This window comes from Thermobia domestica, chromosome 16 (assembly GCF_964235325.1).
Source record: "Thermobia domestica chromosome 16, izTheDome1.hap1.1, whole genome shotgun sequence".
Lineage (NCBI taxonomy): Eukaryota > Metazoa > Arthropoda > Insecta > Zygentoma > Lepismatidae > Thermobia > Thermobia domestica.
Window position 1 is genome coordinate 135,885,819 of NC_137469.1, and position 72,089 is coordinate 135,957,907.

At 36.4% G+C, this 72,089-nt stretch overlaps 1 protein-coding gene across 1 annotated transcript; it reads right to left on the minus strand.

The window, feature by feature from the left end:
* Positions 1-7,969: 7,969 nt before the first annotated feature.
* Positions 7,970-50,229, minus strand: LOC145673441 (protein XRP2-like). The gene is made up of 7 exons (XM_081743146.1): positions 50,006-50,229; positions 40,729-40,938; positions 39,153-39,325; positions 28,192-28,348; positions 26,780-26,936; positions 26,478-26,633; positions 7,970-10,891 (listed from the first exon to the last, which is right to left on the minus strand). Exons 1-7 carry the CDS (start codon positions 50,089-50,091, stop codon positions 10,766-10,768), a joined length of 1,065 nt encoding a protein of 354 aa, XP_081599272.1. The 5' UTR covers positions 50,092-50,229; the 3' UTR covers positions 7,970-10,765.
* Positions 50,230-72,089: the final 21,860 nt, after the last annotated feature.

The window sequence follows — 72,089 nt, forward strand, 5'->3', positions numbered from 1 at the left end:
CAGAGACTTAATTTCATATTTGGCTTGAAATATTTATAAAGCATAAAGATTAACTATATTTACTTCTTAGGCATAAAAATTGTTACTTGTTATTTTTACCATTGGTTCAAAACGCAATAGTAGCTGCCATGCAATAAAACAATAAAATTGTAACACGCTATAAACGGAAGGTACTTGAAGGATGACCTGATTTCCTTAGAACAATAGTTCTCAGCATTTTGAACACTATAAACCCCTTTTGCTGCACTCCTACAACCTTCCGGTTCCTCTTAAGTACTAACAACAACAATAAAATACATTACAAATCACCCTGGCAGTTGAGAACAAATGCCTTAGAAGAAATTGCTCCTGATTGCCAGTAAACACCTATGTCCATCAGCCAAATTACGTGATGACAACCGTGACATAATATAAAAAGATAACACTGCAACACTTATGCTAGCATTGCATTTGCACTTCTTGAATACTTACATTCTGCAACCAATGTTCTTATACCTGTATTCCATATAAAACACATTTTACAATTACAATTACAAATAAAAACCTAATAGTTCTTTTTCGAAATACATACAGAACAAGACAGCCAAAAAGTATATCAAGTACTTATTATTAAGCTACGTACTATGATAAATTATACAAATAACAAGATTTCCAAAATAAACGAGTAACAATTAAGATCTTTATATGAGACCAATTAAAGAGAAGTGGTTTCTGAATTACAACTCATACATCAATATGTTACATATACACGCAAAATGTTAAATACGTCCTTTTGGCAGTGGACAACGTAGATTTGGAACAATGTATTTTGTTGCTTTTAACAACGAAAATATCATTCAGTAGATAACAGTTCTTAATCGGAAAGGCACATTTCTTTTTTCTGTTAAATAAAAACAACTTACGCGTAGTAAGACAAAGGAAATTCAGTACATTTTACGAATCCCTAGTCTTCCTTTCATAACCAACATACACATACGTTAACCAATAGTTCAAAAGATAATAAAGACTACCAGCAATGTAAACATGGGCAAACAAGTTATCGTTATTCCAAATATAGCCAGTACGAGGCCATAATACAGGGTGCTACAAAAAATTATTACACTATTTTGGGAATAGATTCGTCACATCAAAATAAGAAAAAAGTTCGTATGAACCTGTGGTCGGAAGTGCATAGTTTCGTAGTTATAGGTTGCCGAAAACGTGAAAAAATGAATTTTAAAGGTCCATAATTCCACTACTATAGGACCAATCGTAGTCGGGTCAAGACATCACCGAAGAACCAGTATGCGAACTATTTATATATCCATCTTTCAGAAGCTCCGGTACTTGCACAATCATTCTTAGAGAGGCTGTTTGGGAGTACTTTATCACTCCCCACCCACCTCTCTAAGAATTGGTGTGCAAGTACTAGAACTCTCTTAAATATAGATATATGGATAGTTCACATGCAAGTTCCTCAATGATGTCCTGACCCGACTACGATAGGTCCCATAGTAGTGAAGGTATGAACTTTTAAAGTTCACTTATTTCACTTTTCGGCACCCTATAACTCCGAAACTATCCACTTTTGAGCACAGGTCCATATGAACCTTTTTCTTCTTATTCTTGTTTTAATGTGAGGAATCTGTTCCCAAAATATTGGGATACATTTTTATAGCATCCTGCACATAAACTAAAGATTGATACATGGGAAGGAATGAAGCAATTCAAAGTACAAGTATCATCTTGGCACTGGGCTGAACTACACAAAATCTTGGAGAAACAATGCTAAGATTGATCAGTTGTGGACTTCGAGATTATAGAATTATACACAAAGACGTTAAGTGCTTATCCACACTTACTATGTTCATTCTCAGAAATAAAAACGATTCAAATGTTTTGTGTAACTGAACAAGCGACTAACGTTCATTAACACACTGAACTATTTGGTCTAGGAATTAATTCGTGCGGGTGGACAAGAGATGGCGCAACGAACGGTGCGTCCTACAGTTCCGTGTATCCACACATGTGTTGCAAACCCCTGTCATCGCGTATCGTTCGTAGTATAGGGCAGTGGATTAAAGTGTCAACAACACCAGTTTGTAGTTAAGTGAACATGGCGCAATTTGTGCCTGATAAAGTGTTTTTGCGGGGTGTCCTGCTGCATTACTTTAACATGCAGAAAAGTGCGACTGAAAGTCATCGTATTTTGGTGGAAGTGTATGGTGACCATGCTTTAGCTGGGCGAACGTGTCAGAAGTGGTTTGCACGGTTTAGAAGTGGTGATTTCGGCTTGGCAGACTAAGAGCGAGCTGGACAGCCAAAAAAACTTCAAGACGAAGAATTGACAGCATTGCTCGAGCAGGATTCGTGTCAAACGCAGGAACAACTTGCAGCAGCATTAGGCGTTGATCAAACAACAGTCTCCAAACGCTTGAAAGCCATGGGAATGATTCAAAAGATGTCACATTGGGTTCCACATGAATTGAAAGACAGAGACGTTGAAAGACGAAAAACCATTTGCGAATTGCTGCTTCAACGACAGAGCAGAAAGGGGTTTCTGCATCGAATTATTACGGGTGATGAGAAGTGGATCCATTACGAGAACCCTAAACGAAAAAAGCCTGGGTGAAACCAGGTGAACCAGGTCCATCACAACCAAAACGAGATATTCACTGTGCAAAGGTTATGCTGTGCATATGGTGGGATATGAAGGTGTGGTGTACTATGAGCTGCTGCAACCGGGTGAAACTATGAATGGAGAACGTTATCGACGACAATTAATGCGTTTGAAGCAAGCTTTGGCCAGAACACGACCAGAATGGGAGAACAGACATGATAACGCTCGCCCACATGTCGCAAAACCGGTCAAAACCTATTTAGAAAATGTCGGATGGGAAGTTTTACCCCACCCGCCGTATTCACCAGACGTTGCTCCTTCGGACTACTACTTGTTCGATTGCATGAACAACGATTTGATTGGACAGCGGTTTACTTCTTCAGAAGATATCGAAACATGGGTCTCTGACTGGATCGCTTCCAAGGATGAGGACTTCTTTCGCCACGGAATCCGTACATTGCCTGACAGATGGGCGAAAGTGGTGGCTAGCGATGGACAATATTTTTCTTAAGGTATTTATGTATTTTGTGTTTGTACTACAGCTTCAATGTGTGCGTACCAACCGCACGAATTAATTCCTAGACCAAATACTAAGAAAGTCATTTAGATGATAGTGAGTGTTCGGAAACTAAATGTGCTCCTTCGACAACAGAATTATATTTTGAAGTCTAGCTGTTCGAAAAACTGTTAGGCTACGAAGCAAGGATTGGTACTCTAAATCTGTGTAAAATAGTACCAGATGTAGCAGACAGCGGTTTCAAAAACTGCTGTATGTTGACTTTAAATCTCATTGTACTATTGCATAACACAGGTTCTAATGGACAGTTACCCTCCGAACACATTATATTAACAAGATAAATCCTGTGGAGTACTCTCAGCAGCTGAACATTAAGGAAAAAAACATGTAGTAAACCCCGGTATTAATTTTTATAGACAAATGAACAAGAAGATCAAACAATAAGTTAAACTTTACTGGCAAAGATATAAACAGCATATAGCTAAGTATGCTTACACAGTGATCACTTTCCAGTTTCGAGACATTTTCAAACAATACAAATTTATAAGTGAACACGACAAAGAATCGTTGTCTAATTTAACATGTTATATATCTCCCGCGATTTATGCAAACAATGTATTATTATAATAAAATCACGACGATTGTGAAAATTCTATTTTTTGTTAAATTAATAGTTATGCAGGAACATTCGGATTCTATAATATTGACAACTCTACCGACTATATGAAAATATTTTGTGCAGATTGCCAAACAAAAGTACATTTATTGATGTCATGGTAACTCACCCTTCGCGGATAGACCCATATATGACTTTCTCAATTCCCTCTAAAAAAAACACGTGCAAAATATAAACTAAATCAAAATTCCAATAATTCAGCCCCAAAATAAAGGTACAAACTCATATTATACGCAAATAAATACGATATATTATATCTGTCGAGATTTAAGTTACGGTAACAATGGAGGATTAAGAAATTATCGCTGTAATTCACATTGTTTAAGTATCTTGCATTAAGAGCTTTTACTACGCTTCCACCACTCTTTCTTATTTTCTGTAAATAACGCAATAACAAACATTAAGAGAACCTAGGCAAGTACGTTGCCCTATGTTTACAAAATGCTATTAAATGAAATATTGTTTGTTTTCAAGAATTTTTTAACAGAGCAAAAATTTGAGTACCCAACAATTAGAAGCTCATCAAATGCATACCCAAATTTCTGGTCTATATTATCAGTTCATTTAATAGTATTTGGTTGAAGATAGTATTTGGCTCAATTCCTAATTTTTGGTATTCTTTATGGTAACAAGTCTTCCCTACAACTCAAAAAAAGTGGAGGAAGCGTACGAAAGGATCTTTAATAAAAACTGAATTTAATCATCTGTTTGTACTTTGGTACAATTACCTGAAGTACAGTATGCGACAAAACAAACAGTACTGATATCACATCATTGACATTTATTTATTTATTTACTTGTTGTACAACATAATGAAATATAGTGAAACTTCTATATAGCGGACAGTACCAGGCAACGTAAAACTGCCCGTTATCCGGAAAAAGCTTAAGTTGCAACACAAGAAAAAATACTGCAATGTACACACAAATTTAGGTAACATTATCTTGTTGTTTATTTTCATACCTCATGTACACTAATGTAGCTTTTTAAGCACAGTAAAAGGAAATTTCAGTACAGGTCCTTCCTTAATACTGTACTGTACTTGATGCCTGTGTCTTGCAAATGGATCACTTGTAGCCAAACGAAGATAAAACGCACGAGACGTCATTCCATTGTTTAAACTGGCTGAAAATTGCTACTAAACAATATGCCCTTTTTAAACAATAACTAAACGGCATACAAAAGAAATAGTACACCTTACTCAACAATGAGCGATCGTGTTAAGACATCCTGCCCGTTATTGTTCGAAATTCCAGAAAATATGAGTTTTATTCTTGGCTGTCCGTTGTTTGGAAGTTCTACATAACACTGGGGAATAGTTTTCAATGTCCGTGTCCGTTATTGAGAATGTCCGTTATTTAGAAGTAACTTTTCCATTGTACTGAATGATATTCTGTTGAGGAATTGAAAAGTGGCCGTTTTTGAGAGGTGTCCGTTAGGAGAAGTTTCACAGTATAAGAAATGTTGTCAAATGGATGTCAACTAAATGTTACTCAACACATACTGGAAATTTCAAAGGAACTGCGCCTGTAAATCATATCTTCAAAATGTTGTCCCTTTCGTCGTACCATTCTTCATAACAGTCCTGTAGATCGATGAACATGTTAGTGAACATGGGTTTCTGGAACGACAAAACAAATGACCGAATCCTCTCTCGTAACTCCGGTATAGTGGTAGGTGATCTGTTCGGAAAATTGCTTCCTTCAGCATATCCGAATTATATGTAGGTATCTGTAACCGTGACGTCAGAAGAGTGGGAAGAATATGAAAAATCCGTTCGACAGGAAATCAAGTGATGTCGAAACTCTCGTGGGCAGGCCAAGTGACTCGCAGTGTGGGCAGTAGCTCTGTCATTGTTGTTGTAATGACAGATTTTTTGTGTGGCAAAAACCGCGCAAATCATGCAAACATGTATCAATAATTAACTGTCGATTGCTGTAGTGATCAAGGTACACATGACTTCCATCACTGAGCCATATGATGCTGATGAAATCTTCAACTTCATATGCCATAGCTCCAGAGCAATACAGTAGACGTGTGCGCTCATCTCATGTGAGACGCTGCCCCACACCGTATGAGTGGAAATAGTGCTTGACAATAAACACGTTTTCCTCCGTTGTAATATTACCTTCGCGCCAACTGCACACTACACTAGTCTACACAAAACTAAGCACGTATGTGGCGCTCATACCACATTGCACATGCGCGCAATCTGTACGTGAATTTTAGTACTATTTGTTTTGCCGCATACTATACGTGTGAACATCAGCAGGTATGCTGTTCTCAATTTGCTTGTCCGTTTAGTACGCAAGCAACGACTCTGCGATGTGTTTACACGTAGATCTTCAAAACTTTCTTCCTTGTTGAAATGAATGAAACTGTAACTTGACTGTATCTTATTATTTCCTCAATTAGTTTTTACGACCGGCACTAAATTCAAATACGAAAAGTTTATTATTATTATTATTATTATTATTATTATTATTATTATTATTATTATTATTATTATTATTATTATTAAAATCTAAGTAGAATAGGTCACTGACCTGGTAACAATGGCATGCTAAAATCATACGCCTCAATATTGATTCAAGAAGTACAATCAATAATTTAATTTGCAGGTGTAGGGAATAGCTTCATCTAAATTATACACATTCAAATAATGTTATGAATAGCCTCGCCCTATTCTAAAATACGTTTTGTATAAATGTGTTGGGTAAATTTCATTCACATAAAGAATTTAAGGAGGATATAATACGAATATTCATTGTCCTTTGTGTACCTTACATGTCTTCTTAATGTAAGATGTAATAATGAACATTACAATTTGGTGTACGGTGTCTCAAATTCCGTTCGCAGTGGAAGAGGACTTAAACGCATAATGGTGGTTTGGATTTCACCTTAAACTGTAAGTTCACGTCTCATATAGCCTCGGTGCTGAAAAGGAACGCTAACCTTCAACAAAACACTATAAGTAAATAATAAATATTTCTGCAAAAATAAAGGGCAATTATCGTCGCAAATTATTTCAGCACTTTAACCTCATATTACCTTCTGTACCCAAACTATCTATCACGAAAAACTAAGAAAAGCTTGATTATTTTCTTCAATACTCCTGAAATATTGATTATTGCTATGTTCGTATTCATGTTTTAACTATTTTTATTTTTTTATTTTCAAAACAGCTATGGATATATCAAACTTTATACTGTTCAAGACAAAAAGATCCTTTTATGAAATTGTAATGGACGCTTTATATATATATAGTGAACTTCTTCTTCCCTTTAAGAAGGAAAAATGTCAATATCAAACTACCGTTGCTTAAAGTATTATTTTCGTGCCTCACCTTATACGTGAAAACAATTAACTACATGAAAAATTACTCTAAATCACAATTTAAAATACATACGTTTTGCACTTACGTCTCAGAATTCTAAAAAATACAGCAAAGTAAGACTAAATTTTAACCTTAAAATCTGAAGGATGTTTCTTTTGATATCATAAACCCTACTTCTTAAGCATTTTGTAAGATGAATTTTCAAGAACAATTAGACTTAAGCACAAGGCTCGAATATGACGAAAACAATGACAACCGACTAACATCTCATTTCTCACACGAGAAATACGAAACTTCCTTTCAACCCACGTGAGATATAAAACAGGAGTAATATACAAACACAGCACATCAATTGAAATTTGATTGGAGTTGAAGTGCACAATGGTTGCAATAGTTTGATTCTCATTTTTTAATCTTATTTTCATATACGTTCACACTAACAGTTACATTATATATATATACACACACAGGGTGATTCATAATATAAACGACAAACTTCCAAGACGTCATTTTGCACACAAGCGAAAAAACGTAAATAAATAAACATGAAAGAGGTTTGCTCTAAAGCAGTATCTCCAATGGCTGATGTATGACGCCACAGCATTACTTTTGTATGACGCCACAGCATTACTTTTGTATGACGCCACAGAACATTTTAATTTGTTAAATTACCAATAATGACGGCATGATCTTTCAGAATTGAACGACACAACACAAACCTTCGGGAACTGCTTATTTACTTCCTTGGTTCTCATTGACTTATGTTCTTCATATATATCGAATTACCATTTCTAGGATACTCCACATAGAGGAAAATAAAATGATTTTTTTCAAATATCATTTTTTTTTATCCATTTGATGATTTTATTTCTTTATGATGGTCATCAAGTGGAAAGAATCTTGGAACAATTAATCCTATGTTTAATAGGCGCCATACAAATACACACACACATGCACGACGAAACTGTCCAACTTGCATGAAAAAATGCTAAAACCACAGGCAAGTTGATCGTGTGTGGCATCGTTTATGCATGTTGAAAGTTTTCAAAATCTTCTGTAAACTTGCATGATGGTTTTGCCGTTCTTCATGCAAGTTTATTGTGTATGTGCTCATTCATGCAACTTGGTTGTTTTATATTTAGGTCCGCCAATCACGACAGCAGAAGAAATCATATTACTCTTTTTTCCGTAATCCCAAAGTCGTTAACGATGGATGATCTGCGTCACATGACAAGGAATTCTGCACGTGAATTTATTCGGGTATATAAAGAACTACCATGTGGGGTTATAGCTTTTCTCATCACTGTGTCACTTCTGATTATAAACGGAGTGACCGTTTCCAGTAGCTCGTTGTACGATTCATTATCCATTTGTAAATATTTCACTATGTTGCCTGTTTCTTAATTCTTGAAGAAGAACGGTGTGACAGAACGTCTCTCCTCTGTAGTCAATCTTTGGTCCATTTAGATCCCTTCCTTTTCAATTTCTTCTTATTGCACAACGCTAGTGCAGTTGCAGAAAGTAAAAGCACGCGTTTCCCCGTCCTCCACATTTCTCAAACGAAAATTTGATTCATTCTTCTAGCAAGTTGGACAGCAAGTTGGTACGTGTGTGGGCAAAAATTCTTCCAGCATGCATGACGAAACAAATCCTTTATGCAAGTGTATGTGTCTATGGCCCCCTTAAAGTTTCTATAATAAACAAACATGTGTGAGTTAGAAATCGAATTTTTTTTCAGACTATACTACCTGCATAATTGTCTAATTTTTTAATTTCACAGTAAATTTTAGCAATAAACACAACCATTCTATAGAATACTATTTCTTTGTGTGTGTATTTCTATGTATTTTTAATTTTTTTAAATATTAGTAATGAAAACTAGTATAGCAATGTAAATGAATACCGATTTTAGAAAAGAGTATACAAACCGTTAGAAACTTACGTAGTAAATATTACAAAACGCAAAATCAGAAAACTGGAAAGCAGGATCTTCATATATGTAGAGTGAAAAATCCCATATCCCTATCGCTAACAAAATTTAACATTTTTCGATTCGTATCGGCCACAATTAATCTTCTATTTATTTCAACTACTTGCGGGAATTTCTTTCAGAAGTTTGTCATATTATGAATAAACCTGCATATATTATCAGCATAAATAAATAAACAAAACTTTTCTATGTTAACGTACAAACATTATTTTTTTTCTATAACATTCACAAATGGGATTCTTAACTATTTTATATCTACATATATAAAAGCATGCAGTGAGATGAGAAAAGGTTAAATATAGGCAAGGGTGCAATTAACATGTTCTGTATACACTGGGTACTTATTTAGCCACAAACATTACTTTGTAACACATATATCAATATATTGTGCTTTTATATATAATTCCACAAAGCTGCTCATAAAAAATCTGTACAAAATATATATATATGTATTATATATATATAATAAATATTAGTCTTGCAAATGTTGTGAATGTTGTTATATATAAAAACAATACTCAAAAACTTGTAATCAGTAGTCTTCATAACTGGTCAACAGTGTGCAACAAAAACAGCTAGCCTCATGGACGATCACACAGTTCGTACCAATCGACACGTCATAAATATTAATTCTAATTTACACACACAAAAAAATGCACTCACGTCCTTTCTATATTTCAATATATGAAATTTTATAACATAACTTTTTACTTTTTTCTTTCTTTGTTGAAATTACCCGCTTTATGATATAAGTTCGCAGATTGGAAAAGGGTCAAATGCACAATATTTAATATATATAAAGAAGTAACTCTATATTTTTGTCTCATTTTTAACACACGTCCGAAAAATAACGTTAACTCTTTCTATATACAAGTAATATATGTATATATATATATATATATTACCACCAATAAAGCTGCATTAATTCTACCTCTAAAACATTGTTAAATACTAGTGTCACATAAATACAATTAAAACTCACATCTAAAAGCTTCTTCGCATTTTGTTAAGGAAAAAAAAATAATAATCTTAACACTTATAATACACAAGTGAAATTACACTGAAACATTAACAGTAATTAAACAACTAAGTTGTCATTGTATCTGATCACAATCTAACTTCTTAACTCTGTTTTCTTTTACATATACAATATGACTATCATGTGTTATGCTATTTCATTTATCATTAATTGAAAATTTCACATAAAATCGACATATTTTTCTGATTACGTTCTAATACATAAACACAAAGACACAGCTAGACATATACACATTCATACGCACACTCATACATATACATGTATACATACACTCTATGACTAGTATATAATAGTATTAATATTACACGTTTTCTTAATGTACTTGGTTTTAGTAGCAAATGAGCAGAGAGCACAAGGACAACAAGCGCCTTATATGCTGTTATGAGCAAATTCCAATTCTTTCAACGTTTTTATGTTGTTTGATTTTCTTTAAATAAAATAAATAGTAATGGAAACTGTATTACCTCCGCGTAATCTAAAAAACGCCGTCAAGTTCTGTGGTCACTTTCAGCAGTGTTGAGCTGTATAATCTTCCTTTTGTTTTGACACTTGTAAACGCACATTACGTCATGAGAAAGAAGTTTTCTCTGGAATATTTTGTAATAACTTATCCAGCCATTTGCATGTCTGCATAATTAAAGAAGTTTTCTATCTGCTGCCCAGATACCTTGGCACTGGAACTCACATACACTAGTCCTGTTGAGCCTGTAGCTGTAGCTATACTAACAGCTACCTGCAGAAAAAAAAAAAAATGTGGTAAGAACAAAATAATCTATATATATATATATATATATATATATATATATATATATATATATATATATATATATATATATATATATATATATATATATATATATATATATATATATATATATAATACAATACAATAAATGTAATTCAGCACATGATGACAGCACCTCTTATACTGCAGTACATAAAAGTTCTTTCCATTTTCCATCCACTTATATTATTTCAACTACGAGGATTATATTTAAATAGTATAAGAAGAAGTTTTCTGCTGTAATGGAACTAGTAAATGTGCAACTATAAATTACACTATAGTCCCTTAGGTACTTCTTTGTATTCTAGTACGTTATTTTCGGGCAGTGTTACAATGAGTAAGTACTTCTACAATGTATGTCACTAGTCAGGAAAACATATACCACTGAAAGGTTTAGTATAATACCTGATAGTTATTTACGCTGCAAAGAGAACCTAGTACGTAAACTCAGCAATCAATGAGGCGCCATCTGCCTACCAAGAGTGCTAAAGACTGAACAGGCTATTCACGGGTTGAAGGATATAAAATGGTATCTAAATTCCGAAGATTTTTATATGTCGACTGCTGTTATTTTGTAAGTAACAGTTTGCATGTTGCTGGGAAGGAACTGTTGCATGATAAATTACGGCCTGAAGCTGCTTTGTGACCACTAGGAGAAGTATTTGATTTTGAATCTCTCAGATTTGTCAGAGGAGTGATGAACACTGTTAATACTATTATTAACTCTGTCGATAATAACTATTGCTGGTGTGAAGCAATAATATTTTAACAGTATGGCTACAATAAGGTTAGCAGCAAGAGTTAATTCCATTTTTGATAATAGATGTGTATCTGAGACATGGGATATTGTAATGTGGGAGACCTTCAGGTTAATTTCGACAATAAAACTACATGATTTCAGCTGTAGTTCTTAATAGATTTTTCTTGCTTGCAGTATAACTCACACTACACTTAAGTCTTACAGTAAATTACTAACAACTTATAATAAGAAATACTAATATTTTTTTACAATGAGCTATTGCTCATGAATGAGATTGAATTACGAACATGCAACATAATAGAAACCCGTTGCGCTTATATAGGTAATCTCATTAACTACATGTTATATTAAAAGCATGTGGTCTAATGCATTAAACTACAGATTATACTGCAAATAATAATAGAAGAGGCCAAAGCAAGAGGGAATAAACTGTTAAGAAACAAAGAAGTATGTAATAAGCACAAAATGATGACCTGGCGAAGAATGCGGAATGATTGGGTCGAAGAGTTTTTTTTTTTTTATCCTTTTAGCAAAATAGAAATAATAAAATGTTTTAATTTCACTTCCACGGTTATGCCACATAAGCCAAATGAGACTGATGAATAACGAAAGTGAATGGAACTGATGGAATAAGAATGTAGACGTAAATGGGAGAACCTGGACAAAATCCACGAATACAATGTTGTCCTCCAAAAACATGTGCCTTGAGATCACGATTGTCGGAATTTTCCCCAGCTCAAAATTCCCGTTTTGTTTAATTTTTTTTTAATAAAACCCAAAAAAGTCCACTTCAAAAAATATACTCCAAAACTTGGATTGAAATAATAATCTTAATACGATTATAATTACTTTTAGTTGAGGTGCTACATCGCAGAAATCAACGAAAAACTGCAAATTGTGATAAGAACATCCCCGTTGGTATAAATAATGTTTAAGGTTATACAATGAAATTAAGTCGGGGAGGCATCGTCTAAAATCAACGAAATCCAAGATGGTGACCATATTTCAAAATGGCTATGCGGTTACAGTTTTTCTGTTATACGTCGTAGGAATTGAGTGTTTAGTATCGATTTATAGGTTTTTGAGGTCAAGGATTGCAATTTTTATGTTAAAAACAAGTTAGAATTACTATAGGTGTTTTTCTGTTCCATATACTTTTTAAATTGAAACATAGGCGAAATCATTATACACTATTTTTATCTAAAAATATATGATATAATACTTCGTTTAAACTGAATATTTCTGAAGTTGAACAATGTTTCTAGATCATAACCAAACACATCGACAACCATCACAGCCATTAATTCTTACATTCATTCATTGTTCACATTCATTGTTGCATAATAGTGTACAAGACAGTCCAACATGTCTGCATCCACACTTGTTTCTACAGTTTTTGTACGTACATTTTATTAGTTCTCTACATGAGTCCGAAATTTCTGACAAGTCCGACCATTTCACGTGCCATGACGCATCATCCAACCACCATCCTCATTCGGCTGGAGAAGGTACACATATTGTGCGTTTGTTTGCTTGTCCCCAAACTTTTACAGCTTGGAAAGCACTACCTAGGGATGATTCCATACCGGGACCAAATACCTGGGGAAAACCTATATATCGTCTGAAAGCTCTTGCCATGAGAAGTACGAAACCGTTTTCAAATCACGGGCAAAAACGCAAACTGACCCTGTATGGGGCCAGTTTATTGGTGTTTGTGATCCTATGTATATGCGACAGAAATCAAAATGAATATTACGATGCATCACACGTAAGCCCTAAGCCCATCATGTTCCTGTTTGGCTCACTGCTAGAACGTGACTCGGGTAAGGGTTTGATAATATCTCTTTGCACCCAAACGTACCCATTTCGTCAGTGTTGCCAACGAATTGTAAATACAACGTGGCAGATGGTTTCTGTACCACTTCATGTATATTCATGAAAACGCGGCATAAATATCATTCGTCACTAGAGAAAATATACTTCGGAGATATTCCTCTCCCAAGGACCCCAGTTTATCAGTGTTGCCAACCAAGTATAAAATAGGAATTTCTAAAACACTTTCCGTACGAGGAGACGTTTATACCCCAAGTTTGGCAGAAACATCACACGAACTATAGAAAAAAAGATGTTGAGTGTGGCAGTCTCCCAACCATTCAACGTTGTCAGTGTTGCCAACAAGTGTAAACATCACAAATTTGAAAATGGCATGACTGCCATTGAAAGAATATATGACAAAAAAGACAGAAGCAGCATTGGACAATGAAAAACATAGTGTATGTCCCCGTCTCCCAAGCACCCCAGTGTGGCAATGTTGGCAACCAATGCGAACATTCAAGATTTTCGCACGAAGTCTACCGCATTGGCAAACATGACTAACAACATGGGTGCTTGTGGTTTCACTAACATACTATAAACCTATTATGGGCCACAGCCTAATTATATCCGCCAGACTAAGGTAATGGGGACACTCACACTATGTTTTCCATTGTCATACTCTGCTTTTATCACTTTTGTCATATATTCTTTCAATGGCACTCATGCCATTTTCAACTTTGTGGTTTTACACTTGTTGGCAACACTGACAACCTTGAACGGTTGGGAGACTGCCACACTCAACATCTTTTTTTCTACAGTTTGTGTAATGTTTCTGCCAAGTTTGGTGTATAAACGTCTCATCGTATGGAAAGTGTTTTACAATTTCTTATTTTTATACTTGGTTGGCAACCCGATAAACTGGGGTCCTTGAGAGAGGAATATGTCCGAAGTATATTTTCTCTACTGACGAATGATATTCATGCCGCGTTTTCGTGCATATACATGGAGTGGTACAGAAACCATCTGCCACGTTGTATTTACAATTCGTTGGCAGCACTGACGAAATGGGTACGTTTGGATTAAAGTGATATTATCAAACCCTTACCCGAGTCACGTTCTAGCAGTGAGCCTTCATGGTGGGATTAGGGCTTACGTGTGATGCATCGTAATATTCATTTTTACTTCTGTCGAATATAGCTACCATACATAGGGTCACAAACACCAACAAACTGACCCCATACAGGGTCAGTTTGCGGGTTTGCCCGTGATTTGAAAACTGTTTCGTACTTCTCATGGCAAGAGCTTTCAGACGATATATAGGTTTTATCCAGGTACTTGGTCCCAGTATGGAATCATCCCTAGTACGTAACACTTGTTGTAATGCGTTCTTTGTCGGTGGCAGTCTTTCAAGGGGACGTTTTTTGGTCATGAACAACTCCTGTCGTGCATTATTGACACTTCTACTGTTACTGGTTGAGCAGTATAGAAATACCACGTATCTTTCAAGAATGTCAAAAATTGCCGTTGGAATGGAAGTTTGAGGTTGTGAGATGAAAGAACATGCAGTAGTGGCTTCTTTAAATAGATTCCTTGTCTTCCAAGTTGATTTTTTGTTTTCCCTGTAAAATTTGGAATACTGTCACAACCCGTAAAACCATGGAATTCTGGTAAAGCTATATAGCCTTTTCCCTTATATTGCTTCAGCTATAGCATAAACTGGAATAAATCCATAATTCTTTCCTATTCCAAATGCAATACAAAGTTTACCCAGGCCCTTTGTTAACAATGGAAAGAAGTAAGCAATTGCTAAGACTACGACATCGGTATCTACAGTGCATATAACAATATTTTTGAAGCCGTTTTCTACTTTGTCTTGGAGGTGGAGTATTATCATTGTGCTAGCTTCTTCATGGTCAGGGCAATGGGCACCAATTAGAGAAATTCGTGCAGTAATATTGCCTTTAATTTCTTCTGCAGTAGTTAGAACCTGAATATTTGTAATATTATTTACGGCTAATGCTCCAAGTAGAGTAAAAAGCCCTTCTTTGTTGCTAGAATTCCGCAAGAAATCTTGCCAATGTTTAGGTAAAGTCACGTGTGAAAGCACTTATCTCCTGGTTCCAACTCCTCTCTTCTGTCTAGTTGCATCTTTAATACCTGGTTTAATGTATCTATCCCAAATCAAATCAATTCTTTGACAAGCAAAATTTTTAATGTCGTTACCAATGTGAGGATGAAATGTGTTCATATAGTAGTCACCAAATGTACTTGAGGAATGTGGTTTTAAAATGTTAATAAGAACTGCACCATCATAAATTATAGCATCACAGATTCCAGGAAAGGCATTATCGTTCTTGTCTACAGTATCTTCTAGAATGTGTACTAAGTCAGATTTATTGCCTAATCTAAATTCACCATTATTTGAAAATGCAGGTGAAATGGTTGGTTTTCGTGCTTTAAAAAACTCTGCATATTCAACTGACGATTCTGTGTAACTATAAAGAGTTTAGAAAACAGCTTAACATCTGTTCTTAAAGTCTTAAGTATACTATTGTGTTTGCTAGCGTCCTTCGCAGGAGTGTTAAACAGGGATATTTTGTTCTTCTTCAAAGGTTGAAACGTTGTTGTAGACTGTTTCGTTAATATTTCCTGGATGAAACTACGAAATAGCTTAATACCAGTCGAATGTGCCGAATAAATTGATGCATTAACTTGCTTGTCTAAGATAATCCTGTAGTCGATGACAATAAGATCTTCACCTCCTAAAAATGGATTTCCAAACTCTGTCAATTTGTTGTAAAATGCTTGAAACTTCGCGACATATTTTACTTGATATGACTGGTACTCCTCATGATGGTGTCGATTGTTTACTTCAGGTTTTAGCTGAATGCCACTCTCAAATTCCTGTATTAACTCATAGATTTCTGGCCTGGCAACCATTTAACGTCTTAATGCCGATAGATACCGCTTCAGCCCTACGGTACCACCATCACCTTTCACTACTGCGTTATTTTGTTCATGTGCTTGGTCTATGCTAATTGCTGAGAAGATTCTGTTTGATTTTCTTATTACAAACTGTCCAGAAGAAAATGAGCGATGTATGCCTGGTAGTTGAGACTCTGCATCAAAAAGATCTTTCAGATGGACCGGTAGCCAACGGCCAACGTAGTTATGATGATCCAGGACAAAAAATCAAGGAATCATGTATTTTAAGCAGTCACAATACAAAAAGAAGTTGCCTTCTCTAATTGAGCAAACAAAGAGAAGCAATAAGATTTCCATATCAAGACAAGCCAGCCAATATTTGAACATGACACTGTTTTGCAGCTCGCTCTTCACTTCATATGTCAAATTCAAGCTCGGAATCAGACTGGTGGTAAGCATCTTCCTACAAATGGTATAGTGCTGCTGCAGTCACTTGGTCAATTCCTCTGGCTTTCTTTACGTGGGGTTGTTTTGAGATAGCTATCTGCAGCGCTATAAGATGCAATATCAGCGCTGGAAATTGCAGCGCTCCATCCACTTCCTGACATGACTCAAAACTCTGAGAAAGCTTGTTCGATGTGGAAGGCACCAAACATCACCATGAACTTTTCTCACCACACATGTCTGGATAGTTCCACTGAATCACTTTTGATAGTTCCACTAAATCGCTTTGCCATTTTCGATTGCCACCTTCACGTACTCAAATCTGAAAAAATAAAAAAATAAAAACAGGGATTAGTTTTGTGTTGCTTTTGTTACAACGAGTTTATTATTATATAAATGAACCACAAATGTGAAACACTGCACTTGTGATCAGGACGTTTCCTTAGCGCAAAGCATCTATCTATCTATCTATCTATATCTATATCTATCTATCTATATCTATATCTATCTATCTATATATATATATATATATATATATATAATTCCTAACACTTTTTAACACAAAAATTGTATTCCTTGACCTCATAAACCTATAAATCGATACCAAACACTCAATTCCTCCGACGTATAAAAGAAAAACTGTAGCCGCGTAGCCATTTTGAAACATGGCCGCCATCTTGAATTTCTTTGCGTTTAGACGATGCCTCCCCGACTAAATTTCATTGTAGACCCTTAAGCATTATTTATACAAACGGGGATATTCTTATCACAATTTGCAGTTTTTATACACGTAGCACCTCAACTATTTCTTTAATCGTACTTCTTAGTGTATGCCTAGTTACAAAATTGGCTTAAAATATGTATTTACCACCAGAACAGAATACCATTGAAAGCGAAAAAGGTTTGGGAATCATTTGTAATAAATTTTGTTTGTATTCGACCAAATTCGCTCTAACTGTTCAACTGTAATATATTATATAAAAATCAAAAGAATCTTGTTTGTGCGCGCAACACAGGAAAACGATTAAACAGTTTGGAATGAATTTTTGGATGCAGTTATCAAGTACCTCGGACTACATTTTTAATCAGATTATTTTGATTAAAATGTGTGTTCTATGGGGGCGAGTGGATGGTCAAAATCTATGCCAAAATCTTAGTACCTCACGATTATGTCAAGTTAGGAAGGTGACATTTTTAAATGTAAACTTCCCATTAAAAGCAAGTGGGGTAGTGTCCCAGTGGTTTTGAGAGTTTCCATTTTAAGTGGGGAAGGGGAGCATTTTGTATGATTTGAAAGTGATTCTACTTGTTGTATTTGATCGTATCACACGGGGAAACGGTTAAACAGTTTGAAATGAACTTTTAAACATACAATAGTTAATACCTACCCTGAGCTGGAATTTTACGTATATTACTTTGATTCAAGGGCACATCAATCAACAATACAGCATGTATATACAGCAATATATATAACAATACAGCATGTAACAGACACGTCAAGTTAGGAAGATGAAATTCGGTATATAAATACTTCACTAAAAATAAGGGGACACGTTACTTCCTGTTTCTGAAAATTTCAATTTTAAGAGAAGAAAGACGGTGTTTCCTATAATTTCTTTCTTCACATTTAAATCGACAATGTCTATTGTTTGTGATCGCGTCAAGGGAAATGGATGAACAGTTTGCAGTGAGTTTTAGAACATAGTACCTACCTCAAGCTGAGATGTTATCATGTAACTTTCCTTAAAGAGCTTAGGGGAAGGGGAGATAACTTTCCTACGGGAGAAGGGGGTTTAAAATTCATGCCATAAATAGAACATTTTACTACACTTTCATTGATATGTGTATTCTAAGGAGAAGAGGAGGCTCAAACATTTTCCTTGCACCTAATTTTTCCATGCAAAGAACGGGCACTTCAGCTAGTGTGGAATCAAAAGTAATGCGGTTATATTTCCTTTGTTTTTATTACATACTTGGATATTAATATAAACAGATAAAATGTCTTTATCTATGTGTCGGTTAATTACAAACCGAGAACGCTTCACTTGAAAAAGGAAATTACTAAAGATTCACCACTATCTTCTCAACACTAACGGCAATCAGATCGTGGAATTAACCATGTGGCAAGAAGATTGTGGTTAATGCCATCTGATGCGATTCTTCTTGCGTATCTTGTGGAGTATGTGAAGCATAGTACAATTATAGCATGTTACAAAACTCCTTTAATCGTAAAATCTATTGTAGGAAACCAAACTGGCAACTGAAAATGAGAAAAAAGTTCCATTTTCAACATTTCAGTTCTTTAGAAAAAGGAGAGAGAGACTTTATTTCTTTTAGAAAATCGTCTATTCAATAAAGCCATTTTTTATCGTTGGCTTCTGAACTTGAGGCACTATCCCAGTATTTGCCTGGCGTGTTTTGAGTGAAACTCAGGGCAGCTGGCTCAGGGATTTCAATCATAAGTGTAGAGGGGATTTTCTTCCTATTTTGTCTATTGTGAAAATTTTTAGGAAACATGCAATATTTGTACATGGAACTGCTTGTAAAAGACTGTCAGATTTTGACAGGCATTATACAGGCGCCTGTTTCGGCGAAAACACATGTAAAGAAAATATTACAAGCACATTGTCTTCAGGTGATATGCATGTCGAAAAAGTATTAAACTTCTGTTGGAAACTTTGCACGGAAACAAGCGTTGTACAGAGCCTGTACATTAAAATGAGAACATGCAATGTACACGTAGTCACTCACATGCAAGTAAATGGAGGGAATATGTGCATGTAAAGTACCTTGAATGGATTGTTGATAACATTCGCAATACAGTAACAATGAAAAGTACAAGGAAGGTGCCTGTTTATCAACATGTGCATGTCTGACATTCGCATTACATGTAAATACCATGTATTAATGTATAGCATGGAAAATGCATGATGTAGAATATGTTATTTTACATTTATCATTTTCGTGTACATGCGAAGTGTGTAACTCCCCTACGTGCACTGTATAGGCAATGTACAGGCGAACGGGAACATGCAATGATCATGATTGCCAATATATGGATTAAACAGATACGTGTCGTGAACAAGGTGGATTGGAGCTAAACATTCACGTTATAGAAATGAAATGAAATGAAATCTTTGAGTTTTACGTCCCACGGTTATGCCGGTTAGGCTAAAGGAGACGGTGATGATGAGTAATGAATGAAATGGTGGAATGAAGAAAGTGGGAGGAAACGGGAGAACCCCGAGAAAACCCACGCACACGGTGTTTGTCCACCACAAAGTTCACTTGGCGGGGGCTGGGATCAAACCCGGGACCCCTAGCACCAGAGGTGAACGCTCTTCCACTGAGCCACCGCGGCCCCCATTCACGTTATAGGCATAGGAGACATGTAATATTCAGGTACCAAGTTTCCAGTTTGTCATACACATATGCAAGGTCCTGACCGTGTATAGTACTTAATGCGATGTACGTTACATGTATATTCCCCTAACATGCCCACTAATTCGCTATCACCTGTATTTCACATGTATTTAACATGTCAATTACATTTTTATCAAATGAAAAGCAGTTGTCGTCAGATCCTCATGAGGTAACGTATATGTCAACTACATGGAATATGCCAGTTACGTACACGTTTTTCCACTCTCTACATGTTTACACGCATTTTTCACGTTGCAAGGTTGCAAACCTATCAACATGAAAACCACCTATTTCCGTGAAATGAACATGCAATGATCGTGAAAAACATCAATACCTGTCTCATGCGTTTAAGTGTTCCATTTTCAGGCGCATGCACAGGCGCCTGTAAAAATACGCCTGTTTATGCATGTTTCACAGGCGCCTGTAAACCATCTGCATTTTCTGTCTGGGGTGGTACATAAAATTATCCACCTCCTTGTTACTGTAGAAAATTCTGTACTTCCTCCTTCTAGAAATCGAAATAAAAGCGAGTATCAATGCTGCAAAGTGTGTCCCACGAAACGCGTATGGGATTTCACGGATTTCTTGGGCATTACTTGTTTTTCTTTCTTTTTTTGTTATTTATAATTTTAGTTCAATGTTTCATGATTATGTACCAGGGCTAAGGGAGACTGTGATGATATGGATAATAATGGTGGCATGACAAAAGTGGTAGGGAACGGGAGAACCCCGAGAAAACCCATGCACACATGTTTGTCCATCATAAAACGCACTTAGTAGAAGCTGGGATCGAACTAGTAACCCGTGCCATACGCGGTCCCACAAGGAAATTCCATAGTTTCATATGTACAGTAGAACATATATGCTTAAATGGTATGTTAAGTAGGAATATAGCTTTAAATATACATCTAAAATTTAATAAAACCCAATTTTACCCAATAAAACTCACTGGGCTGGGCTTTAAAAAAAAAAAAAAAAAACTGGGCTTTTCACAACCCTGCTTCAGATCGATCCACGGACCCGTCACATCAGAAATGAGCTTTCTACCAGAGCACAGTGCCCCGATTCTTGAATTGCAGTTAATATCGTAATTAGAGATGCAAGGGCTCGGAAAAAAACCGGCTTTTTTGGAAAAAAACTCGGTTTTTTCTGCTTTGCTTTTTTGCTTGGGAAATTTTGGGCTTTTTTCAAAATTCTGCTTTAAATCGATAAAGCAGACTTTGTTTCGCTTCTCTATAACACAGAAAGTCATTTAATTAGTGGTTGATGCCGATAATAATATAAAACCTCGAAAGTAAACCATGAATTTCGAAAAGATATTTTAAACAATTTTACTTCAACATTTTTACATTATGAATTCCAAAGGATTAATCAATGTATATAATAAACACATTTTAACCTCCTATATACAAAAGTAAGCAGAGTTGGCAAGAACCATGGTTGTTTCTGAAAATGCCAAAAACCCGTTTTGGGGGGGGCAGTTTAAACCAGGCTTTTTTGGGGTTTAAACCAGGTTTTTTGATTTAGATATTTTGCTTTATGTATTTGTATTACATATTCACAGAAATAAGTTTGTTTCGCCTTGGTGTTATTATTCAACAACGTGGTTATGCTGGAAGAGGTCCCATAAGCTTAAAGAAGTCCGGTCAGTAAATTTCTTAAATTGAGAAACTCCCGCCCTAGCCATCGGGAAAATCCCGTCATTCTTTTAAATGTAAAACAATAACGGGAAAATCCTGTAAAATTTAATTTGCATGTAAAATTTAAAGGTCAACGTATTATAATCAGTACGCTAAAACTGAGTGACACACAATCATAGTCAACGTCTTGCGAATAAAATCAGAAAAATAAACACACTGCTGATGAGGATCTTGGATAGAAGACCGAAACGTCACGTGTAAATGTGTTTTTATATTAAATAAGTGCAGTTTTGTTCAGCAGTGTGTTTATTTTTCTAAAACTGAGGTATTAAATTACAAATTTAGTATGTAGGTATCATTGAAAGTCCAATCCAAGCTAATGTTGGAAGCTAAGTAGGCAATCGATAAATTTTCCCAATTTTAATCAATATATTTAAGCAACCTTCGCTTCTTTATAAAACAACAGGCATGCAGAAATATATAATTTGGTTTCGTTTTGTATGTTTAGGCTTAACATCCTTACGTAATACCGAGGTTATCAAGGAGAAGACTTTCGCTTAAAGTGACATCCGAAAGAGTACTTGGTTTACACATGAAAGAAGGGTTGTGGTTCGACCGACAATTGAACATGGGACACCTTGATTAAAAGGTGAAAAGGAAATAAGACTAATGCAGATGGTTTGACATGTGGAACGTCACTATGAAGTTCACACGATTCGCATTTTTGTTCTTTTAATTTTTTTAGTTTAAACCAGTTATTTTTTAAAAAAAAAACAGCTGGTGTAAACGAGCCAACCCTAAGAGTAAAAACTTCTTTCAAAAAATACACAAATAACTAGCAAAATTGTATGTAGTATTTTTACTTCAAAATATTCCATACCCTCTTTTTGAAACAAAATAAAATTAAAATAAAACATAAGAGAAATACTTAGATTTGTATGATACAATTAAAGGCTGCACATGGTTCTGTATATTCTTGAAATTCTACAGTCAAGTTTTTTATAACCACCATCAAGGGCGCCCATCAGGGGGTTAAGGGGTTGTTTCCTCCTCCCCTAGAGGAAAATGTACTTCAGAATATTGAAAATCCAATAGGATTTTTACATTAGTTACAGCAAAATTTGAAACTATTTTTGAAACGTCGCTTATACTTCCCCTCCTTGGAAACCACAACATGGGCGCCCTTGACCACCATCACGGTTTACCCAGTCCTCAGGTTTTCTGAATTTTTAACAAGAGGGATTCAACATATCATTACGGAACAAAAAAAAAAAAAAAGACTACGGAATATATTTAAGTTAAGCTAATTACAACTGCACAACAAACGTGACTGAGTGGTTGGCTTTTGCGCTTCTATCGGGAAGTCCGGGATTCAACCCAGCATTCGACCATTCTGACAAAGCCTTCCTTCATTCCATCTGAGAATGTAGAAATAGTGAGTGTACTGGCCGACTAGGAGTGTAAGAGTTGGCCGACTTCCTTTCTTATTGTTTTTAAATCGTTATTATTACTAATTACCAGCAGTGACGGTTTTGCGAAGGTTAGAGTATCGGTCTTTCGGACTGAAGCCTGTTCTCCAAAGTTGTGGAATGTCTAAAACGAACGAAATATCTATTAGTTATGCCTTTACTCATAAACTTTAAGCTCCCGTCAAATAAAAATTACGAATGTTTAGAAAAACTAAACATCAGTAGTAAGAAAACCCCTCCCAAAACACTTTTTTAAATTCGCCACTGATTCTCAGTATAAAATGATCTTCAAGGTTGTATCCGGAAGATTATTGCTAAACATATAAACGAAACGAAATATTAGTTATGCCTGTACTCATAAACTTCAAGCACCTCCCAAATAAAATTAGGACTTTTTAGAAAACGAAACAATCAGAGAAACCCCTCCCAAAGTACTTTTCTAAATCCGCTTTATTTGTATAAATTGGTATTCAAGGTTGTATCTGGAAAATTATAGCTAAATCATTGCACAACTACAGTATAACAGAAATGTGCAAATACGGTTTGACGGACATATTGAAAAACGTATGCTTTGACGGATATATAGAAAAACGTAAGTTTAACTTTCGTGCTAGAAGCTGGAGTACTAAGCTCTTAGAAATGAAACACGGATGACAAACTAAAATGATCTAGAGAAGGAAAAAAATGTCGATAATTCAAAAGTTAAAATAAAGTTAAATAACCTGTAAAATTGCCCTCAAATACTACATTCTTCATGTTAGCTTTAATTCGTAAAATATGTGCTCCATCCATCTTGATGGTGAATTACAGAGCTAAATATGGCATTCAGGTCGTGGAAATCTTATCTAACTATAGAATATACTATAAGAAAGCTATTTGGATAGAAAAATCATGAAAATGAAAAAAGCCAAAATTTCCAAAATTCTCGGTTTTTTTCCAAAAAAGCCGGCTTTTTTGCATCTCTAATCGTAATATCACAAATCAATACTCCACTCAACTTCTACAGTATTTTCATCTATACCTGCATACGATTTCGAAATATATCGTCGAAGAATTACTTTTTTGACACAATAAGAATATTAGATAAGCTTCAAGGTCTGTAATACTTTTTAATTTATTTATTTTTTAAAAGAATGATGTGTCAAATGACATGTGTCGTAATAAGGTTGTAGCGCTCGGCAACGAGACGAAAGTTATTTTAACGACCTGGAACAGAGCAGCAGGGTTTAACTGAACTGATAATTTGTACGTGGGAAACACAAAAAAGAAATGTAGTGCTACGGTTGAAAAATATACGTTTAAAAGGACTGCTCGGTTATAGGCTTGTACCAATACTTGAAAGAATTAAAAGATACAGAAGATTGCAAATGATTTAAAAAGCCAAACAAAGGGAGCACCGCTCATACAAGAACTATCAACTATTTATAGCACTGTTTTGCAGTATCGAGCAAATTGTTAGTTTCTCGATGTTAAGAAGAAAGACGCAAATAGTTTGACTGGGAATAGTGCTAAAGGCTCATTGATTAATGCCGACGCTTACCAGTTGTTACATTTGGAACTGGAAGGCTAAAATTGAAGAGCAAATCATTAACAAGATAAGGTACGCGGATGACATAGCAGAAAGACCGAAGACGGACTACAGAACATAATAGATAAAATATTTAACACTGAGGAACAATAAGGACTAAAAATTAACATCGTGAGTCGGAAGTCACGAGAATATCGTGGAAACACACCTTTACGAATGCGAGTAGAACAAAGTGAACTTGAAGAGGTCGTTTGTTTCAAATATGTGGGAAGTCTTTTGATATGAAAGACATTTACTGCACCAAAGAGATCAGATTAAGAATTACCGTAGCCAAAGAGGCATTCAACGAGAAAAGATCACTCCTAACTAGCAGGCTTAATACTGAACTAACGAATAAACTAGCCAAGTGCTATACGGTATATGGAGTATTGGACCGCATGGTTTGGGCACTTGACATTACAGAAGTTAGAGAAGAAATATTTAGAAAGCTTCGAAATATGGTGTTAGGGGAAGATGAATAACATAAAATGGATGGAAAGAGTAAAAAACAGATAGGAGAGAAGACATTTTTGGTCAGCATCCTTCGTAGGAAGAGCAATTGCATTGGACACACATTGTGATGAAATGACTTCTTCATAATGCAATAGAAGAGAAAATGGAAGAAAAATGAGGAGTAGGAGCAACAACACAACTGATCGATGATTTGTAAAATGGGAGATAATAGAGGAAGATCAAGAAACATTTCTAGACGCGAACCTAACACACACACAAAAAACTCTCTTTAGTCCATGACCAATCGACAGGCAGAACAATAACAACAATATATATTACAGTGAGCTCCTTCGTGGCTAAGCGGTTAGTGTACGCGTCTTTGGCGTGGGAGCCCGAATTCGATTCCCGGCGGGAGCTCATGTGGTTCGGATTCCACGTTAATCAGTAGGTCCACGTCTCTTATAGCCTCGCTGCTGAACGGGACGTTAAACTCAAAATAACTCAACTCAATATATTTTACATAATTAATTCCTACATTATAATCTAGTGGCTCTTCTGACTTGGATCCAATTAAGTGAAGTGATTCCAGATATCTGAAGACCCTTTTATGAATTACAGTGAACAAGTGAGACGTCGCTAAATAACTTCTACGTTGTAAAACTATAAAGTAATAACTTCATGTATAACTGGTTCTGGTATATATATGTGTGTCAGACAATATACTATACGCTCAACAATTTTAACGTTCATTTTATTTTACTTGAAATTCAAATTCCTGAAAATATCTTGCACTTTCAAGCTTTTTGGTTCTCTCCTAGGACTTGGTTCACACAGGATAAAAACAGGAGAAATGAAAAGAAAGAACTTACCCGGCATAGAACCTACTCCTTTTTATTTCCGTAATGTTGTTACTACTTTTCCTCCTGTTTTTATTCTCCGTGAATAAGGCTCTAGGCGAGGGCTGAAAGTGCAATGTATTTTCAGGTATTAGAATATCAAGTACGTAACTATTCTGTATATTTTTGGAAGCAACAGTTACCTTTTGACACGCTGCGATACAAGTTGGTCCATTGTACTGTAAACCGATCACACATCCTCTTTCCACAACACTGGCGTAGGAACTAGTATTGAAGACACGTTGTGCATCACTAGCCAGCATCTTCACTTCCTTACTTTGCAATAGCAAACACTCAGGCTGAAAAAGTACGAACCATTTTAACTCATACTATTACAAAAGGCTGGTATACATAGTATTTAGTTTAATGGTTTAAAAAACTTTACTCCAAAAGCTATTAAACTAATAAAAGAAATGTATTTACTGAAGATAAAAACTGTTCTTACCTTTTCCGTTTGCATGCTATTAATAAAGGACTTGGCTCTTTCAACTTGCTGTCCGTCAGAAAAGAACACTACCAGACACGATTCACCCGCCACTGTCTTATGAGGTCCCCATGTATATGGCACTATGCTCTTTTCTGGCAGAAAAGATATGTTTACCCTGAAAACAATAATATAACAACAAATAAGTGTTGGTACATCTTCATAACGCAACTTACTAATAACAAAAATAATAAAGTAGCATTATATAACCGACATTAAAAACCGTTTTCCGTTGCAATATCTGGTAACCCTTGCAATTGTTCTTTACTGAAAACTATCAGATCAACGTAAGGTTATGTTAAGTGAATCGAGGTTCTAGAATGAAGAAGTGCATACGTGGTTACGCAAGCGTTTGCTTCTTTCCTGTGGAATCAGTGCCATTATGAGCGCTGGCATAGGTGCATTCAGCTAGAAGAGAACTGTGTTGAACAATAGTAATGTAATTATTTTGCTGTTCTTAATAATGATTTTGGAGCATTTTCCGGCAATGTATTTATACAGAAACTTTAAAAATAAGGCAAAATATTCTGATTATACAAGTACTGACTTGCTTTTCATGCTATACGTCCATCTTTTATTTCCTTTATTTATTTATTTATATATATTTCCAGACATTACCGGCATCTACGGCCTTAAGCCTGTTATGTATGAGGGATGACGTCCTTCGGTGAGCACACTACCTGAGGAAGGAAAGAAGGAAGAAAGCGTCCTAGAACCTGTGCACCATCCCAGTATCTAGTTGGTTTGAATAAGAAAAAACAGGAGAAAACACTTAAGATGGCTGACCTGAAAAAAAGCTGTTATGCTGTTTCGACCGAGTGTCCCCACTGGGAATCGAACGCGGATTGCTTGCACCAAGGGCGATTATTTCCTTCATGTTGTATGCCTGTGTTTTATTATAAATCCGTAGTTTGAGAACAACCTCTAGCAATTTGCACTGCTCGCGGCAGTAGTATATGTAGCTAAATCTAGCCATAAAATGTGCAAATTCTGCCAAGAAATAGAAAAATACGCATCACCACCTCAGAAAATCACGTAATTTGAATTATGCCCAAGAGTACTTCCAAGGAAACAATATTTTGTTTGCTTTATCCCAAGCAACAAAACTTACAAGAAAAAGACTGTAAAATGACTAATGGAGAAATAAAACATATTTAAGACATAGTTTCATTTCAATCTTTACTTGAACCTTCTACCGATTACATTACTAGAATGAAAGATTTCAGTTGATATAGTTACAATAAAACCATTCTAATTATACATTTTGTCTCACTATGAAATACGATAGTTTTACCTATCAAAATACTCCACCTGTGAGTTATCACAAAGAACTACGTACTCTAAAAAAGTAGATTCCATATATAAAGGCTTACCTTGACAACTCTGGAGATGACGGTGAGAACACATAGTCCTCTACTTTGACTGTGTCTGGAAACAAACACCAATTGGTTTCTCCTTCTACTGGTGTGAAGTCGTGAATATTGCTCCAATTGTTATTGAACACACTTAATGATGCTTGATGAAATTGGTCTACAAGGAAGAAAGAAATGATACAATCATTCAAACTCTTCAACAAAAACGAATTATTATCTTACCGTTTTCTTAATACAATAAATATTTAACACAAAACACCTAAACAACAAAAATACATAGTGAAAATTATCAAGAATAAAACTAAAACATTGACAGGCAGCAACAAACTAGTATGAAGCGAAGATGGAAGAGAAAAAAAGATGGATAGGCAGAAACAAAGAAGGAAGAGAAGAAAACTGCATAGGCGAGAATAAAGGTCTTCTTTTGGAAAGGTAACGATCTCAAAAACGTGAAGGGGTTAATGTATGCCAAATTATGAGAATATCAGCCTCGGAAATAAGAATACACTTGTATATATTTAAAAAATAAGATATCACATATATCAGGTTGTCTAAAAAGTATTGAGCCTTTCGAAGTAAAAATGTAGAAGACATTTATTGTGATTTGAAAATAACATTATGTAACCACATATGCACCATTTTGTTTCATGATCTTCTGCCATAATTCCATCGCTACAGAACTTCTGTGAATTCTTCCTTCTGCAGTGACCAAAACAAATGATCGTCTGACGGTGGCAGGTCTGAACATATAATGCATGCATTAATAAAACCTCCCAGGCAAGTTTTCAATTTTTGATGGATTAAATATTTATGCGGTCCAATGTTGTCAGTGTGGTCTTTCCCACCCTTGCTCAGTCCGGCCGTTTATTTTCAATTGCTATGTGCACTCACGCAAACTGTTCACAGTTTAAATCCGAGTCTATCGCTCTGCCCGCAAGCAGCAGTTCGTGATGCATACTGCCTTTCCAATCTCACTAAACGCATAACTTTTCTGGGCGTCAGTGTGGGATTTGCCACAGATTGTGGAGCTTCTTTTCGCTTCTACCACGATTTCGCACACTGTTGTTGTAAGTTATTCACTTTTTATTAGTCCTGATCAACAGCTTCAGAAATGGCTCGGCTTCGTTACGTTTCAGTAGGGATTTGAAGATGAAAATTGAATCGAGTAAATATTTTTTACTCAGATTATGTGGCATTCAAACGTCGAGCTTATTTTCATAGCCAGACTTCTCAAAATACACTGTTTGGTGAAGGATGTTTAGATCATTGTCCATGCCGTGACTACTTACAACATACCGATCTTGCTCGGCTTTTGCCAAAATGTCATCCACATTTTCTGTGATTGGTCTACCACTGCGAGGAGCATCTTGTACATCGAAATTCCCTGCACAAAAGTGACTGGACCATCTGTTGGTTACTGCTTTTCAAAATGTATCTTGCCTATAATCAGCACAAATTTCACGGGCCTATGCAGCATTTGCGCCCTTATAAAGAAAATTGTAAAATATAGCGCAGTTTTGTGGGAAGTTAATTCGTCTTCACGGGACAATACCTTATAATTGATTACACGAATTACAACACATTTTGCACTACTAGTACCAACAGTCACCAGTCAAATGACGCTAGTCCTGACCCGCTACAATTCTCATACTGATTTGAAATACTAACACTACTTTTTAGACTTCCTGATGTATCAACTTACGAGTGGTCCCGGGTTCGATTCCCAGTAGGGAGACTATGTCGAAAAGGTGTAACAGTATTTTTCAGGCCAGCTTTCCTGAGCGAGGTTTTCCCTAAATTTTCCTCATTCATATCAGGCAAATGTCAAGATGGTACCTAACAAAGATCCTAGGCCGTTTGCTTTCTTCCTACCCCACTTTCCCAGATAGTGTACTTGCTGAGAGACGTCATCCCTCAGACGTGACAGGCTTAAAGCCATTGGTGCCAGAAATACTCAGAATAAATAAATAAACCCTATTTACTAAAACATAGAGAAAAGGAGAAAGAGTATCTCACACAAATTAAATATAAACAAATACATTTCTACCTAAATATTTTCTCTCTCGGACAGCCGTGCCCTGGAGAACATTTCACTATTCATGTGTATTAATGTGTCAACGGCTCGAGCGGCTCGGCTCACGGCTGTCACCACCGAGCCGAGCCAGCTCGAGCCGATAGCTCATCGCAACCGATCCGGCTCGAGCCGATGGCTTACCTGAGATGAGTCGAACCGAGCCGATGACTCATCGCAACCGAGCTGGCTCGAGCCAATGACTCAGGTGAACCGAGCCGGAGCTCGAGATGAGCCGTTGGCTTAGGGCTCGAGCCGAGCCGGTTGGGCGCAACATCGTCCTGATTAACAACAAAGAAAAAATACAAGTTCACTTGAAATATTTTTTCAGCATTGATAAATAGATGGAAGTAATTAAACAAAAGAAGTCTCTCGATAAACACAAAGGATGCCTTTTAAACACTGCATAGATGCTGCTACACGACCTTAACAATAACAGTTGTCGGCGTACTCAAATTTTTACAGATTTGTACTATTATTTAATTAGTTTTTTGAATGATATTTACAACAGAGATCAAACTAGTGCCCACTGATTTAAGAGATTGATTAACAAATCAGTTACTACAAACTCAAATATAAAACATTTTGTTTGTCTTCAGTAATTCAACTTCGAAAATTGGGCTTTTGTTTTGTAACTAGTTAGTACCTTTAATAACAAATTTATTCCATTGCAAAGTAACTTATTATTGTAATAAACTGCATGAAGTATTAACTTTATAATTACAAAGATTATGACAAAATAACCAGACTTAGGTCCAAAATACGTATATTTTATATAATGTTTTTACTTGTTACGTGAGCGCTCTATGGTTGAATGTATAACACACCTATGTTTGATGCACTGGTAACTGCAGTTCGGAAGTTGAAATCGAACCGAGTGAAGGTCAAGGAGAAATCGGAGTTTGAAGGTGAGATCGTAGTTTCCTGGAACTAGCGTTGTCAACGGCTCGAACAACTCCGCTCACGGCACAGTCACCACCGAGCCGAGCCCAACAACTTACCCAACTGAGCCGGCTCAAGCTCTGAGCCGAGCCAAACCGAGCCGATGGCTCACTGAGCCGAGCTGGTTTACATCACTAATGTGTATACAGGGTATTTGAAATCAACACCGACAACGTTTGGAAGGTGATTCCTGACACCAAGATAAGACGAAAAATATGGACCAACCTGGGAGCACAAATGCTTCCTTTCGAAGTTATAGGTTGCCGAAAACATGATAAAATGAACTTCAAAGGTCCACAACTCCAAAACTATGGGACCTACCGTAGTCGGGTCAAGACTTCACTTAGGAACTAATATGTGCGCTATCCAAAAATACATGTTTCAGAATCCTAAGATACTCACGCAACAAATTTTATAGAGACAGTTTGGCATATAATCTGAAGTACTCACCAACTACCTCTATAAAAATTGTTGTTGAAGCGCCGCAGGATTCTAAAACATGGATAATTGGATAGGGCACATACTAGTTTCTAAGTGAAGTCTTGACCCAACTGCGGTAGGTTTCATAGTATTAGAGCTATGGACCTTTAAAGTTCATTTGTTCATGTTTCCAGTAGCCTATAACTCCGAAAGGAAATCCAAATTGGTCTATACTTTTCGTCTTATCTTGGTATCAGGAATCACCTCCCAAACTTTGTCGTTGTTGCTTTGAAAGACTCTGTATAATCATTGTTCAGATGAGGTTTACTGAATTATAGACAAAACATTTAGATCGTGTTAATTTTATATACGAACATTTAACTCATCTACTAAATTTAAATAATACAGTTATTTATAGCGAGGCAAAACTAATAAGATTGATAAAGGAAAAACCCGTGTAACGTGGGTTCCTGTCACCACGGCATGGCGCGTTCTCAGATTGCGGATCGAGAAAAAGGCCTCTAGATATAGAGGTTAGCTGCGAATATACTGAATAAGCAGTCGCGGACAGCTCCTCCTCCAGCTTGGAGGTTTGGGTAAGACTAACAACCTCATCCTGTAAAAAAAAAGGCACTTGTTCAGAAACATTCACAAAAGCCTCGGACAAGGACTGATAACTTGGCACGACCTCAACAAAAGAAAATGGACATGAGATTCGGAACATGGAATATTAGAAGTCTTTATAGGGCAGGCGCGTTAAAATCCTTAACGAGTGAGTTAGAGAAATACAGGATGGACCTAGTAGGAGTTCAGGAAGTTAGGTGGAAAGGAAATGGATCTGTGAATTCCAGAAATTTTACGTTCTTTTACGGGGAAAGAAATAAAAACCATCAATTAGGAACAGGGGTTTTCGTTCACAAACGAATATTTCCAGCAATTAAGCAGGTTGAATTTGTTACTGACAGACTTTTATTACTCTTAAGGGTCGGTGGTGTGATACCGTTTTAAATGCACATATGCACATGCCCCAACAGAAGATAAGGATGACGATATAAAAGACAGTTTTTACGAAGAAAAGGAACGGGTATTTGACCAGCTCCCGCGATACCATATGAAAATTCTATTAGGGGATTTCAATGCGAAGATAGGATGAGAGGATATTTTCAAATCAGTTATAGGAAACGAAAGTCTGCATAAGGAAAGTAATGACAACGGTGTTAGACTCGTGAACTTTGCAACATCCAAAAACCTAATCGTGAAGAGTACAAAATTCCCACATCGCGAAGTTCATAAATACATTTGGACCTCACCAGACGGAAAAACACACAATCAAATTGATCACGTTTTAGTAGATAGAAGAACGCAATCTAGCATAATTGATGTCCGGTCGTTTAGAGGGCTGATTGTGACACTGACCACTACCTGGTAGCAGCGATAATACGAGAGAGGTTATCGTTGAATAAAGGTAATATTCACTGCCCGAAAACGGAAAGATTCAATTTAAAGAAATTAGAACAGAGCCAGGTAAGAGAGGAATACCAGATTGAAGTTTCGAATAGATTCTCGGTTTTAAAAGATTCGGAGTGCACTAGTGTTGAGGATACCTGGATTGAAATTAGAGATAGCATTAAAATTTCAGCAAAAGAGAAACTGGGACACGCGGAAATACGTAGGAACAAAACATGGTTCGACCAGGAATAGCCCAGGAACTAGCAGAGAAGAGAAAACGGATAAAATTAAGGTGGCTACAAAATCCGAATGAAATAACTACACAAAATTTCGCAAACATCAGGCGGGAAACTTCCAAAACTTTTAAAGCAAAAAACGTGATTTTTTGAAAGCTAAAATTAAGGAACTTGAAGATAATAGTAAAAATAAAAACATTCGGGATATGCATAAGGGGATCAATGAATTTAAGAAAAGCTATCAACCTCGTGCTTATTTATTAAAGAAAGCTGACGGAACAGTTCTCACTGATACGGATAGCAGCATCTTAAATAGATGGAAAGATTTGACGATTGCTTAACACGCAGACAAAAATGTGCGTGGAGAAAACAAGATACACACCGCAGAACCGTATATTCCAGAACCCAACCGAATAGAATAGAAACCGCTATAAAGAAATTAAAGAAACCCAAATCTCCGGGTGCAGACAAATTTCCGGTTGAGTTAATTTTAGCTGCAGGCAAAAAATTGTGGAACAAGATACACAAACTCATTCTCCTTATCTGGAACAAGGAAGAATTGCCACAGGAGTGGAAAGAATCAATCATTGTTCCAATTTATAAGAAAGGCGACAAAACTGACTGTAATAATTATCGAGGCATTTTGTCTTCTATCAACATCCTATAAAATCCTTTCAAATATTCTATTAGCAAGATTGACCCCATACGCAGATGAAATTATTGGAGATTAACAGTGCGGATTTAGACGACATCGATCAACTATTGACTAAATATTTACCATTTGACAAATACTCGAAAAGAAATGGGAATACAATACCCCGGTACATCAACTATTTATTGATTTTAGGAAGAACTACGACTCGGTTAGGAGAGAAACACTATACAACGTTCTTACAGAACTTGGAATACCGAGAAAGCTAATTAGATTAATTGAGATATGTTTAAATGAATCCTAAAGTGAAGTCCGGGTAGGAAAATTTTTGTCCACGAGCTTTCAAGTCGAAAATGGCCTGAAACAAGGAGATGCGTTGTCGCCATTATTATTCAACTTTGTTCTGCAATACGCTATAAGAAAAATCAAATATAGCAACCAGGGCCTAGAGTTGAACGGAATTCATCAGGTTGTGGCATATGCTGATGCAAATTTAATAGGGGATGATAGGAGAATAGAAAGAAATGCAGAGATCTTATTAAACGCTTGCAGGGACATGGGTTTAGAAGTAAATGCAGGGAAAACTAAATACATGGAAATGCGCCGGGACCGTAATACGGCAAATTATGGATACGTTAAAATATTAAATAATACTTTTGATAAAGTGGATACTTTCAAATATCTAGGATCAATATTAACAGACGAAAATCATATTCACGAAGAAATTAAATGTCGACTAAAAGCAGGGAATTTGCGTTACTATTCGGTTCAAAATCTCTTGCCGTCGCGAACTCTGTCGAGGAATTTGAAGCTTAACATATATAAAACGATAATTATGCCTGTTGTTGTGTGTGGTTGCGAACCATGGTCGCTTATTCTGAGGGAAGAACATAGACTGAAAGTATTTGAGAACAAGATCCTGAGACGAATATTCGGACCCAAGAGGAACGGGAATGGGGAATGGCGGAAACTTCATACCGAGGAACTACATAATTAATACGGTTTATCCAACACTGTAAGGGTCATCAAGTCTAGGAGGCTTAGGTGGGCAGGTCATGTAGCTAGAATGAAAGAAAGTAGAAACGTTTTCAAAGTCTTAACTAGAAGACCAATCGGAAAACGACCATTAGGAAGACCTAGGCGTAGATGGGAAGACAATATTAAGATGGATCTCGCAGAGATAGGAATAGAAAGTAGAAACTGGATCCAATTGGCTAAGGATAGAAGTCAGTGGCGAGCTTTTGTGAACGTGGCATTGAACCTCCGGGTTCCATACGTCATGGAGTGAGTGAGTTAGATACATAGATAAAGGAAAAACAGTGTAGCACTAGAAAACAGCATCCAAAACATTTTAATTGCTAATAACTAGTATTAGCATTTATAAGAATAATTTGTACGATTATTTTGTATCAAGACTGGCATAATGTGAAAAACATACACAAAAGCAACACTTATTTGCGGTAGGAAAACTGCACGAAAATCATATATATCAGTTAAGACAGTTTTGTACGAAGAGAAACTTCTTGTAACCTACTTGTACCGAACTATATATTCTAGCTAGCGAAGTAATTCGTAACTCCAAGGTATGTGGTGTTATAGTTTGCTTGTGCCATTCTCAGCTCAGGAAACCATACGAAGAAGAACAGAGTAGATGAGAAACGTAGCGTAGTGACAGGCACTCAAGAACATTTTATAAAGAGCGTTCGGAAACAACGCCATAAAGCTTTGATAAATGAATCCTCACAAAAAAACATGAACAAAGAAGAAAACGTTATACTTCAGCATGGGTGCACAACTGCATCATTTCCGGCCAAAATTACGTAGGAACAATAAGTCATAGCTCAAGAACGAAACGTCTAATTGGGTAAAATAGCGTAGTGATTATTTTGAGCCTGTATTCCATTAATGCACCAATGATGTGGAACAGAAAAAGTGATCACAGGGTTAATCTTGAAGCAAAGAGGGAACTTCATGAGGCCTTGCAGGAACGAAAAATGGTAGATAAAGAACTGAAAACTGGCACACATCACATATCCACTAGTAAAGTTAGAGAGTCTATGTTTAAAATAATCACTACGAGCCGACTTTCATCCATGTAGCTCTTGAGGTATGACCCTTCTCATGTTCGTCCGACCGATTTCTGGAGGGTTGTAACTCCAAAATGATGACTTGTGCACCCATGCTGATCTATATACATATACATATGCATGTTTTAGTGTGAGGATTGCTTTCTTAAAAAGTTTTTTTGCTATTTTTTTTTGTAACACCCTATACGTTTTTATAAATAGGTAAGTCGTGGACGCCATTAAGAATAGATTACCTCTTACCTGGCCTAGACCGCTTTTATGATCTACCTCTTTCTGTGGCTACGTCATACATCGGCCAATTGAAAGTGACTGCCATAGCTCAGTCATTTCAGCCTTGAAACCGTATGATGTAGGAGCGCGGATGTACAGTAAAGAAAGGAGGGGCAGGAAAGCAAGTGTTGGCACTGAATACGCAGTCATGAATTCATGGGTAGTACACGTACAAAACCATCGTCTACGATCCCACCACCATTTTCTTTTCTCAATGTCACGTTACCTGCGAGCTTCTTCCCCTTAAACGGCGCAGGCGAAAAGCAAATTCTGACATAACACAGCATTCAGTTGGAAATGACTGCTCTAGCCTGACTGACTGATTAAATGGTTGGAATGGAAGCTACTGGCAATTATTGGCAAAGAAAGGCATACTTTTAGCTAACAAAAAAGTGAGTATTCTTCAATTTTCTCGAAATGTATACACGGTAAATTACACTCGAGCATGACACTTTGTTTAGCTTATCCCATCTATTGATTGATATATATAATAACTTCAGATATTACAGGGCTGATATAAAGTCCTTGATATAAAACAAATGCTTATACCTAGGTACCTTTTTGAAATGATATTGCAGTGAAATACATTTTAAATTGTGCAATCTGTAAACTTTTTGGTTGGTAACGCTTGCAATTTATGCATGAACTGACAGAAGAAGATCAAGACACGAGACTAGAGTTCTGTGAACTGATGCAGAAACGACTGAATGATGACAGGGAACTTCTGCAGTTCTCAGATGAGGCAACTTTCCATGTTTCAGGGAGGTTAAACAGGCACAACCGTCTTGTTTGGAGAACTGAATACCCTTATAAGTATGAAACGTACGAAAGAGACAGTCCGAAAATGAATGAGTGGTGTGCCGTATCAATGGACTACCTCATAGGGCCGTTTATCTTCGACGAAAATATTGTGACAGGGGAGACTTACCTTCAAGTGCTTACAAATTTCCTGATGCCCGAATTAGTTAGGTTGGGAATCAAGGATCACATCCACTACCAGCAAGAAGAGACCCCCACAAAACAAACAAACACACACACACACACACACACACACACACACACACACATATATATATATATATATATATATATATATATATATATATATATATATATATATATATATATATATATATATATATATATATTGCACAAATCGTCAGGGAATATCTTGAAAATGAAATGAAATCTTTAAATTTTACGTCCCACGGTTATGCCGGCTAGGCTAAAGGAGACGGTGATGATGAGAGAGTGAAATGGTGGAATGAAGAAAGTGGGAGGAAACGGGAGAACCCCGAGAAAACCCACGAGCACGGTGTTTGTCCACCACAAAGTCCACACGGCGCGAGCTGGGATCGAACCAGGGACCCGAAGCACCAGAGGTGAACGAGGGACTATCTTGATCGTGGGCTACCTGGCAGATGGATTAGGCGCAGAGGACCCACCCCTTGGCCTCACAGGTCCCCTGATTTAAATTCCTGTGATTTTTGGTTATGGGATCATATTAAGACACAGGTGTATGCGGAAAAAATAAAGGACTTGCAAGACCTGAAAGCTCTTAAGATTAGTAAAGTGATCAATGATATTTCTGACGAAACAGCATTCACGGATTTCGCCGAAGGTTGCAGGAATGTATAGATGTCAACGGAACCCTACTGGAGGTGTGGCGATGATGGCGGCGAAGTATCTATGGATGATGATACAAAATATGTCTCAGTAAAGATCTTAAAATTTATTTCACTGCAAGATTATTATTTAAAAACATATAAGCATTTGTTCTATAGCACTGACTTTATAACAGCCATGTATTTTAGCAAAATAGAAATTGAAGTGTCAGAGGTAACCATAATTTTGGGCTATAGCTCATTAATCATAATACGTCCTTTCGTCTTAATGAAAAGCTGGATGAATGAATACTTCAGCATCACTGTAAGCTTAATAAATGACGTGGTTCTCGTACAGCATCAATTTTTAGATCTACAAACAAATTCGTTTTTATGAGTTTTCTCAAAAACTAAGCATGAGGTTTTATACGTAATATTTTGTTCAGCTCACTGAGAACTATCATTGAACATTTTTTTCTCATTAAAGGTTAATAATATTGTAGAATTTGACACAAGGACGCATAAAATCAGTGATTTTGGTTCCCTAACTTTCTATACACAATTTGTAGTTGACGAACACTACTGATTGTTTTAAATTGGGAATGAGGACAGATACGAGTACTAAAAGCGTGCTCATGCAAAAATTGGTGTGCAAACTAGTTCAAAAAATTAAAAAATATATTAAACACCCGCTTTTTTCTTTTAAAAAAGTTTTCTATTGTTATATTTCGGTAGGGCTGAAGGAAATAAGCACTACTATTCCTCGTTCATTTGAAGCCTTACTTACAAATTTTGCTTCAAGACGTTATGCCTAAAAGTCGAGTAGAGAGCTTTCAAAACAAATATGTGCTCATTTTTTAATACAACTGTACACCACAACAGTATTGAATGGAGGTAATCTAGTGATAGAGTGTATGTGCGTGAGAATGAGTTTGAATTGCCGAGCATCATTCACTGATAAATATTTTTGATTTTTCGAGTCGGAATCTAAATAATGAGCAGCTACCAGCGAAAAACACGGTATACACATTTTCTTCCTTTGCCAATAAGTTTCGAAAAATAAAACAATCTTCAAGTACCCATTTTTGTACTTAAAATAGCAAATGACTTTTACATTTCTAACTGTGAACTATTTAAATAGATCCATTCGACCCGAGAGTTTTGACATAAGAAGTCATATAGATATCCATTTTTACAACAACTTACCAATACTTTTCATTAAAAACTTACCCTCCAATTCTGGGTAGAATAGTTGATAGCAACCAAAATGCATCCCTGTTGATGATTCGATTATCGGCTGCGTAGCGCAACACAAAAATGTTTCTACCTTCCGACAGTCTCGGGTACGAAACTGGCCGCATGCCACAACACACACACATTCCTTACAGTCCCTCAGGTAAACACTAAAAGAAAGAAGAAAAAGTTACCAAGGAGTCATTCAAAGGAGACACAGAGAGAACTTGCTTCATTGTTGAACTAATGTCATACTATTTTACTTTTGAAACGTCCGTACTTGAGTGGTGCAGTCGCTATGTAAAGTATTTCATGTCAAATTGTTCGTAAACTTTGTTTCATTATTTTTATTTTTCACCTTTTTCCTTCCTATATTAATCGTAAACATATTTCTCTTCATTCATTGTTTTTCTCACTCTCCTGTATTCTTACCGATTAACCTGTCTTATTTTCTTCCTTCATTACATTCTCTACTTTCAAACTGCTAACACTACCACACGGACCATCTAGACGCTTTACAACTGATTTTGATTATTATTTTTTCTGCTACGTCTAACAACTTTTATCTGTTTAAGTGTTCTTTTCAGTTTTCCGTTCCATGATTATGCTCTTTAGGCTAAAAGAGATGGGTGATTAATCAAAGTGAATCATTACGGAAAAACTGGAGGAATGGGAATGTGGGAAGACATGGGAAAACCTCTGAAAAACCCCCGGATACGATACTGTCCACCACGAATTCACACAGATTGAGATCAAACGAGGGATCCCTCGCACCAGAGGTAAGTACTTGCCTTCCTTATGAAATACCATGTCGCCACTATTAGGGATGTTCTGTATGATAGCCTTGAGTCCAAGCAATTGCTCTGCAGCTGAGTTAAGTACAGACATATCGAGATCAGTCCACTTCTCCTGGCAGGCTTTCTAGACACAGTCCACGGAGGGAGGTCGTCTGCGTGAATGACCAAAGGGGCAGTAATCCATCGGTAAGGCGTCAGGTGACTTAATTGAGATGTCGCTGTGCGATTTGTATTCTCGTTGCGCATTTCATTTCCATCAATGGCGGGTGGAAACAGATGTATGGCTTAATGTTTTATCCTGATACTGGCTAGATGTTTATCAGAATATTGCTCGACTTATGACAGCCTAGTACTAAAAGCATTCAAGATAAAAGGAATGAACTCACTGCCTAAGATCAGGGCTAACATCTTGTCAAAAACAGTAACGTGGTACAACTTGGTAATTCTCAACTGACACGATATTATCTATGACATGCAACTGATGCCAAGAGGAGGATTATTTCCAAACTTATGCAAAATACCAATTCCAGAAGGCAACTGAATCACATTATAAATATGGTGTAAGGAAAGCCACTGATTTTCAAGGACATTTTTTCTTATTAAAGTTAACTGGGAATTGAAATCAGCCTGAAACAAAGTACTATTCGTTAACAGCTATGACCATAAAATATTAGATTAAGACATGAGAAGTTGGCAAGTAACTTTCAGTCAGACACATTCAAAAACAGAGTCATTTGATTTTAACGGAAAAGAAAAATCACAAACGCATGCCTTACCTTCCCTTTACTGGTCCCAAAACAATTCTACAGTTAGTACACTCATCTATAGTGATTGTGTTAATATGATCCAATACGAATAAAGCGGCATCCTTGCAGTTTTGAATGATAAACTGTTGCCCATTAACAGTTCCAGGTAGTCTTCCTGACTCTCCTCCCTCCACATTCTCTATTGTATAATCTTTTGGATTCACCTTCTTCTTCTTATCCCTGTGAAAGAGAAATCGAATCCTCAAGTTAACAAAACAGTAGATTACAGTGACGCTACGAGCTAGGACATCGTAACGTTTACGACTCGTATATACTAGCGCCAAAACATGACGAAAAAGCATGCAGTGTATTTACACGATATATGAAATCTGTTACGAGAAGTTAAGCCTTCAAATACGAATATGTACGCTCCGTTTAATAAGAACTACTGTTCTACTTCTTGATCACACAATAGCACCACTGAAACACTGATTAAAACAACAAGCAAACAAACAATTCGCACGTCTCTTCTCTTTTATATCAAAATTCAGATTGCATATAACCTTTCTCTATCTGACAGAGAAATCCTTTCCACACTCGTTGATTGATTAAACCGGTTCGAAGGTCACATCACTAAAAATGAACCAATCAGGAGCGGGGAGAAAATGAAACCATCAGGAGCGACTGTTCACTTCCGGTCTACTTCAGTACTCCAGAAATCTTATTGATTCAAAGGTCACGTGACTGAAAAATCAACCAGCCAGGAGCGGGGGTATTCGTAATTCAGGTCTAGCTTTTTTATCAAACAAGTTGCCGAGTCGGCACGTTCTATCTACTACTAATAGTTCTGCTTTAAGGTAATACAAATCGCAACTTCCGTACTAACCATCCAGCTGCAAACCATTATTTTCATGTACGGCAGTGAAGAAAAATGATACTCAACCTAAGATGGCGGCAGATGAAAAAATCTGCTAATCTTTTCTAGAATGTCATTAGTAAGGGAACCTCCGTGAATATATATATATGATGGTCCCCTCCTCCTTGATGATTAGAATGGAATGATCTTTGTTCAGAGACAAAGATAGATCATTTCTTAGCATGTTGCAGTATAGTGTGCTGCTCATTCTTTCAAAATTTCTAGAATAGTACTTTATATAATTTCTATCATTGACTTTTGTATAATATTTTATTTTTATTATTTCTTTACATTTTCTCCTTTTCTTAAAATAATTATTTATATTTTTAATATTTATATACTTTTTTAAAGAACTTTAAAAGTTGGTTCTATAACACTGATTACATATAATTCTTAATCTTTTCTTTCCAGATTAAGCACGAATGTGCAAGTATTTAAAATAGGAAACACAGGACCAAAAAAACATGTTCGGAGCCTTCATGTGCTATGGCTGGATTATTATTAAGAAGATAAGTTGGATATTATTTTTTTATGTAATTTTAGAACTATTTAGTTCATAAAGAAAGAAAGGGAAAAAAAAAAACATTATGTTACGGTCCAGAAATGTGAGGATCCAGTTGAGCCCGGTTGAATTTAGATCCGTTACCAGCATTGCATATATTACAACAGAAAACCCTCTTATTTTAAAATTTACCTGAAGATGTAATGTTGTATAATAAATGTATATCTCTGTTTCTTGAAATATACTTCTGATAAGTACACAGTCATTCGTTTTACATCAAATATTGGTATTAACTTTTAAATTTACATATTTTTTCTCTTTCAAAAAACAATGGTGAAGATTAATTTCCATATATTTTTCGAGCATTTCAATTTTGTTCCTCTTTTCATTTTAGGTTAACACTGCAGACATCACAGGCAGTTACTTGTTAAAATGCTAATAAAGTAAGTCATCTAGAATGATACATTTATTGATTCATTAAAACAAATAATATGAACATAATTACAATAAAAAATTGAAAACAATAAACTGAAATAAACTTCATAACTTTTTATGATGAAATTTTAACCGATTCATTCGATAATTATCTTCATTCCTTTTCTAGATTTATTTTTGATTCACTGGGCAGTTAGCAATAATCACAGCTATTAAAGATACCTAATAAATGTTAACGGGCTGTACTAGAATGTGTTTCCCATTCTACGTGCACCTTAATTTATGTGCGATTAAAAGCAGCTAATTTGTTTGCGCTATTGGCACTAGTAATACGCTGGCTTAAAGATAAAAGTTACTGTATATTAATTATCGTGTTTCGTGCACTGTGGTTTTGTTCGTTTTAAGGTATTTAAAATGAACGTTTTTGAATATTTCGAAGTTGGGTAATTCAACTTTTCTTATTGTGTTCTCTTGGACTTCGAATTAAATCGATCCGCTGCATAAGCGAGTACCAATGGTGCAAAGTATGTCTGTCCTACGAAACACACATGGAGGTTCATGGATCCCCTTTGTGTGAGAAAGAATTTCATAGATTCATGTGTACAATAGAACAGGGATGTTCCAATGGTGTTCTAAGTGAGAATACGGATTTAAATGAACGTGCAAAATTTGACAAAATCATGTTTTGAACAATCAAACCCACTGCGATGGGTTTTTAAAAAGAAATCCCGAATTTTTCACAACCCTGCTTATAACTGCAACATTTATGGTAGTGCTTTGAAAATATGTGACTCCTGTAAAAATCGAAACTTTGTCTTTACACCAGTGATGCCCTTGTGGTTCTTGTGGCAGAATCACAGACCAGTTCTCAGGAAAATTACAGTAAAGCACTAAACGTAGTTGTTCTGCCTCTACACGTCCCCTCACTTTTGTAATGCATTGTTGCAATTTCTTCAGATGTTGGTACGTTACTGCTTTCACTGTCCATTTCTCAAATTCGCCAACGAAAGTATCAATTACAGTAGTTTCCTTTTCTTAATGAGTTTACTTTCTTCTCGTGCTGCATATGTAACCTCAGGAGTGTCATCTGCTATGTTTTCTACATGTGTTCGTAAGGCGAGTCCCTCCTTTCCTGGGCAGTCACCACATTCCCGAAACAAACAGATCTCCCGTTGTACATCACAGACTACTAACAACTTCACATGTCCAACCAAAGTGTCATATGTCACGTCTTCAAAATTACAACGTTAAGTTAAAAACTGGCATAACACATACATAAAGAGACATGTCCAGATGGGTGAGGAACCACTCACTTGGATCATAGTACATAAAAGTTTGGTCTTCCAATATAGAATAGTGAATGTTCCTTCTTATATATGGCAAAAGTTCTTTAATATTGCGGTTCAAGAATACTTTAACTTTCACCACTTTTTCTCCTGAAACTGTTATAGCGGTAATGTTTTTCCTTTTTTCGGTCTGGCGAGAACAATCCTATTTATCTTCCAAATAAAATGGTTGCAATTTAAACATATGCTTAATTACAGAACGACCAAAACAGGGATCCTGTTTTCCAAATACGATTTTTTGCAGATCTCATATTTCTTGTTTTGTTTATCATCTATTTTGTTGCAGACAGAATGTGGTGCAAAATTTGTACTCGTACCTTTGAAAGGGATACTACTAATTATTAGGACTTGCACCCTTTCATTGTAGAATTCACACAATTCAACCGCTGAACTGATGTTTTATATGAATTCCCATTAAGTTGCACAAGCTTCTTTTGGTTCGTTTTCTTCTGAAGATGGAATTTCTACACTGAAGAGTTTAGCAAGTTTTGATTTGGTGTACTCACCCACAGCTGCAGTAATTTCGATGTGGTTTCCTGATGCATACCCTTACGACTTGACTTGACTTACCATGGCTCCTTAACAGGACTAACGCCAACCTCTATGGCTGACTGATTTAGGAAATGCAATTCTTCTGCAGATCCAAAATCTTCACCATCCACACAATGGGAGACTTCCTTCTATTCAGTTAGTGTCATTGTTTGATACTGTGTCAAAGCATTTAGAACACAGAAAGTCTTTACTGGAAACAACTGACTTTGAAACAGAGTATTGAAGTGAGCACTTTTATTCCCATTTTTTTTTTCTTTTAGAAAAGGGTTTTTTCTTATTAATGTTAAGTTTTAGTTTTTCTAAAACTTCCTAATTTTTGACGGGAGCTTGAAGTTTATGAGTAAGACATAACTAATATTTCGTTTATTTTAGAAATTCCTTAATTTCGGGGAACAGGGTTCAGTCCGAAAGACACCTCCCACCATACCTTCTTCGCAAATCCATCACTGCTGGTTTAGTAATAACTACGATTTAAAAACAATAAGAAAGGAACTCGGCTAGGACTACACGCACTATCTCTTCGTACATTCACAGATGGAATTAAGAAAAACTTTTGTCAGAATAGTTGAATGTTGGTTTGAAAATGAAATGAAATCTTTAAGTTTTACGTCCCACGCATATGCCGGTTAGGCTAAAGGATACGGTGATGAGAAATGAATGAAATGGTGGAATGAAGAAAGTGGGAGGAAACGGTAGAACCCTGAGAAAACCCACGAGCACGATGTTTGTCCACCACATAGTCCACATGGCGCGAGCTGGGATCGAACCAGGGACCCCAAGCAACGGAGGTGAACGCTCTACCACTGAGCCACCGCGCCCCCTGAATGTAGGATTGAATCCCAGACTTCCCGATAGAAACGCAAAAGGTAACCACTCACTCACGTTTCTTGTGTAGTTGTGCTTGACATAACTTAAATATGCAGGATTGCCCGGAAAGTAGTAGGACTGATTTTTTCCGCCAAAACGTGAAGGAGGGGGATGTTACTAAGCTGGATGGGTTGTGGGGAGTCGTAGCTACCAGCGCAGCAGTTGCCAATCGTCTCCAAACCTTCACGGAGTATAAATCGAGTTTAAGGTGAACTCCTTTCAATATGCCTTGTCATCTCCACAATGAACCGTTTGTCAGACCAGCGTTACGCAGTGAACTTTTGCGTCAAACTGGGTAAAACAGCGAGTTAGGCCCATGTCATGATCAAGACTGTATGGGAGTGATACCATGGGTTGATCGAGTGTTTTTGAGTGGCAGAAACTGTTCCGGGAGGGAAGAGAGCAAGTTGAAGAAGAGGACGGATCAGGGCGGCCTTCAACGACGAAAGATGACGAAAATAGCGAAATCTTTTGAACTCTGAATGCAGATTGAGTGTGTGGACCCGAATAAAGCCCGCATGAATAAATCTAAAATGAAATTGATGTTGATCATATTTTTTGACTGCAAAGGAGTGGTTCGCCGAGAGTCTGTACCGCCTGATCAGATTGTGAATGATCAATTTTACGTTCAAGTACTTGAAAGACTCAGGAAACGAATCGCCTGCGTCCGTCCAGCAATCACTGGATTATGAAAGCTTCATCAGGAGAATACGCTGAGCCACACCGCCTTTGCTGTCATGGACTTCCTGACCAAACATGCCATCACACAGCTTCCCCAGCTACCCTACAGCCCTCATGTTGCTCCTGCAGACTTCCTCTTTTCCGACTGAAAAGGGTCATGAAAGGACGGAACCACGGATCGATCCAGGCCATTCAAGAGGCCGTAACGAGGGAGCCTTCAGTGATGAACAGAGTGGCTGGAAACGCTGTGTTGATGCAGAAGGGGCATATTTTGAAAACTATTACGTGGACGAGTCAAATTTGTGAACATATATATATACATATATATCAGGGATGCAAATAAGCAACAAAATTTTACTCGCCCAAGAAACAAACTACTAGCCCACATCCCACAATAGAAATAATTTACTTACCTTCGATATGATATTAAATACTCGCCCGCACCGATGAACCACTCGCCCCGGGCGAGTGGTTATTTGCATCCCTGATATATAAATTCAGTCCTACTACTTTCCTGAGAAACGCCATAATCCGTAGGTTTCTTTTTTTTTCTTAAGGAAGAGTTCCACAATGATTCGATGAATTTCCCTTGTTAAAAATTCAGAAACCAACAGGACTGGGTAAACTGTGATGGTGGTTATATATATTCTAAAGGCTTGGAAACGCTACAGAAAACGCGGTACTTTCCCGATCCTAAACAAGCTTAAGGAACAGTCGATGCATTATAGAATTCGGGACTTTACCGATTTTGCAGGTTCGAAGCACCTGATAGGTGGTAACAGATTATCACGTATGTGATAAATGAATAGAAAATTCGGGAAAGTACCAGTTTTTAACAAGCCCGAAATTCATGGTATATTTTCGAGGTTTTATATTATTTGCATCAGCCACTAATTAAATGAGTTTTTGTGTTGTAGAGATGCGAAACAAAGTAAGTCTTTACTTTGGCCATTTCATTCATTTTTCCGATTCTTTGATTCAGTGATTTGATCTTTCGGTTCCGGTTTTGAGAAGTTACCTGTTCCGCTAACTTAACTGCTGGTATGACGTTGCTATGTTGATGCTCTTTTGTTTGAAGTGAGAATTATAGATATAATGTGACGTAATCTTGTTATTCTCTGCAGTTTCACGTGTTTTGTTGTGCGGGTGGTTCGTTTGTATTACTGTGGTCTTCGTGTAATGTCAAATGCCATAGATATTTCCTTTGATGAAGAAGTCATAGGAAATTTAAATTGTGAAAAGGAGCAGAAGCTATTAAGAGGCCTCATCACTGCGAAATTAAAATACCGCTAATTTTACAGTAAATATGTAATATCTTCAAATAGATAAAAGATAATTGAAAAGTGGAACAAGAGCTTCCTAGATAATATTATTTTGCGTGAGATACCGTTATCTTGACTCATTTATCTGCTTTCGACTTCCAGCCATTTAGAAAATCGGCATTTATTTTCGCGTTTCTAAATAACTGCAAACGGAAATCTACTAGGTGACTCGTGATAACGAAACCTCATTCAGAATAAGATTGTCTAGGGAGGTCTTGTTCCACTTTTCGATTATCTTTTATCTATTTGAATATATCACATAATTACTGTAAAATTAGCGGTATTTTAATTTCGCAGTGATAGGGACTCTTAAGCACAGCTCGACATAAACGGTTAAAAGTGTACTTTGCGTACAACCATTAGCGTTCATCTAACTTGAAGCAGTTGTCTTTGCGAACTGGCAGCTTCATTAGTAGATCTATGTTGGAAGTACGTGAGTTTAATGTTGCAGTTGGAATAGGAAATTTTGTTCCGGTTACAGCATTGGGCAAAAGTATTATTTATGAGGCATGCTATGGAATTGTACAAGCAGCATTGAAATATCAGGTATTTACATTTTATTACTTTTTCCGTGGATGTAAAATATTTATTTTTTGGTTTCGTTTGCTGTTCTTTCATTTCAAGTATATAGTTCTGTGAAATTTCCACTGTGTGCTCCGCTCGTGTATATAAATTATTTTCCCTTTCTAAGAAGGGGCTTGCCCCCATGTTCCTTTTCTTTTTTATTAAGAAAGTATGGTGGTTCTTGCTGTAGTTTCATCTATTATTTAATACGTAACATATTTCAAGTTTTGTTACATTTAGAGCTGATACGATAGTAGAGACAAGCAGACTCTTATTACCTTGGGCCGGGCTGGGACCGACTAATTGCAATCGTTTAATAATTATTGACTTTCGTTAAACGATCATTAGAATAAAGGCAAACGTTGAAGAAATGTGTCCGTGAAAAATGTTACAAAATGAAACTTTTAAAATTTATCGGGCCGGGCCTAGGTACATTCGGGCTGGACTGGGCTCGGGCCAAAAATTCGGCCCGTGCAGGTCTCTATACGATAGGAAGTTTGCTTAGTTCTCTATGTATTAATACTTGAAATATGAATGTTGTAAATAATAGAATCATTACAGTCGGAACCACTATGATTTTTAACCGATTCGATTCGTAAGGAACTGGTTCCTGGTGATATAATGAACTGTTCCCAGGAACTTGTTCATTATGAATCGGTTCATTGAACGATTCAATTGACTGAAATGGCCAAAGTAAATACTTGCTCGAAACAAAGTCTGCTTTATCAACTTAGGGTTAAGTTTGGAGTTGCCCCTCCGTTTTTTATAAAAATTAGGAGAAATTACAGAAAAAATGGGGTAAGAAATGATGATTTGGAGTTCTTATGTGATGTTTAGGTGTGAAAGTTTGGCAGTAAAGTTATGTTTAATACGAGAAAAGATTTGTAGAAGTGGGTTCTATTTGCAAGACGCGGAAGCTCTCGATGACTGAACAGCATAGTAGTCGTATAGGATGGGGAATTGGTGCGTTGAATATATTTCCGCATTGAGTTTTACACAATTATATAAGAATAATGAAGAAAATCTATTAAATTTTTATGAGAACTATGGACTATTGAATTTAAGTGATAATTGAAGCTTATATGAGAACCTGTTCCAGTCACTGTTCTAGCCTAACTAAATTCTTACCAGGTAACCTAACCGAACCTAACAATATTTAATGTTTTAACTGCATTTTTGTAGGTTTGAAACTGTAGGGGCAACTCTAAACTTAGCCACAAAAGTTTGAAAAAAAAAATCCAGAGCAAAAAAGCGTTTTTTTTTTTGTTTTTTTTTCATAGAAGCCGTTTTCTAGCCCTTGAATCTCTAGCATAAAATGCACTCTTGCCGAATAGTTCTTGGGAACAAATTCTGGATTGCTCCGGGAACCGCGTCAGATGAATAGGTTCCAAGGAATGTTTTAGTCACGAATGTCACTTGTGCGCGTAAGTCCCGAATTTAAGAAAAATAAATAAACTATCCCGTAATCGTTACTCAAAATCTTAGGTAAAAACAATTTTGTGCAGTTTTACTATACGGATCCGTAGTATAAGTAGTAGTAATAGGAACGGGTTAAAAGTACCGAAGGGGTTTGTAAGGTTCTGTTCTCGACATAAAACGAACGAATTAAATATTTCCCCAAATTTTCCGTACATTTTACAATCTCTGGATCCATATAGTAAAACTACACCTACTTTTGGTTCCAACACTCATTGCGAATTTTTAGACCGTGCCTGGATCTTCTGCGAGTTTGAATGCTTGAGTTCCTTGAATGTGTTATGACTCCGATCTGGGTATTTTGTAACTTGGAAATATTGATAGTATAAGGATCTGAAGTTTACCTCCTCAATTCCGATCCATATGCGTCCTGTTTAAGAAAGTTGAAGATTCTAGTATCTTAATTAAGAGTGCAAATTGTTTTCAGTTATTCGCTATAAAAATGGATTGCAAGTGTCATTTATTGTTAATGCCTCAGCAAGAGACAAATTTCACAAAATATACAGTTTTTAAGAGTGATTTTTAGGACTACATATTTTTCTGTCGTGCAAATTCATTTTGTATTATCCTTATACAAGTAACTAGTAACTTTTGTATATTAAACCATACTCTTCAAGAATATAAGCTATGAAGTCACAATACATACCATGAATACTCCTTGGATTTTTGATCCAGGGATTTCCTAGACTGTTCACGCGACAATATTCTAGATTTCGAATACAAACATCCCATCCTACAATAAAACAGCACTAAAATAAATGTTTAGTGCGTGCAAATGTTTCTCGCAATACTACTTGAAGGAATTCAATACACCTTTCTTTCACCGCCTATTGCGTCTGCGATAAACTGTCACTGAACTCACTTTCTTTTTCTTTTTCTTCTATGGACAAAGAGCATCACAGATTATTAATAAATAGGTCCCTATTTCGTGCGTGCTACCTCAAAATTCTGCGAACAGCAAAAGAAAGCGAAAAATGCAAACCTAGATTGCAATTTGAGCATTACCAGGTGATCCGGACTGACAGTTGGGAACACATTTTGCACTTCGAATTAATATCATCATTATAATAAACGCTTCATTATACTGTAACTTTGTTTAGCTATCAGGCTTCATTTTGACTAGAATACGATTTCTGCTATGACAGTACTTAAATTGTGCACAAAGTGATATATCAGCCAGGGGCGTCACTTAGTGGGGCAGGGAGGGGTAATTGCCCCCCCTGAGTTTGAGATTTCTATAGATTTTATCAATAAAGTAGTAGTAAATCAGTGAAATACGCGAAATTTTACTTATATTAAGGGGTTTTACCCCCAAGCAAAATCTGAAATGACATATTATCAGCACTTAAAAATGTGTGCATAAGATTAAGCATTTAAGCTTACAAAACTGGTCACAAAAAAAAAAAAAAACAGTAGAACGATATGGACTACAAATTTATAATATTGTAATTCTTACAATCCTTTTTTCAACATGTTATACTTCAGCAATTTCGAATTCTTCCTCTTTAAATGGACCATTAAAAAACACAAACTGCCGGGCTACATTTTCAACTGTATCTTTTGTTGGCCAAGGAAAACTGTCCTATCTGCTCCAAGAATTACATTGTAACAACACTGTAATCTTTGCTGCAGTGGAGGCAGGGACGTACTCATTGGGTGGGTCCTGGGGGTGCGGACCCCCCGGAATTTCGACTTTTGTGTAAATGTACCCTAATTTTAGGGGCAATTTTAGGAATTTAAATTTAAAATACCTTCATATTTAGTTTGGACCCCCTCGAAATAAATTCCTAGGTACGCTACTGGTGAAGAGCTCTGCCGATGTAGAATCTCTGATCGTAAAACACGGCGTAATAAAAATGTTCTTGAAGGGATCCTTCCTCAGACGTTGCTTTAGCGTCTTGTGGCATAAAAACATGTGCCTCATCCACCTTTCTGATGCATGATACCTGGCGTATTCACTCCGGTAATATCCTTTTACCTTGAAGAAGTAGTTCTGACACAGTCTTGGAATGGCCACTATATCGTTCCAAAATTCATCAAGATCCTCTTTCTCTGCTTCAATTTCATCCACTGGCACTTCAAGAACATTGATATGCTTCACCCTGTTTTCAACATGTTTCACGAAATCGTGTGCATTTCTAATGGAGTTTCCACTTAACATAGCCCTTTTTGCAATCCCTTTTACATCACCTCCTATACCAGCTCCTACATCACCTCCTCTAGTTTCCTTCCCGTGGGAGGTTGCAAAAAAGTTCCATTCCATGACATCCAATGTTTCAGGTATTCTTGTTATATCTGCTTAAACTGGCTAGATGCGCCGTCAGAGAAGATTTTCAAAGTTGATGCCACTCCTTCACGGAATACATCCTGATTCTCAAGAGCAGAGAGATTTTTTTAAAGGTAAACATGAACTGCACATTTTTCATGCTCCAAAGAATTCGAAACAAAAGCAAAAGTCATTTGCTGTTGCTCACCATTATCATCCAAGAACGACGACACTGCTGTAAAGACTGACACATGTTGTTAACCCAGTGAGCTGACTGGATTTCATTCTACTCTTTACAGGTGAAATTTTCAGTAAAACACATCTGAAAACAATGGTTCCACGAGGAATGTCTGCTTTGCTGTTAGCAAAACATGTTGCTTGTTGACGTTTTATGAAAGTATGGCTGAAGAAAATCAGGAACGTCACCAGTTAGTTCATCCAGGAGGTCTTGAATTGTAAAATGCTTGTGTAATTGTAAATTGTCAAAATATAAATAAGAAGCTCTGAAGTACAAGCTCGATGTTCACCCGGCAGAATTTCTGATAAGATTAAAGAGCAAAAACAATTTCAGACAGGAAAAAAGAAGGGGTTACATGCACAGGACCGACACGGCGTAGGATCGACACGGCGTAGGATCGACACGGCATAGGATCGACACGGCACAGAACCGAAACGGCACAGGATCGACACGGCATAGGATCGACAGCAGAAGTTTCATACGATCGAAATAATAAAAAATACATTATTTTATAATTACGCAATATTAAGTAACAATTATTTTCTCAAGGATATATAGGAGAGAACCGTCATACGATCGAAACGGCATAGGAACGAAAAGGCGTAGGATCGACACGGCATAGGACCGAAACGGCACAGGGCCGACACGGCATAGGACCGAAACGGCACAGGATCGACACGGCACAGGACCGAAACGGCATAGGATCGACACGGCACAGGATCGACATTCTGTAGGGTGGTCAACACTTTCTGAAAATATCAATATCGCATATCCCTCACCTTGAATTTGTGGATATAAAAAATTGTAAGGATAAATAATTCTAAATGGTCTATTTTTAAAAAAATTATATATATATATATATATATATATATACAAATTGTATAAAAATATTGTGCGTAATATATCCATGCCGTAATGAATACACCTTTAATTTTGTGATATTAAAAAAATACGCTAAATAACTCCAATAGTTGATTCGAGGTTTTCAATACCGAATAAATAATATTATTTGTCTGATATTTTTATAATGCTGTAATTTTTTATGTATACTAAGTTGAAGTATGTACATGTAACTGCAATTTTAAAACTGTAGGCTTAGAATTTGCGTTTGGATTTTTTTTTTTAAGCGAAGCAATGCACCTATGTTAAGTTGCCTCCTTTCAAATTTCGAATTGAAATCGGAAGCCAATCGTTTGTTTTTCGTTTGTTATTGACTTTTTTTGAAGAAAAATAGTAAAAATCGTATCTTTCTTAAAACATAAAGAGATGTTTACAAAATAAAGTTGGTATATGCCCAAATTTACCCTTGTTCCTCCACTTAAAATTTTGATTGAAAATCAAAATCAATTGTTTGATATGCGTATGCTACTAATTATTTTGAAAAAGAATAGTCTGTTTCGAAAAACATAAAGAGTCTTTTCAAGAGAAATGGGTGATGGAGTTTCATATTGGCTCCACTTTAAAGTCTCGAATCAAAACCGAAGCCAAGCGTTTCTTATTGGCTGTTTTTAAGAGCAAATCGCTTGTTTCGAAAAAATAGAGAAAGAGATTTACAAAATAAATTTAGAATGTGATCAAATTCAATCTGATTCCTTTACTTACAAATTTCGATTCAAGACCAAAATCAATCGTTTGATATGGATTTGTTGTTGCTTGTTTGGAAGAAAAGTAATTTGATTCGAAAAACATAAGAATATAATTAAGAAATAATGTTGATGAAGGTGATTTGTTTCGGGGCGGTTTGCTTATTTTGAAGAAAAAATCACTTGTTTCAAAACAACCAGTAAAATATATCTATTTCCAGGATACATTTGGTGGTCAACTTCATACTGTTTTTTCTGCTTTTAAATATTGATTCAATACTCAAGCTAATAACATGTTTTCCTTTCTTATTGATTGGTTTGAAGAGGAAATAGTTTGTTTTGAAAATTATTAAGAGTCATTTACAAAATAAGGTTGGGTGGGCCAACTTTTTGGTGGTATTTCAAATTTCGATTTAAAATCAAACTCAATCATTTATTTTTCGTTCGTTATTGATTGTTTTGAAGAAAAACTAAGAACCATTAAAGACATTTTTATAGTAAAGGTGGTCACCTTCACAGGGTTCCTGCACTTCAAATTTCGTTCAAAGCATAAAACGGTTAAAATAATAAGAGAAACACAATCAGTACTCTACGCAAATGTTTAGGGGGTTCAGGGGCTTTAGGAACACAAGTTTATATAATATCAAGTGTTTATATATATAAACGTGCTAATATGATAAACGTGCTTAATTTTGCATAATACCTTGCTCAAGGGGGGTTTCAAAGTCCTTAATCCCTTTACTTCAGTACGCCACTAAACATCAATTATAAGTCATTCATTATCCATTGTACTTCTTGTACTGATTCAATCCTTAATTTTAAAGTTCAAAATTATATGAGCACTTATTATGCTATTGGAAAAGAGCACATATTTTATGACAGTGCAAGGTAGTTTCTTGTTTTAACAATTGAAAGAAAGGAAAACACCAATAAAAGTAATAATAATACCTGACACGAATTCCGATAGTAAATCATATTTTGTTATCTTATTTGAAACTTTGAGAAAATTGAAGCTCTACACCGAATACAAATTGGATAATAAGCAATGCTTTATAATTGCTTGATAAATTTCAAATTGAGAACAAAGAGAGTGATACTGTTTAAAAGAAAGATTGGATAAAAACAAGAATTTTAGGAATGATCTAAAAAATGGATCAAAGTATTATGATCTTGGCTAATATTAATTTTTGGATCAGTTACCATAAAATATTCGAACGGTCTCTAAATCGAGTTTTCTCCAGATATGTAGTTCTCCAGGTATAAGGAGTACAAGAAAAATTTCGATTAATTAAATATTTTGGATTTTTTTTATAACGGGCCACAAAATTTTTGGACGGTCCCTAAATCGACTTTTCATATTTTTTACGCAATAAGCATATCACACTGAGTTAAGTGATATCTTGGGTTGGGTTACACTATATGTAGTTCTCCATATATAAGACATACAATAAAATTATTGATTGAATGAAATATATTGGACTTTTTGGATCAGGGGCTACAAACGTTTGGATGGTCCCTAAATCAAGGTTTCGTATTACTTTCGGAATAAGCACATCATGCTGAGTTAAGTTATAGTTTTGGTTTGGCTGCACTATATGTAGTTCTTCAGATATAAGACGTACAAGATTTTTTTTTTTATTGAATGAAATATATTAGATTTTTTGGATCAAGGGCAACAGAATTTTTGAATGGCCCCTAAATCGAGCTTTCGTTTTATCCAGGCACTAAGCACATCATACTGAGTTCAGTCATAGTTTAGGTTTGGGTACACTATATGTTGTTCTCCAGATATAAAGCCTAACAAGAAATTTATTGTCTGAAATATATTGGATCTTTTGATCCAATAATAGTCCTTCATCCTCCATTTATACATTAAGCAAGTAACAGTTTAACGTGTACATTACGTGATACAATTTGTATTTTATGGTGTAATGTTTAATAATAAATTATTAACAGAATACCCGTTCTTCGCACGGGGAGAATAGTTTCATTTTGAGCATAAAGGGCAATGGAATCTGAGTATGGATTTAAACTGCATCGGGAGTGTTACTTTCGTCTGAGTGACTCCAAATACTATTTCATCGACACTAATATCGGTATTATTTTTTATCATTATATATATAGTGTGTAACTTCATTAATGTAATGAACGTCTGGAGGTGATTCCTGGACTCGGAAGAAGAATTTAAATGAAACGAAGTCTTTAGCTTATCATAATTATAACTTCTATGCCAATGGTAACGGATGATCAATCAACGGCTTCTTGTTCAACTTAAGAGTGTGTAAAAATGAGAAAAAAATAACTTTGATCCATAGTAGGTTTATAACGACTGTGCATAAGACAGTCAGGGGCAAAAGATCATGTACGATGAACTAGAGTATAAGGGATTCTTCACATAACAACAGTGATTCCCACAAATTATGTGAATATAATTTGAGCCAAAGTAAGCTAGATTAAAAGATTTCCTCCCCGTAATGCGTAAATTCGTGGAAGATAATAACTACGAGTACAGAAGGAATGAAACTCGACGATATTCAAGGTTTTGCGCGTGTTGCACAAGGAAAGAAAGAAATACAATTTCAAATTATCGATTTATTCTGTTTCGGAGAAGGTAGGATAACTGAAATACTCAGAGGTACCTTATACAGTATTTGTGCAATGCAGTATGTGTACACGAGACAGCTATGAAGAATAACAGTTCACAGTCTGATATTGTCGACCGTTGACCGCATTGCAAAGATGACATCGGCGAAGCAAATTTTTCCGCGTGTGATCAAGCACATCTGAAATTTCGTAGATGATTGCCGCAGCTATATTACATCGAGCTACAAGTTCTTCGACTGTCGTGGCCGGAGTTTCATACGTATCCCCGAAATAAAAAATCAAGCAGCGTGAGGTAGAATGAACGAGGTTGTCATAACACAGGTTTTTCTCTCCCAATCTGGGAATGTTTCATTTAGGTAAGTCTGCATATTCCTGTCAAAATGTGCAGGTGTACTATCATACTGAAATCACATCTGCTGTCTTATGTTCAAGGGCACATGTTCTATCAATTTTGGGAGAAAATTACGTAAAAATAAAAGATACGTACTCCCACACAGGCAGACCGATAATAAATAAGATCCTACCACAAAATTATCCACCACACCACACCAAATTTCTGCTGCTGATCGTTTACTAGAGTTGCATGTGGGTTTTTACGCCATACACATGATAGTTTCAAGACGGTTTTGATCATTCGACGTACGCTGTCTTCAAGTTCAGCTGTCCATATGGGGCTATTTCCTCCGATTTCACGTACGAGAAACCGAAGGGACCCCTCTCTCGAAGTCGAATATGGAGGCGTGGAAAAATACAAGGAAAGTTACTCTCTTTTGAGGGCGACGGTCACGATATAAACGCCTCACTTCTGGGCTATTGCCCTTTGCTACTCCATAAATGAGTTGCATATCTGCCAGCTCGTGGACAGGGTAATCTTCCATCGCGCAGGCGTGTACAGGTTAACACAATCAATTTTACTTAAACACCAACGTCTACACTTTTACACGACCTTAAATACCTGGACACAACCCTCTACCGTTGAACACAACATTTCCCATCCTGTTATACAGCAATTACACGTGTAACAGTAGAGCATCTGACTATGTATATCACTCACAAGTTGCGTAGATGCTTATTACAACTCAGCCATGCTAACTGAAGCCATTCCACAATAAAACTTCAAGACAGCCTTCTGTAAGCCACTCGCAATTGGCACAGAAGGGACGATAGTTCCGTAGGTATTCCTCCGTGTAGGTATTCCATACAGCTCTAAGGTATGTACATTAGAATGTCGAAAAAAGACTATCCTTTTTTTAAAATGTACTTTCAACGAGCTTCCTTTGAGAAAATTTCTCCGGCAATGATAAAATCAAAATGTAAGTGGTCTACACTAGGATAGTATTTTGGTATATTCACAATAGCAATGAAGTTTTTCATAGCTCAAGGAAAAGTTGAGGTTTGCCAACTCGAAGGAAGGGGAAAACGCCATCAAAAGTATTCCTGGGAGAAGATTCATCTAACGGATAAATCAAGTATACTATTCCAGCGCACTTCTTGGTATCGTTATGCAACGTGTACAACATCCCTTGTTTCTCCACTTTTGTTGCTTCTGTGCACAGAAGTACCATATTCCACGGAATTACATATTACGAGGAAGAAACCGTTTAATGCAGCTTACTTTTGCCCCATATCTATTCACACAATATTTGGAATCCCTGGGTCGTGTGGAGAATTCCTTGTACACTCGTTCATCACATATGATCTTTGCATTTTTCGATGTTATATTTATTTACATGCCGCCTGACTGTCCTATGCACAGTCGTTTTAAACCTAATCTGGATCAAAGTTATTTTTCCTTTTTCACACACTCTTGGACAGGAAGCCGTTCATTTATCATCCGTTACCATTAGCCTAGAAGATATAAGTGTGATACGTTAAAGACTTCGTTCAATTTAAAATCATCTTCCGAGACGTCATTATGTACTGAGACAAAATAGATGAATCACACATGTGTATCTCTCTTTCTTTCGAATTCTGAGTGTTCTTTTAACTTGAACGATGCACTATTATTTTTTAATGTTAAATCTTGTACTTGATTGATCATTTCTTCATTCAACGTTTGATAAAATACTCAAAGGAATACTCCAGTTTCTTTGGAAGTCATCCTTGCATCGTCACTGTACACTAATCGAATCTACGACTAAAAACAATGGACATTCTTTTGCCCGACTTCAATCCGACGTTTTGTTCATGAGTTATGGCGGTTTATACATTTTTCCGACAAATTTTCGTGTGTTACACCCAGGTTGTTGTATAGTTTTTGTTTTATTTCGGTGTCAGGAATCACCTAACGACGTTTGTTATATTAATTAAGTTACACCCTATATATATACGGGCGCCATTTTATGTATTAAAAAAAACAAATTTGTTTAGTAACGTAAATAGCTAAACTATGAAAACGTATTTACTAGAGAAACACTTTTTAGTTCTTGTAATAATTTTCTCTCAAACAAACTGAAGGTAAATATATACCAATAAATCAATACAGCTATATTTTAGAAAATGAAATGAAATCTTAGAGTTTTACGTCCCACGGTTATGCCGGTTAGGCTGAAGGAGACGGTGATTATGAGAAATGAATGAAATGGTGGAATGAAGAAAGTGGGAGGAAACGGGAGAACCCCGAGAATATCCACGCACACGGCGTTTATCGACTACAAAGTTCACTTGGCGGGAGCAGAGTTTGAACCCGAGACCCCATGCACCAGGGGTGAACGCTCTACCACTGACCCACCGCGGCTCCAGCTATATTTTAGAAATACAATAGGCACTGATTTTTCGAAGACTGCTCTAATACATAGGAACAATCAAATTTGTAAATAGAGAGTTTTCTTTTTAAATAAAACAAACTGAATTGCTTAAACTGCGCTATATCGATTGGTTTCAGCATCTGATTTTTTAAAAATAAATAATTAGCAGCACGAAAAATTCCTATATTATCTTCGAAAATAGACCTACATGTTAATTGCTTTACTGGCTTTATACATTTTTTTTTTTTTGAAAAAGTGATTGTAGGGGAAGATGGGGCTAGTTGCAACAATTTTCAGGTCTGTTTTTTTACTCGAAAATTATTATAGATATAAAAACTATATTGAGTGTACTAAAAGGTACATGCCTTAACTACATACCAAAAAAAGAGAAGTGCAAAACATCGAACGGCAGTTTTGATAGCATCCACTTTTTGAACTAAGTCCGACTGTTGACACTTGCCCCACCCATGGGGTAAATTGCAACATCATCTGGGGTAAGTTGCAACAATCGGACTTGATTCAGAAATTTAATGCTATCAAATCTACAGCTTGAACATCGCTTCACTCATTTTCACTGTGGCAGTCAATGTCTATAATCTATACAGATGTAGTACGGATTTCTCTCGGCACACGACCAATGAGACCACTTCTCACAACATAAACACTGTACCCAGTCTTCTTCTGTATCCTGTTCTTAGTACGGTTCTTCAGAAACCAAACAGACGACTTGAGAATAAATTCTTCTCAGCTGATGATTTTACGTTTTCGGTTGCTTTTAGATGCTTCTTTTTCATTTCGAAAGTACTTTTTTCTAGAGTGTCTTTGAGAATAGCACATCTCTTCCTTTTCCGAGCTGTCAGTTTTCTAGTTCCAGATTTTGGATAGAACCATACATGTTCAGGAGATCATCTGAAGGATTCTACACTATCTTCTTAGATGCATTTGCAGGTGATCCATGAAGCTCACTTTGACCTGCAGTCTGAAGTTCTAACTGAGAAGATGAAAGGAAACAACTACTACTAGGCACTGCAAGCAATAAGCCATCACTGTTGTCCTATAATAATAATAATAATAATAATAATAATAATAATAATAATAATAATAATAATAATAATAATAATAATAATAATAATAATAATAATAACAATAATAATAATAATAATAATAATAATGGAATAATAATAATACTCTTAGTTTTATTACCAACAACAATTGTTCATATAACAATGCTTAACCGCAAAAATTTCTATTTCAATGGCATGCGGCATGTTGCAACAGATGTTGCAAGTTATCCCATCGAAATATTTATATATAAAAGCTTTCCTCCCCACTAAATAGCAGGTAACATGGGAACAGAAATATAATGTCATTGTACTTCAACTGTTATACTATTTGGGTACTACATCTTACTTATTGTTATTACATATATGTAAGGAGTAGTTAGTGCTCTCAAATGGGTCAGGTCGGGTCGGGTCAACTCGCGTCGGGTTGTCGTGTCGGGTCAGTCGGGTCAGCTCAAGTCGGGTTGTCGTGTCGGGTCAGCTCGGGTCGGGTTGTCGGATCGGGGTCAATCGGGTCAGCTCGGGTCGGTTTGTCGGGTCGGGTCAATCGTGTCAGCTCGGGTCGGGTCACTCGGGCCGGGTTGTCGGGTCAGGCCAATCGGGTCGGGTTATCGGGTCGGGTCAATAGGGTCAGCTCGGGTCGGGTTGTCGGGTCGGGTTATTCGGGTCGAGTTGTAGAGTCGGGTCAATCGGGTCAGCTCGGGTCGGGTTGTCGGGTCAGGTCAATCGGATCGGATCACTGGTCGGGTCACTCGGGTCGGGTCGGGTCAGTCAATTCTAGTCACGGGTCGGGTCGGGTCGGTCTTGGACCCGACCCGACCCGTTGAGAGCACTAGGTATAGTAAAGAAAGAAATGGTACCAGGTTATGCGTACGCTGATGATGTAAATTTAATAGGGGATGATGGGAGAACAATAGAAAGAAATGCAAAGGTCTTATTAAACGCTTGCAGGACAAGGGTTTAGAAGTAAATGCAGAGAAAACTAAATACATGGAAGTGGGTTGGGAACGTAATACGGCCAATTATGAATGCGTTAAAATATTAAATAATACTTCTGATAAAGTGGATACTTTCAAATATCTAGGATAACGAAAATCATTTTCACGAAGAAATTAAATGTCGACTAAAAGCAGGGAATTAGTGTTATTATTCAGTTCAAAATCTCTTGTCGTCGCGAATTCAGTCGAGGAGTTTGAGGCTTAAAATATATAAAACAGTAATCATACCTGTTGTTCTGTATGGTTTCGAAACATGGTCGCTTACTCTGAGGGAAGAACATAGACTGAAAGTATTTGAGAACAAGATGCTCAGACGAATATTCGGACCCAAGAGGAATGGCGGAAACTTCATAACGAGGAACTACATAAATTATACGGCTTACCAAACATTGTTAGGATCATTAACTCTAGGAGGCTTAGGTGGGCAGGACATATAGACAGGCAGGGGTGAATTCAGGGGGTGGCCCGGGGGAATCTCCCCCCGAAGAAAATTCATCCCCCCCGGAGAAATTAAAAAAAATTCAGTCACAAAATGTAGAAATTTGCTTTTCTTTTCGTGCACGTGCAGACAAAATCCGATCTCTCAATATACATATAAATGACGCAGACCCATTCTATATAAGTATTAAGCATATAACATGTAAGATAGAATACCAAATAGCAGCGGCGGCTGGTACTAATGTTGCATGGTTGTGCAACCGGACATTTTTTTAATACTTAAAATATTTTTAAGTATTAAAGTAGTGTATCAGTGAAAAATAAGCCTTTGATCTTGAGCGCAAAACAGTATTGATGCATTTCTGAAAAAAGTCAATTAAAAAACGGAAAGAAAGAGATGATTTACATTTCCAGTGGCAGCCAACGTTGTCACTGGAAGCAGTAACATTGAGCATATGGCAGCGAGCTCCTATTTCTTAACATGGAGAAGTGGATTTATTCTTGCATCGCTCCTATCTTCCCGTATTGCTCTCTTGCGATTGCATTTTCTCCCGCAACTGGTCAGCTTCTGTAATAGTTACGAATTCCTCCGCTTAGCAGCGCTTGACTCAATTGATAGGGTGAGAGAGATACAGACGCTTGGAAGAAAGAAGTTATTCACAAAACAAACTCGCAAAGTCTGGTGGTAGCAGGGACGTATCCAGGCTGAAAGTTTGGGGTGGCGGTTGTTCGAAGTCAATAAATTTTATTTAACATTTATAATACAAAGGTGAAAATTCTTGGGATAAGTTTTATTTTTTAAAAAATCCTATTCTGGGGGGGTCGATCGAGTCTCGAAGAAGAAAATGTCTTACTACTGGTCTAATTCCTAGCTCTGTGTCTTTCGTGCACATGATTCCGTGTTCGAATTCCGGCGGAGAGCATAAATTAATATCAAATCATTCACTTCCAATACTCATCTGTCTTCTTTAGCCTAATTTGCTGGAATGTTAAACTTTTTTTTTCATTTTCGAAGGAAAGCATCTTAGATTTCATGCTTCTTTACAGACAAAAATACGTAGTTTCTGAAAAATGGACTTTTGGTACCGTATATTTATACAAAGAAATGCTAACAAAATGCATATTGTCGGAGGAGAGAGGTGTTTCTGGACTCTAAAGAAAATAAAGCGGAAAATATTTGTAGTAGCGATGCTTTCTATTCAGAAAAACTTGGCGAGTAGCATTTCAGATTTCAAAGTAATATAAAAATTTGAAGCCCAAAAGATCGAAGAAAGACCTACCATTCTAAAATAATGCATAGTTTATATAATTAAATAATTTTGTTTAACTTCGTGCGTGCAATTTTCTTGCTTCTTTTCTTTTCGGATTTCTTCCTTTCGGATCATTCATGGCTTACAGCACATACTATATATTCGATTTATCTCGTGTTCAATAACATGAGTGTAGAGGTTTTGTATATAAATAGTGTATAAACGTACATTGATAGTGCTTGTTTGAAAAAAAGGAAATAGCTTATATTAGAGAATCAATATTAGAGAAATAATTTAATCAGTAATATATAAATAGAGCTTAAAAGACTTTCCTCTTCATATTTCCTGAATATTTTTTGGATAAGACTCAAGAATGCTGGGGGAGGGAAACACTTGCGCGTACCTACATACCTTTGATATTGCAACATTGCAACCGGTACTTGTACAGACTACGCGTCGCTACTGCCAAATAGTCGATAAAACTTGTATTTCTTAACGCTATAACCGAGTTTGGCAGAACATGAAATTGTTAACTGTTGAAGAAAGGTTTGTATTTTAGTAGGTACTATACTCTCGCCCTATATTGTATATTAGTAGGTAGCACTAGCACAGATTGAGATAGGAAAGGAAAGATAGGGAAGATCTTTCGATCATTCCATATGATCTCTGATGTCAGCAGACCAGTTCTTGAAAATGTACAGTTCTTGCATTATTTGAAATAGAGATCCTAAATTCCATTTCTCGCATCTGAAGTAACAGACGTAAATGTGTTTTACGATTGTTAAAGTAAACACACCTTTCTTTAATTAAAAATAAGTTAGTTAAAGGGTGAGATTAAGAGGGATCAGGGAGGAACAGTTACCCCTCTTGGGTTAGATATTTATATAGAATTTATCAATATAATAGTAATATATGTCAATATAATAGTAGAAGTGAAAGATTGCTATTGAAGGTGATGAAGATCCTGCTCACAAGGAAGGGTCACGCAGCGGCTCCGCTGAGATCCGAATGAGACAATTGTGTTTGCATTTGATATGTTATAATTAGACGAATCCCAAAGTTATACGTGCCACCGAGCGGAATATCGTGAGTTACAACATATTTTGTAATGTAAAAGTTACGAAAAAATTACATTGTAAAATAATTTGAAACGGGCTATTTGTTCGGAAACGATTGGATAAATGGAAAACTCGGTGAACACGTGTCCCATAATTTTCAAGGGAGTACTTCTGGGGCTAAAAATTTTTGCCCCAGGGTCCTCTGTAGGGTCCCAGACGGGGTCCAACTCAAAAGTTTCAAATGGCAAGGGGGGTTAAGTCGCACATCGTTTGAAAGCTGTTGTTAAATGAAAGAAGACGGAGCAAGTCTCGACTCTCTACGACAACTCTGTGCAAAATGGCGGAGGGTCAAAATGTAAACAAAAACTTAATTGAAAAGTCCATGGCCACCCCTATAAATCGGAAACGGTGAGACAAATGTGAAAACAGGAAAGGACGTGTGGTATTACTTCCAAAGTACAACGATTTAAGTTAAAACGTCTTGTTCTAGGGCCCTCACAGGGTCCCAGGTGGGGTCCAACTCATAAGTGTCAACCGGCAAGGGGGGTTAAGTAGCACATCGTTTAAAAGCTGTTGTTAAATGAAAGAAGATGGAGGAAGTCTCGACTCTCTACGACAACCCTGTGCAAAATGGCGGAGGGTCAAAATGTAAACAAAAGCTAAATTGAAAAATCTATGGCCACCTTGAATCCAAGATGGCCGCTTAAAACCTATGTCGAAAGTATAGGCATACCAAACTGCAACTACCCATTCGTACATGATCATGCCAAGTATTTCGATGGATGGAACATTATTACCACATATGTACGTTCTTGTTCCAGAACCAACTGGAGAATTTCCTGCCAATTTTCAAATCGATTTACCTAACATCAAAGCCTTTGCTGGTAAATCTGCAAACATGTCAATGAATGACCTTACTGTTTTCTTAACGGATGTCTTATGGCCAGATTTGTAGGGTAAAAAGCAAGTTCTACTACTAGTTGATTCGTGGACATCCAATAAGGATTCTGACCTATATAACTCTACTGTTCCTGCAGGTGTGGAACTTATCAAAGAATTGATACCACCTAAGTGTACAGGACGTATTCAACCAACAGATGTTTACTTTTTCAGACCTTATAAGAATATGGTACGACTCATCACAGATACCGTTCTCACACAATTTGATATCAATTTGTGGCATAGAGATCATTTTCTTCGGCTTCAGTCTTTCGTACATTATCAGTTCATGGCGGACATATTTAAAAACATGATAAAGTATGCGTTTTTCGCAAGTGGTTATGTTGATGACAAGCCAGAAGAGTTCGTAACGCCTCTGGAGTATTGTTTTGAAGCTGGATTGCTAGACAATTGTGCTATGGACAATTGTCAAACGCCAGCTTTCATGAAATGTGCTCATTGTAACAAATGTTTTTGCCTCAATCACACTTTGCTTGCATGTTTGCACACCTTTTGCACTGCTTCACTTACATAGATATGTTAAACATAGATATTCAGTTCTTAAGTACAATATCCTATGATATTTGTTTCATTTGTACAATTTTGCGTATTCTATATTAAGTCTTGCCGCTTGCATTACATTTTGTATCTGTTCAATATCATTTTGCTATTGTGTACAGTCATAACAGTACAAATGTAAATTTCCACTTTTCTCTATTATGTATTTAGAAACAATAGGAATATTAAAGAACAACTGAATTTCGATTCACTTCAACTATTATTTCATTCCGTAATAACACATATATGTTTTGTTCCTAATGTACGATCGTCACGGTTCTTTCGATATCATTTACGTGAAAATAATGAATATGCAATGAACACATAACTCTGACTTTCTATTCATAATGCTAAACAAAAGTTGAATATCTTCGGGACTTTTCTAATTTTCTCATAAGTAGTTAATACATAAAGGACTTGCTGCACCAGTTAGGTTGAGAGCTCTATTGTAACGTATTCGTGATGGTTATATTCGTATGCCATTAGTTGGTTTGATCACAATGTTTCAAGCAATACTAGATATAAAACAAAACATTCATTTACAAGATTGGCGAGCAGTACCAACCACGTGCAAATCACTCCAGTACATCGAGCTGCGTCAAAGTTTGTTGGTTTGGTCATAATACTCCAAATAACATATTTATATACAAACTCATTTTTCACGCTGGCAGACATAATGGATTATAGATGATACGTCTTTGATATTTTCTGGATATCTACTATTGACCATAAACGTAAATACCACATTTCGCTTCTCCAATTCCAGTGGTTTGAGCTGGACATGGTTCGATAAATAGTGTGGCATTTTGAACACAAGATGTCACTTTTTGAATATTTCGTATCCTCTTGTCACTTATTTTTCCTGATCAGCATTCATACCAAATTTAGCTTTCCTAGCTTCAGCAGTTTGGTATGCCTATACTTTCGACATAGGTTTTAAGCGGCCATCTTGGATTCAAGGTGGCCATAGATTTTTCAATTTAGCTTTTGTTTACATTTTGACCCTCCGCCATTTTGCACAGGGTTGTCGTAGAGAGTCGAGACTTCCTCCATCTTCTTTCATTTAACAACAGCTTTCAAACGATGTGCTACTTAACCCTCCTTGCCGGTTGAAACTTATGAGTTGGACCCCACCTGGGACCCTGTGAGGGCCCTAGAACAAGACGTTTTAACTTAAATCGTTGTACTTTGGAAGTAATACCACACGTCCTTTCCTGTTTTCACATTTGTCTCACCGTTTCCGATTTATAGGGGTGGCCATGGACTTTTCAATTAAGTTTTTGTTTACATTTTGACCCTCCGCCATTTTGCACAGAGTTGTCGTAGAGAGTCGAGACTTGCTCCGTCTTCTTTCATTTAACAACAGCTTTCAAACGATGTGCGACTTAACCCCCCTTGCCATTTGAAACTTTTGAGTTGGACCCCGTCTGGGACCCTACAGAGGACCCTGGGGCAAAAATTTTTAGCCCCAGAAGTACTCCCTTGAAAATTATGGGACACGTGTTCACCGAGTTTTCCATTTATCCAATCGTTTCCGAACAAATGGCCCGTTTCAAATTATTTTACAATGTAATTTTTTCGTAACTTTTACATTACAAAATATGTTGTAACTCACGATATTCCGCTCGGTGGCACGTATAACTTTGGGATTCGTCTAATTATAACATATCAAATGCAAACACAATTGTCTCATTCGAATCTCAGCGGAGCCGCTGCGTGACCCTTCCTTGTCAGTGCCGTGCCATGGGGGAGGGGCAAGCGGGGCGACGGCCCCGGGCGCCGAAGTAAGAGACGCAATATTCGGAAGGGAAAAGAAAAGAAAAAAGAGGAATGAGATATATCGGGCTACTATGATAACCGTAATGGGGTTAGCCATACTGAGAGCTTTATACAGTTCTACCTGAGTTAGAGCGGCAACGCCGGAATCTGGTTACAATGAAGGATTTATGGTAGGGACAAGTAAAACCTTAGATCTTTACTTACTATATATATATATATATATATATATATATATATATATATATATATATATATATAGATATAGATAGATAGATAGATAGATAGATATAGATATAGATATAGATATAGATAGATAGATAGATATCGAGTGTTGCAAAATAAGTGTTACAACTCTTGAGAGGTGACTCCTGCCACTGAGACAAGAAAAAAAGTTCTCTTGAACTTTCGGCTATCGGACATAGTTTCGGATCTACAAAGCGTGGAAAAATGAGTTTCGGACGCCAATAGTTCGGAAACTAACCAACATAAAGAGGGCGGGTAAAAAATTCACTGAAGAAGTCATACCTGCTCCATTGAATTTTGCATGTTTCACAATCCTACCATGCACGCGCAAGGGTTCCCCAAAGGAACGTAGGGAGTCCCGGATAATCTTCCAAGTGAAACTTGGTCTAAATGGATATGAATTGATAGGCTTGTACCAGGTAACAATAATTCGTTTGTATTAAGTCGATATCTGGAACAAATATAAAATGGCGGACACCATGCCCGTTGTGTGTGGTTGCATAATCGCCAGGTATGGATGCCGGACAACAGTGATGTTCTGAGTATTAAGTATAGCGAATTTGTACTCAAATGCTCTAGAGAGACATCTGCAGTGTCGGTAGAGCATAACAGTGAAGCAGGGTGATTCAAATGTGTGGAAACACTTTACGAAAAATCCCCAGAATGCACTCATACTCAGTAAACGTGAGTTCAAATCGTCGGAAATGTAAGGATTAGCGTCAAGAACATGAAAGCCATTGCCAATTCATCAATAATATTCCCTCAAACTGATGCAATGTGATGTGCACGGTTGCATACCAATAAGGATGCGATAACTGAAGCCAAGTTACTTTACATATATATGATTGTTATTAGTAAGAAGATAAATAAGAAAATAATCAGGCAGTATATTATAAGGAAAGAACATTAATGATCATAACGAAGGATTAGGTATAGAATGCACGATACGTATGATATAGTAATGGGCGTGAATGATGTGGCGAGATGCATATACAGGACAACACGTGGGTGATATTAGTTAGACAAATGAGCTTATCTTTAGCCTAGAGGCTGCTCTATTCAATGATGAAAATGAATGAGTCCCATGTTAGTAAATAATGGTAATCATTGTGCTGGAAATGATGGGTGAATGAGAGGAAGATGTTCATGAATGACGTAATCGGCGATGATAAGTAAAGAGGGATCTAACGGTGGTAGATTATAGGAGCGAAAGTGGAGAATGATAGTAACGGTGAGGTGTTGGGTGAAGTGCTAAATAACGCATTGTATCCTGAAGTAAAGGATGTCGGTTTTCGAAACGTCTGGTGATATATGTTAGCCGAAGTTTTCCAAGAAAGTATTGTAAGGTCGGAAAGGTAATTTGGCGGAGTGTGCAATTAAAACAGTTATCGTGGAATATGAAAAGAACACGAGAAGCTGACTTCCAATACGAGGCCGAAACGTGTAAGTAGCCAGTAATGAAATTTAATGCATAAATGATATATTTACTCTTAAAACAATTCTAAGCGATATAGCCCAAGGCTTATCCTATGTCTGGCGTGTTATTTCAAATCATTTTGCTAATATGATAATCTTTGTAAGTCAAACAAAATATCTATTATTATTTTAAACTCTGTTAAACTAACCTTTGTGACACACAGAGTTTGACCCTGGTTTAGCAGATACACAGTAGTGACCAACAGATTCCCTTTTGTTGTATGTATACCTTATGTAAATAAACTATCATCATCATTATATATTTTCTCTCTTATTCCATTTTGCAATTGTTAAATAAGATTAACAAAAGGTTGTAAGAACTAATAGCGTTATATTAACAAAGGTTCACCAAGTAGTTTATAAAATAATATCGTCCTTATTTGTAATGGAATTGCAGGGGCTTATCGCCCAGCCTTGTTAGGAAGAAGAAGCATATACAGTTTATTGCATTGCAGATAGCATACCCTACAGGGAAATAAAATCATAGGTCACACTCTATCACTGTACTACCAAACCAAACTAGTAATATTCCAAGACAAGAACCATTGTCTTGTTCTAAAAATAACACTAGACTAGTAAGTGATAACACAATACGTGTACAGAAACCAATACATAGTCATTCAGGGTATAGCCAGCAAGTTTTTCTAGAGGGCCTTCATTTTTACAAACTAAAAACAAATCAAAAGTTTCTTTCAAGATTATGAAAGAATTAATAACACATAGATACATATGTATTTCAGAAGTACATATTATTATTATTATTATTATTATTATTATTATTATTATTATTATTATTATTATTATTATTATTGTTGTTATTAATATTTAGTAGTAGTATAGTAGTAGTAGTAGAAGTAGTATATTTCATATATGCTACATTTCTGAGACTTGAGTCTTGATAGTACGTGAAGTTTAAATCAAAGGTTATGTTACGGACGGCAAATGATGGCTTAACACCAAAAACATATTCTGGCCGGGACCGGAGGTTAGTCTGTTTTATGTTTATTAAACGTGTTTAATAATTACAGCAAATGAAATATGTTTATAATAGAATGTGAAAGAATACAGTTTTAAAAGAATTAAACTACGTCAACATGTTAAAATAATTAAAAGAACCTAATTAATCAGCCACTTTGTACTCTCGTTTGCTTAACTGGATGAACCGAGGCCTAAAGGAAAAAGAGTTTTCTGCCCAAATCTCATAAGCAGTGGGATATTTTAATATTATAGAAACTGACCCTCCTTTCGCTTAGAAGTGTAATTTTCAAGACGCTGAAACATATAGTATTTTATTACTTTTAGTTAAAAGTTCAAATGCCGAGTTTCACGCATCTAGCTTAAACAAATCCTTCCTTAATTTATTTACATATTTTCTGAGTAAGTAATGGGGAAATCGAACATAAAAAAAATGTGCTCCCTTTGCTCTTCCCCTTTTATGTGTTCAATTTTCAATTTTCAGTTGTTTTTTTTTTTTAATAGGAAAGCTTATATGCCAAGTTTTATTTTACTAGCTTTAGAAACTTGCGAGATACACTACCCTTTAAAAAAATCTTACCCCACCCTTTTTACGATACTTATTTCCAAAAATTCTTTCTTATGTACTGCTTTCATAAGAAAATTATATTTTATAACTAAAATTTATCGACTCTACTTGTAGTAGTATGCCCAAAAATCACTCATCTTTACTCTTTTATATAAGAGTACAGAAGATAAATACAGTCAAACAAATGGACTTCCATGAACAGTTTCCGATTTCTTATAACTAACTTATTCGTACATTTCCCACAAGCTGTGGTTTTAAATTTACGCTCTGTCAAGGTCCAGGTTTCAAAAAGGAAGTAACTGGAAATACAATAATATTATGTATTTATGTACATGTGTAATATGTATAAATTTATTGTCTTATTGAAGCTTTCGTAATCTGAAAATAAACTTTTGATTTGCTTTTAATATATAAAAATCAAGCTCCCCTAGAAAAAATTGCAGGCTACACCCCTAAATGACTATGTAGTAATTTCTGCAAAAATGGCACAGGACCTAAAATTTAGGTCTAGTGCCTATATTTTTAGGACTTGTGCCGTTTAGAACTTATGAATGTCACCCAATGTATTGCATAGTAAATGTTCTTTGTTCAATTTTAAATCTACTGCGTTCTTTATGTATACCGTTGGTATTTAATGTTCACTCGTGAAATGTCTAGTGAGCTTTTGTCTTATTTAAGTAAACTTTGGTGGATTTTTGTCTTACTCTTAATAAAATTCGCTCCACACAGTATATATTGAAATTCTGAATGTTTTCTTGCTTTCAGAAGTCTGGTAAAATATGCTTTTTAAACATTTTTTCAATTTTTTATTTATTTATTTTTGTTTTAGGAATTTGTCTTGGGATTCTCGTATCTCCATTCGAAAGAAACGAATTTCTTAACTAATTATGTAATTAATTCTTAGAATGAAATAAGTTGTATTATGTAATTCACGTATAAGTGCAGAACAGATAGTGATAATAATAATCTTAGTAGTACAAATATAGCTGTTATTGTTGGAATTAGCTACGTTCGTGACATTATTGCCAACTAGTTGCTGCATCGTCGCAATTTCGTGGGGTGGTGGCGAATTTCAGAACTAAAGCAAGTGAATGAAAAAGGCACAAGACCTAAACGGCACAAGTCCTAAAAGGCAGAAGTCCTAAACGCCAGAAGTCCTAAAAATCATATCGCGGCACAAGTCCTAAACGGCAGAAATCCTAAAAATCATACCGTGCCACAAGTCCTAAACTGCAGAAGTACTAAAATTCAGGTCTAGTGCCTATATTTTTAGGAGTTCTGCCGTTTAGGACTTCTGGATGACACCCGACACATCATGCTGCCTGAGTGATGGTTTGGTGGGGAGTGAGCTACTCAAGCACAACCCAGCTATATTTTTGCGAACAAGGTGTTAAAACATCTGCCAAGGTATACCAGAACACAGTGCTAACACCTATAGTGTAACCACTATCTGCTACCATGTTCCCTGGAGAAAGGTGGACCTTCCAACAAGATTCCGCTCCAGGCCACACAGTGAAACCAACTTAGGACTGGCTGGCGCGGAACGTCCCTCACTTCATTTCTACCACTGATTGGCCTTCTAGCAGCCCGGATCTTAACCCGTTGGACTACAAACTTTGGGCAGTACTTCAGGCAAAGGTCTGCCATAAACGGCATCCATCTGTCGACAGTCAGAAACAATCTTGGCCCGAGCAGTGAACAATTTTCCCATGGACAGTTTTGGGTAAGTTACATGTAAAAATGTAACGCGTTACAAGTTACTTTACTTTTTCCTAAAATGTAACGCGTTACTTGCCCCCAAAAAGTAACTGTTACTTTACTTCGAAAGTAACGCGTTACTTTTAGGTCTGAAACTTAGAATATGTGAACAAATGTTATCACTTCAATTTTCCGTACTACTATTACTATCGCTTTTATTATTATTATTATTATTATTATTATTATTATTA

Excerpts from the sequence above, each read along its gene's own strand:
- LOC145673441 (XM_081743146.1), bottom strand. The coding sequence starts at position 50,091 with ATGGGATGTTTGTATTCGAAATCTAGAATATTGTCGCGTGAACAGTCT. Across the intron at positions 40,939-50,005 it reads AAATCCAAGGAGTATTCATG|GGATAAGAAGAAGAAGGTGA; the intron begins GTATGTATTGTG and ends TCTCTTTCACAG. Across the intron at positions 26,634-26,779 it reads ATAGCATGCAAACGGAAAAG|CCTGAGTGTTTGCTATTGCA; the intron begins GTAAGAACAGTT and ends GTACTTTTTCAG.